The sequence below is a fragment of the Crinia signifera genome, chromosome 4 (genome assembly GCF_055691185.1).
Source record: "Crinia signifera chromosome 4, ASM5569118v1, whole genome shotgun sequence".
NCBI lineage: Eukaryota > Metazoa > Chordata > Amphibia > Anura > Myobatrachidae > Crinia > Crinia signifera.
In genome coordinates this window covers 25,666,104-25,717,520 of record NC_139220.1, presented here as the reverse complement: position 1 = coordinate 25,717,520, position 51,417 = coordinate 25,666,104, and the positions used below count along the sequence as shown (strand labels likewise).

Genomic DNA, 51,417 nt, shown 5'->3' with positions numbered 1-51,417 from the left:
CCTATGGCGTTATTTCCAGGCACCAGCAGTGCAGTATGAACGGTGCAATATCTTGGTCGGCGTTGTAGTGGGAACAGGATAAGACCCAGGTCTGTCCCAACTTGAAACCATGGGGTAGATGTATGAAGCAGTTATAAGGGAGGAGAAGTGATAAAGTGCCGGGTACTTTTATCACCGGCCAATTAGTACTTGACTGCTAAGTTACAGGCTGGGTTTAAAAAGGGACAGACAGGAGCAGATTGGCCAGTGATAAAGTAACAGGCACTTTATCACTTCTCCTCCCTTCTCACTGCTTCATACATGTGTTTCAAATCATAGGTCAGACTTTGGTGAAAAGGGTATTCTGTACAATCTGTTAGCAGGAATATGTCACCAATAAAACCAGATAGGCAGGGATGCGCATGAACAGGTCAGAAGATAGCAGTGCTCTGTCATGTTCTACCTTGTGTGTCCTGTGCGGTCTATTACATATACACACACTGCCCAGGAGATCGGGAACGAGTTGTGGAATGATAGAGAATAGCCATTATCTGGTCATTATCTGGGAACAATGGCTTATAACAGAAGAGGTCTCCGGTAGTGTTTGTGGACAATCTCCCCATTGAAATTTACATGAAAACCTATAAAAATCCAAAGAGTTTGGGTAATTATGTCAATTTAATTATTAAACGATAAAGAATAGTTTAGTATAAACAAAAGTCACAGACTATATCTGAATGAACTAAAGAATAATGGACAATAGAGAATACCTATACCAGGCACACAAAATACCTTTTGTAATGATGCCTTTTGTTAATTAAATGTGTTTTACAAAGCTGCATTAAATAGGACCTTTATGCTGGGTACACACTGGGCAACTACTATTGTTATCAGTTTTGCTACAAGGAAACGCTCAAACGGCGGCAAGACATGATAGGATTTGTAGTTTCACAACATCTGGAGAGCTACCGGTTAGCCAGGCTTGGTCTAGGGCCTTGATGGTTAACCTTGGCACTCCAGCTGTTGTTAAACTACACATTCCAGCATCTGATTTAGCATTGCCAAATTGCGAAACTGAAGCAGAACATGCTGGGATGTGTAGTTCAACAAAAGCTGGAGTGTCAAGGTTAGCCATCAAGGGTCAGTGTATGCTCAGTATCGTTAATGATGCACCATTAATGATCAGTTTACACATTGCCGGGGGGCAGGGTCGGGCAGCGGTTGACAGTGTTCAGTGGTGCTGCTGGGACCCAGCGTGGTGGGCTTTTTTAGATAGTGCTCCTCCTAAAAAAAAACAAAAAAACGCACCCAGTGGGGAGCAGTACCTTAACAACCAGTGTAGGGGTTAAAGATGATCTGTCCACATTTGGGGTATTCTTGGCTCGTGACCACCCAAACATATTTCTTGTTGCAATTGCACAGTCCCATCAGGCAGCCTGTCTTGCGTTCTTTACTAGTGTGTCACCTATACACTGCTCCCATAGGCAAATGAAAGAGGGTGTGTGTGCTTCTGGTTGCCCAGAAACCCCCCTCCTCTTGGCAAATGCCTTTAATTAGGACAATAGCACTGGTATATAATATGAACAATAGAGCTGCCACCACATCATGCAGTGTAAGGGACAGAGCGGAACTGCTGCACATGCCCAGTGGTAGCAGCTTCTTCTACCACATTTACTATATGTGTGGCTCTCAGCCCTCAAACATCGCAATGGACCAGAGAGTAGCTGCCAGGAGGAAGAGAAAGGAGCCTTGCCATGAGGTGGGAGATTGCTAGCTTAGATAGTGCAGTACTGGTTCAATTATGTTTGTGTATTTATTTATTATGACCTTTCCCTGACCACTTATGTTATTTAAATGTTTGAAACAGTCTATACTATATTCCATCTGTACTGTTAAATATTAATACTGTATTTCATTTAGTATCCAGTGTATAAAAAGTCCAATTTTCAGGGCTGTTACTGCTCCCCCATACTCAATGCGCTGCTGTGTTTGCCACCGTCTCCCCCAGGAAAAAAATAAATTTGGACGCCATGAAAAATAACCAAAATATTTTAATGAAAATTCTCCTTTCTGTAAAACAACATTTGGGTCCGACTGATAAAGCACATTAGTTTGCCTTTTAAGGTTACAGTCACTAATTGTTCAGTCGGCACAACATTAATACAAACCCAAAATAACGTATAATCGTAAGTACCAATTTAGTAAAAAAAAAAGTCAAACAACTGATTCAGGATGAAAAAAAACAACATATATAAACATTAAACACAGACTAACATACACTTGGAGCATTGTGCTGGTTAGACATTGGACAATATTAAGTTCCTGCCTCTCTTACAAAATTACAGGTAATGGGAAAAATATAGACAAAAAGAAGGGCAGGGATGTGATGCTGCCAGTTTGGTGCCCGTGCAGGATGCCGGCCAAAAGCAGACTTTTTTTTTTCTAAAGGGGAAATCACTTGCAAGGCAGATACATTGAGACTGACATCACAAATGGGCAGATGCAGCTGTCAATCACTGGTGCCTCCTGGTGCGGCTGGAGGATCGCCTGTACACACAGCAGGATTGCACAGCTAAAGCGATATATCTGTGAACACCACCATTCACAGATATATTGATGGTACAAACTGGCTGTAGGTGCAGCGGCATATTTGCTGTTCAATCATACGGCAATAAATATATATATATATATATACATACATACATACATACATACATACACATACATACAAGTGCACCTTAAGTGATTGCCCCTTTAAAAAAAAAAAAAAAAAACAGGGCTCGTTAGTCCTCGAGATCTATCAACAGTCCAGGATTCCCAGACCACATATCTAATGCACGGGTACAATCATTACTAATGGCCACATTTCCCAGTTCATCAATCTGGTGCACAGGTGTAGTTATTACTGTCACATTTCCCCAATCACCTATTACTGCATCTACACCTTGCCTTTTAGCAGGATGCAGTCGAACATGATCTTGTTTAGCAGAATGCAGGTTCTTGTGTCCACACATTGCGTTTCAGCAGGATGCCGTAGGCTTCTGTACATATCCTCTTGTGTAAGCATCCTGTTAAACCACTCCTGTTCCACTGCATCCTGCTAAACCGCTCCTGTTCCACTGCATCCTGCTAAAATGAAAGTCATAGATTTAAATGTGCTTCCTGCCAAACAGGTGTCTTTAAAAGAGACCTGTCAAAATGCAATGTGTAGACGCACCCAGACCACCTAGTTGGTGCACAGGTGTAGTCATTACTGTCACATTCTGAAAAACATGGACTGTTGGTAGATCTAGAGGATGGGTTTGGCCACCCCTGTTCTAGAACAATCGCGAGAATGTGATTGGTTGACATAGGTAACATCCTCACTTTTAAAAACCTGCACCTTCGTACTTATAACCCATAGAAATCTATAACTAAAAAAGAGATGAAAAGTCTAATTTCCCAGTCTTACAGAGGGATGGACCATCTTGCGCAGGCCGGCACATACTGGGATGGCATGTAATTGGTCTCCAAGAAGGCACTTTTAATGCTTTCTAAGAATAGATTACCAATATTATAAGGGGGTTTATTGCTGCAATATAGGTGTTTATTCATTAATTTTAAACAAACGAGCTCATTCAGAAGTATTAGAGATGTATAAAAATATAGATGGGGACATCCCGAAAACATGCTGCATAGAGTTCCGCACTTGCTGCCATTTCTTACATAAAATTAGACAGCTGCAAACTGCCCTAAAGAGTCCGCTAATCCCCATCCAGTCTGGAGACATCAGAGGCTACAAGGAAAGCAGGGTAGATGCAATCGGACCATGACCATAACTGGGCAAGAATGCAATAGCCAGGCTTTTGTATGGGAATGGTCAAATAATAGAGGACCGACCACCTGGCTGAGCAACTGCACTGTACAGCTCAACATAAAACGGTTTTTGATAACAGGTCACAGAACCCTATGGAGAACCTCATAGAACGGTGGTTGCTAGATCCAAGTTAGAGGAAGGACCGTTCATGCCCAGGGGGAGGAGCAAGGCCAGTGGATCCACACAGCCACTATCCACACCACCATCTATTGCCTTTAGTAACAAGGTATCAAGCGAACCAAAGTTCAGGCCTTGCTCCTCCCCCTGTGACATCAGAGGTCCTTTCTCCAACTAGAATCTAGAACAAAACAGGACAGAACCTGAGCTAGATCGCAAGGTATTTGCTATGTAGCGAACCACAAAGTTTGCGCAGTTATCAGCCAAGTCAGGACACGGAGGGACTGCATAGTTACCATGTTTTCATAAGGAAAATTTAGGAAATGATTCCCCTTACCCATCCCAAATGTAACGCAGATATTTCTGAAATGTTTGCAAATATACTTTTCAACGTCATTATCGCTTTATAAGCCAAAGTATATTTAGGCTGTAAACTATAACAGCATATTGCACGTGGAGTGTTAATGCATTGTAGCTACTCTCTGTGATTACCAATTAAACTACAATGCCAGCCTAAAGTTCGCAGCCAGCAGCGTCACCTATTGTTCAGGCTGGCACCATTCCGAAGCAAACAGGCCACAAATATTAGAAACCCCAATTAAATGTTCTGTGAAACAGCCAATTATCTCTAAGCAGCTCTGTAAGCCATTGTTGCATTATACAACGTAAGATATAAATGAAACAGGAATCTCAAAACAAAGCCAATAATTGCTCTACTAATGAAAAACGTTCTGTTTCAGACTAGGCCCTGGCCAAACCGGTCTCTTCCCAGCATTCCCTACCACAATTTTCGCTGTTGGGGAATGCTAAAACTGTGGCAGGGCATGTTGGGATGTGTAGTTTCACAACATCTGGTAAGACACAGGTTGGCTAGGCCTGTTGTAGTCTTTCCAAATCTTTATTTTACTGCTTAACTATTTGAGTGCCATCGTTGCTGTGAGCGATGCGCAAAATATCCGCTAAATAATCCCAGCCTCGCTCAGAGCGACTGTTTATTTTGGGACGATTTAACTAAACTTTAAATTAATTGACTTCATATAATTTGCCGGCAATAACTGAAGCGAGTCATATTCCTCGACTCCGGCCCTGGCATTTATAGCGGGTATTTTGCAGATCTCGCATAGAAACATTGGCACTCAAAAGGGTTAATGTGGAAATAGAATGTAAATAAATATGAATTCCATATCGATGGTCTTTTTTGTGGACGTTCCACTCAAGACAGAAATACATTGGTCATGACAATACTGCATGGGAATACTCATGAGCAGTGGTTCTCAACGTCAGTCTTCAAGTAACCCCAACAGTGCACGTTTTCCAGGTCTCCACACACAATCAAAGGTGAAATTATTAGCTCCACCTGTGATCTTTTATAATGTGTCAGTGACTAATGAGTGCACCTGATCTCCTGCCAGGGGACCTGGAAAACGTGCACTGTTGGGGGTCCTTGAGGACCGAGGTTGAGAATCACTGCTCATGAGCACATCACAGCGATGAAACTATTAGAGACCCAAAGCTTTATACCATTATACGACAGGCTCTCCTATATACAGTAAGCAAAGGATGTGTTTATAAACAGGACTGCCCCATCATGGGAGGTATATTATGGTGTGGGTCAAACAAACATCTCCATTGTCAATCATAAAGAAAAACATGTCCGTTCAAGTTCCAGGCTTTGTGCAAATCATCTTATTGGTGTAACCAAAACCATAAAAAGGGTCAACGCAAGGCTACGTACATACAAAATGATCACACCTCAACGTTAAAAGGCAAAAAAACAAAAATGCAATGGAAACATTCACTGGCTGAAAAAAAAAAAAAGGATTGTCGCGTCTGAACCTCAGATACAAAACGGTCCTATATTTTAGTACACGTAAATTTTTTTAAAGAACATAAAATTAAATAAAAAAAAGAATCTGAGCTATTCAATCATTCAACAGATTTATGGCAATGGCACTTAAAATAAGGCAAATAAGATTATTGCTTGTAAGTCCTTCAAAAAACATAATTCTTTGTCGTTTTAAGGGAAGGCATGGCTTCATTTACGTTCTGATCCAGGCGGCGATAGCCTGCGTTCTTTGAGCAGAGGCTGTCCCGCCACCTTCTCTTTTGTATCAGTAGGAAGATCTGGAAGAGAGAAGAGCGCATATCAGCATTGCAAATAAAGGGGTCTCACAGCTCAGAGACAAGGGGCAGACCGTCCGCTTAAGTCAGGCAGAAAATGCTTCTTAGGCGCGATGAGGCTAGGATACTGTGCAGAGTCATTTGACATAAGTCACTTGCATATCTGTGTGCGACTGAGTCTCAATCTTTACACAGAGTGTTACGAGGTAACAGCCGCATCGGTTCTCCTCCGAACATACTGTTGTGCTACGTATACAGGCTCAGTCGCACTAAATATACAAATATTGCATATCAACTTATTTAGGAGTCTTCTAGTGCATTCTGGTCTCATTGTGTTGAGACTAAGACGCATTTTTTGAGGAAAAAAATAAACACCAAACGTTAGAAGAACTGCACAGGACCTCACTAACGCCATTCATCTCACGCTGCATGGGGTATTGAGGCTAGATTTATGAGGACACGTCTAAGTAATGAGGCTAGATTTATGAGGACACGTCTAAGTAATGAGGCAAATTACGTTCGGGTCAGGTTTGCGGTGGCGGTTCAGGTCAGGCCTGCAGTGGCGGAGGGGGATGGCTCGGGTCGGGCCTGTGGTGATGGAGGGGGGCGATTAGGTTAAGGCCTGCGGTGGCGGGTGGTTCGGGTAAGGCCTGCGGTGGCAGAGGGGGCAGTTCGTGTCAGGGCTGCGGTAGCGGAGGAGCGGTTCGGATCAGGACTGTGGTAGCGGAGGAGCAGTTCGGGTCAGGGCTGTGGTGGTGGGGGACAGTTCGGGTTAGGCCTGCAGCGGCGGAGGGACAGTTCGGGTAAAGGTTCCCACACACTAGAAAGATCTGCGATCTTAAGATGTGCACATAAATTAGCCTTAAAATCTTTTGGGTACTTGTGTAATAGCACGGCGCCCGTTACGTAGTTAGCGTATCGGCCCTGTCAGAATCAGCGTAGTGTTCGCGTGGCCAGCGTAGTCAATCAGAAAAAGCGTAGTGTTCCCGCTAGCGTAGTAAGCATCCCTGTCAGATGTGTTCCTAAAACAACCCCACTATCCATGCCATAAAGTGTGGCGAGCGCAGCAAGCCACCGAGCCTGAAGCGTGCCAAGCCGCGGAATACATGTAAAGTAATCTGCGTCCCCTCGTGAGGATCGCTGCGCTCGCCACACTTTATAAAATCAATCCATGCCGACGTGGATAGTGGGGGTATGAACAGGTCAGGGAGACGCGTAACGTGTCCCCTCGCGGGGCTCGCCACGCTTCGGGCTGGCGTGGATAGTGGGGGTTTTAAAAGGTGGCTCTCCCTGAAGCGGACACTAGCAGGGTTGCGGTACCCTGCCGCAATAATTACTGAGAAGCAGGAGCGTCTGAGACAGCTGGAGTGCCTCTCCGCCAGCGCAGGGGCTCTGGCAGCTACCAGCACTGTTTGAGAGGAGCTCACTAGGCTTGCCATGGACGCCGGGGACAAAGCCGGGCTGCAGCGGAGTCACTACGCTAGGAAGCCGTTAGGTTGCTGCGGAAACACTACACTAAGTACGCTAGGCAGCCGTTGGGCTACGCTGAAAACGTAGCGTAGCCGGGCGCCGTGCTATTACACAAGTACCATCTTTTGTCTGTCCTGGACAAAAGATTTCAGGCAAGCGCACATATTTACCAAAGATTTCTCTTAAGATCCCATGTGCGTTCCTATGGATCTTTTGATCTTTCATTCAGCATGTAAGATCAGAAGATTTAAAGATCCAAGGGAGCGCGCATCTGAACGATATTGGACGATTTATCGGAAATCGTCCAATCTGCAAAAAAAATCGTTCTAGTGTGTGGGCATCTTTAGACATAAATGGGGATGGCTACGGTGGCAGGTAAGGTTTAGGCTGCGGGGAAGGGAGGTTAGGATACAGGAAAGAGGGATAATTTGGTTGGGGGAGAGCAGGGAGGAGATACTTTGTGGACCACTAGCGGTATTCTCATCATCTGCTATCTGTCATCTGAACGACACCATATCGTCTGCTGGTGATCCGTATGTATTTCAGCGAAACATCAGGCCAAAAATTAGATCCTTTTTCTTTAGAAAAAGGGGCATTATCACAGATTTTTAAATACCACCCCTTACAGACTATGCTGGGTAACCCCCCGTATACATATGGACGTTACAGCCCCATATACAAACTGATCCATTTCTGTTCCATTAGGCTCCTCACACACGACCATGAGCCCTACATGGACGGTACTAATAACGGTCTACTGCCCTGGGGACCTGGGAACAGCGCACTGTATGCAAATTATATGCCAACTTAATTTTTAAGAGTACAATAATACACACCTTGCGTTTGTTGTGGTAGGCTATGTACACTACAGCGATTATTAATCCTATAATCACCATGTGTAGGAAGAAGTGGCTGTCTCCATTACCATCAGAGTCACTAATGGTTTTAATCTCATAGTCGTTCACATCTTCGTCATAATCGGGATCAATAGGGTCCTTGTCCCGTACGTCGGTAAGTGTATCATCGCTCGTTAAGGTCTCCTTATTTCTTGCAACCCCATCAAAATCGTCATCATTTTCAACCGCATAATCATCGTCCAAATCGGTGTCCTTTTCGGACGGGAGTGTTGTAATCACCGTATTCTTCTCATCAAACAGGAGATCATCTTCCACATTCGGTTCTTCAGTCAACTCAGGTTCAGTGGAGGCTTTAAGTTTTTCAAGTAGGGAAGAGGACGTAACGGAATTTAAATCCTTGTTGGTAACCTGGGTTGTGGTGTTGTTTTGTATTGGGATGTCTTGTACGGCGATCACCTTTTTCGGAGTCGTTAACGCTGTTGTGTTGCTGGAGTTATTTTGCATTAGAACGACTTCTGTTTTGACGGTCTGCAAGCTGGTGATGTTTATGAGGCCCGGCTTCGCAAAAGCTTCATCAGGAGTGTTCAGAGATTCTGTGGGTGTTTCTGTGGTGCCTACAAGACAATAAAAATGAAAAACGCATTAGCCACAATTTCTTTTTTTTTTTTTTTATCTTGGTAGACGTTGCACTAATTGGTTCCACGTTATACATGGTAAACCGAGAATAAAAACGGTTTATTGCATTACAAATAATGTAAATGAATCTACAGTTGTCAATGAAAGTATCAAAATCCAGCCTTAAAATAATCCTGCACTGAATACACAGCTAAAGTTATACACCTTTTAGACAGTCACAATAACCCAGGGTACAGCCACCGGCGTGAAAGTGGTCTTTACCCTGGATTGACAAGTGTTCAAAGTCCCAAATCAAACCTGTGATGCACGCGGCCGGGAGCTGTTAACGACCCCCCGTCATCTGTACATGAAGCCCAATATGACAATATCAACCACTGCATGTACGTAGTAAGGGGGGGTGACATCACTGACGAATATCGTGAATGACCTACACTTGCCCACAATCGCAGGAGAATGTGCACACGCTGCCAAAGTACATCCGATGTACGTGGAGGCAGTACACATCCGCCCACAGTCTCCACTAACAATTTGAACCGCAATATGCGGCTCAGCCACACTGAACGTATGGAGCACCTGACTGGCTTACAGTTCTATCAATCATTTGGACGTTTGAACTAAAAAAAAAAAAAAAAGATTACAAGGCATTTCCCACTTAATTTAAGTCTATCAAATGCACACAATAACACAAGATTATCTATAGTAGAAATGGTCCTATACATATTTGTCAGAAAAACTGGCCTAACATTGGCATTTAAAGATACCTTTATAGAAATTGGCGCGTCTTTGTAGAAGCAAGAAGACATGTGAGCACCCTACTATGAATGCAAGTTTCGTTGTAAAGATACCTTTAGATGTGTTGTCCCCTGTATTTTGATGTAAGCAATAAAGTGAGCATCAGCCTCCTCTAATCTCCTCACCCAACTGACATCCCAGTTCACGGACCTTGGGGAATACCTAGTTCCACAATTTGGACCCCATTCTAAGAAATTAGACTGATACTGAGGGCGGTATTCAATGAGGCAGAATCGCCAAGTTTTATGGCGATTCTGTGTTTTTTTCATGTGTGCCGGCGATTTTTTGAGCTGTATAAGCGAATCACCCTATTCAACGTCTTCTATTCGCCGATGACGACCGGTGAATGAAGCACCAATCGCCAAATGTTATTCTCTACAAATCGCCGTTTTTTGTGTATAGGGATTTTCATGGGGATTCGCCGGTAGTCGACGGGAATCGCCAAAAGTGTATTCAATGAGAAGTTGGCGATTCTTATTTCTTGTGTCATATCGCCGTTCCTCACCGAGTGTCCCTCGTCATCTTTTTGTGGTGAACTTTTATCGGAACCTGTGAAATAATTGGTTTTAAGTGTTCAATTTAACTCTGCAAGTGTAATATAATATTATTTGCTGCCCTTGTGTGATGTGATGGTCGTAGAAGTGCTATACAAATATATATTTCATTTTTCCTCGTATTTTTTTTTTCTCCCACAAAGCAATGTTCTTACCCATGGTGCACCTCACTTACCCATGATTCTCCTCCCCACCTCACTCCTTCCTTTGGCGTTTGCGGAGATTACACAGCTTTTGCAGTCTGCTGTATAGGAATCGTTTTTTCAGGGTAATTTGCATTTTTCTTGCATTTCACTGCAATTTCTTACAGTACTGAAGCTGTTTAGGGAAACGCCGGATTGGCTGAGAATCGCCGTTGGGGGCGGCGATTCTCAGCCACGTTGAATAGGGTGACACAGCTAGTCCCGGCGACTCCCTACGCTTGGCGAATCGACGTAAAAAACCGGTGAATGGCTGGCGAATGTAAAATCTGAATCACTGTGACCAACGATTCAGGTCATTGAATACCGCCCTGAGTGTCAATAAGACTTTTTGTTATTTCGTTGTATTTTTTGCATGTGAAAAATATATATGTCAAGACTCCAGAATCACTCCCTTAAGAGGAATCCTAACAGAGGAGCACTATATCCTTTTGACTGTATTGAGACTGTCATAACTACAAAGCAGCAGATATTGCAATATACAGAACAACGCTGCCACGTATCTGTACACCTGCGTGTGCATGGAACACTTACATTACTAAGCAAACATCTTCACATGAATAGGTGCAGAACTAAGAGCAGAGGGAAAGGAAAAGGAGCAGGATAGTCAAAACACACACACATACATATTCCCACATCTCTCAGGGAATTCACTTCTTAACACTCAGAACCTGCACAGATGCTTACATGGGAAAACGTTAACACTAAGCTCTGACAATTGGACCAAGTAAGGGCTCAGAATTCCTATCTACACATTTGATCTATATTCCCCTGCTGTTTGCTTGGTCATATGCTGGGCAATGTTACACCGTAGGGTCATGAAGTACAAGGTATTAAATTTAGATAACCGATAGTCCAATTGCAAGAGTCGAGTAACAAAGGTTTACAGTCACATTGGAATGTCAACAAGTCACAGAAGTACAGTAACTCTTCGCGCATCCAAGAAACAGTCCTCACATAGGTCTCATCACAGAACTGGGCAAGGTAACAGAATTACTTATACTTATCTAAGGTTATGTCAAATTGTGTGAGGAATAGGTCAGCCCAAATATCAGGAAATAAACAGGTAACATCGCTTAAAGGCACAGGTCTGAATTCTCATTCACCTTCGATTGTCAGCTCTTTAGACAAGTCCATTAGGGTTGGTTAAAAGTCTCTGGTATACTATAGGCCCCATAGTTTTGTGCACATTGAATACCCCGCCAAGTACCCGTCCCACGGCTGTAACTCATGGGATATATTATTTTGTATGCGATGTATCCTACGCAATGCCACAGGACCCAACCAATCAACAAGACTAGCTCCAGCGTCAATTCGATGCACACGGACGGGACTACACATCGGATCGGGACATAAGATTTGACACTTTCCACGTGATTTCTCGGCAGTGGCATAGCTAAGTTTTGGGAGCCCCCCCGCCGTTAGGGGGGGGCGCCCCCCCGCCGTTAGGGGGGGGCGCCCCCCCCCCGCCCAAGCACCCGTACCCCCCCCCCTGCCCTGCCGCCGCCCATGCAAACCCCCCCTCAATCCCCCACAGCCTTACCTATCGCGCTGGTCCCGGCAGCTCCGTTCTTCTGCTAAGGACCACCAGAAAATGGCCGCCCCCATACAGCAGACAGTTTCAGAGAACTGTGTGCTATATGGGGGCGGCAATTTTCTGGTGGTCCTCAACAGAAGAACTGAGCCGCCGGGACCAGCGCGATAGGTAAGTCTGCGGGGGATTGGGGGGGGGTTAACTATAGCACCGCAGCCCCCGTCGCCCCCACATGCACAGTGCCCCCCCCCCGTGGTGGCGGGGGATGCGGTGCTATAGTTACGCCGCTGTTTCTCGGTCCAATCCGTGGAAAGTGGGTAAAAGCGGCCCAAATAGCACTAGTGTTTGGGTAAAAAGCCGGTCTCATAGCTCAGTCTCTGTCTCAAGGCCACCCATGCTCAAGGGGAATTTGATCCGACTTGTCCTAGTGTATGGGGGCCTTTAGCTATATGTAACTTCTTGACCGCAGAACTCCAACGTGCTCAGCACAACTAGGTGGAGTAGTCTTCTGTACTCCGCAGATTAGACCTCACAGACAAGTGTGAGATGCTGACTCCACACAGACCTGTGCATTCAACGTATTCCCCAGTGTCGTGTTCATTCTAGCACCCTGCCTCTTTCACAACCTGTGCAGTACCTGCCTGCCTGGGGAGTAGCCCTCTGCTGTGGTGCTGTCTAGCAGAGTTTGCTCTGTATTTCAGCACTGATATGCAGACCAGAACTGTACTGTGCCGGAATGAACACGATCCAACGTGAGTGCTGTTAGCTGGGATGGAGTAACAGTATGCCGCCTTCTCACAGGAGAGCTTGGCTTGCACTAACTGTTTGTAGATCCACCAGGAAACACACTCTTAAAGCAAGTTATGTGGCCACTGAGCGCACAGGTCTAGCTGCCCCCTGTTCTGTCTTCAGGTCTGATCTTGGTGGTATAATAAAATCAGATCATTCTGGGTGAAGGCACACAGGCCAGCCTATAGGAAATACGTAGCCAGTTCACAGCATTGGTGTACGCTGCAATTCTGATACAAAGTTTCAAGCGATAAAAAGGTGGGGTACTCAGTTACCCATGGGCTCATTCACACTTCCTGCCGCACTCAGGAGAGCGGCTAAACCTGTATAAAGTACCAGACGTGCTGCGTTTTAGAACCCAAAAGTCTGTTTTCTGCTCGCCACCACAGGAGGGGCTTGAGCAGAAGTCAGGGCCTCTGCAGCTCTCACGCACAACAATTGAACTGAATGGCCAAAAAAAAAAAAAAAATTCACCCCAACACAGATGTTCATTTAATGAAGCGATTATATGCAAAATGCACATGAAATTCTGAAAACCCAACAGCAGCGTTTACCTCTAAACAGGGCCTTACTGTGGTGGGTAGAGGACTGCATCCACAGACCAAAGCACATATTATTATTATTATTATAATTTTATTTATAAGGCGCCACAAGTGTTTCGCAGCGCCGTACAAAGGAACAATACAGGGAAACAAAACTTGGCATTACATTGAATAAATAACAAAAATACAGTACAAATAAAGAGCGCCACAGATCAATACACATTACAGCTTGGATATAAGTAGTGAGGACTCAATCAACATACAACTAGAGGCTTGAGGCCAATGATGGAGAGGAGTATGCAGATGAAGATGGTCACTGAGTGTTGGAGTAAAGGAGAGCTGTGAGTGAAATGTGAAGAGAAGTGGGCTTTGACAACAGGAGGGAAGAGGGCCCTACTCGGAGGAGCTTACAATCTAGTAGGAAGGGGAGACAGACAGATTACAAGAGGTGCAAGCGAGGGGGTGGTGGTTAGATAGCAGGATGTAAACAGGAAACAGGCAAGGGGTCGGAGAACCAGCTGGTTTATGCAGTGGAAGGGTACGCTTTGATGAATAGGTGAGTTTTCAGTGCCCGTTTGAAGCTTTGCAAGGTCGGGGAGAGTCTAATGGAGCGAGGGAGTGCGTTCCACTGAAGGGGTGCAGCACGGGCAAAGTCCTGTACTCTAGCATGGGAAGCAGTGATCAGGGTGGAGGAGAGACGACAGTCGTCAGCTGACCGTAGAGGGCGGGAGGGTGTATGAATGGAGATGAGGTTAGAGATATATGGAGCAATGGAATTAGAGATGGCCCTGTATGTGAGTGTGAGGTGTTTGAAGAGGATTCTGTAGGGGAATGGAAGCCAGTGCAGATTTTGTTGAAGGGGAGTAGCAGAATTAGAGCGGCGGGAGAGGAAGATAAGCCTGGCTGCAGCATTGAGGACAGATTGGAGAGGAGCTAGTTGGGATTGAGCAAGGCCGGTGAGAAGAGCATTACAGTAGTCAAGCCGTGAGATGACCAATGAGTGGATGATCAGCTTAGTTGCACTCTGTGAGAGAAAGGGCCTGATGCGAGCAATGTTGCGTAACTGGAACCGGCAAGAATGGGCCAGCGTTTGGATGTGGGGTGCAAAGGAGAGGGAGGAGTCAAGAGTGACACCCAGGCAGCGGAGTTGGGGAACAGGGGAGATGATGGTGTTGTTAACAGTGATAGAGATATTAGTAGGGGGCATAGCTCTGGGTGGGGGAAAGATAATAAGTTCGGTTTTGTCCATATTCAGCTTCAGAAATCGCTCAGACATCCAGGTAGAGATGGCAGCGAGGCAGTTGGAAACTTGAGAGAAAACATTGGGGGACAGATCAGGAGAGGAGAGGTAGATTTGGGTGTCATCTGCATAGAGGTGATATTGGAAGCCAAAGGAGTTAATGAGTGCACCCAGAGAGGAGGTGTACAGAGAGAACAGAATGGGGCCAAGGACGGAACCCTGAGGGACCCCGACAGGAAGGATAGAAGGTGGTGAGGTAGAGCCAGAGGCAGAGACTGAGAAGGAACGGTTGAAGAGGTAAGAGGAAAACCAGTTGAAGACTGTGCCAGAGAGGCCAATGTTTTGGAGTGTGTGGAGGAGGAGAGGGTGATCCACAGTGTCAAAGGCAGCAGATAGGTCCAAAAGGATAAGCAGGGAGAAGTGACCCTTGGATTTGGCTGACAGCAGGTCATTGGTGACTTTCACTAGGGCAGTCTCAGTGGAATGAAGTGGGCGAAAGCCAGATTGAAGGGGATCTAGGATGGAGTGGTCAGACAGGTAGCTGGTGAGACGCCTGTAAACCAGCCGTTCTAGTATTTTAGAGGCAAATGGGAGAAGAGAGATAGGGCGGTAGCTTGTGGGAGAAAAAGGGTCCAGGTTAGGTTTTTTAAGAATAGGCGAGACCAGAGCGTGTTTGAAGGGTGAGGAAAAGATGCCAGTAGAAAGAGATAGGTTAAAGAGGTGAGCAAGGTGGGAGCAGCCAGTGGGGGAGAGGGAACTGAGGAGACGGGAGGGGAGAGGGTCCAAGGGACAGGTAGAGGGGGGAGAGGATGAGATGAGGGAGCGGACTTCCTCAGCTGTAGTAGGGCAGAAGGATGACAGAGTGGGGTAGTTGGTAGGGGAAGATGATTGGGGTGGGTGGGCAGCAGAGGGGGTATGGAAGGAGATATCATGTCGGATTACCTCAATTTTAGAGAGGAAGAAGGAGGCAAAGTCAGTGGCAGTGAGGGATGAAGGGAGGAGGGGTGGTGCAGGGCGAAGTAGAGTGTTGAAAGTTTCAAAGAGACGTCGGGGATTGGAGGAATGGGAAGAGATGAGAGATTTGAAGAAAGATTGTTTGGTATAGGAGAGAGCAGCGCTGTAGGAGGAGAGAATAAACTTGAAATGGAGGAAGTCTTCCAGAGAGTGAGATTTCCTCCAGAGGCGTTCAGCAGAGCGTGCACATTTTTGCAAGAAACGAGTTATTTTGTTGTGCCAGGGTTGTGGTTTAGAGCGTCGAAGGGGAACAGTGTGGAGGGGGGCTACAGAGTCGAGAGCAGAGGTGAGAGAAGAGTAATAGAAAGAGGCAGCCTGGTTGGGGCAAGTCATGGTTGAGAGAGGAGAGAGGAAAGTCTCCAGGGAAGACAGGACAGTGGGGTCAAGAGACCCGAGGTTACGTCTGGTGACTGTGGGTCTGGGCGATGAGGGGAGAGGGGAGGATGAGAGGGTGAAAGAGAGCAGATTGTGGTCAGAGAGTGGGAAGGAAGAATTAGAGAAATCAGAGAGATTACAATGGTGGGTGAAGACTAGGTCAAGGGAGTGTCCGAGATTATGAGTGGGGGTGGAGGTCCATTGAGAAAGTCCAAAGGAGGTGGTAAGGTCAAGAAGGTTAGAGGAGGCAGCATTATTGATATCAATAGGAATGTTAAAGTCACCGAGGATGATAGAGGGGAGGTCAGAGGCGAGAAAGTGTGGAAGCCACGCAGCAAAGTTATCAAGGAAAGGGGAGCAGGGGCCAGGGGGGCGGTAGATTACAGCCACAAGGAGGTGAATGGGGTAGAAGAGGCGGATAGTGTGTACCTCAAAGGTGGAGAATGTGAGGGAGGGCTCAGGTGGGATGGCGCGGAAGGTGCAGTTGGGGGAGAGGAGGATGCCCACTCCTCCACCCTGGCGGCCATCCGGTCTGACCGAGTGTGTGAAGGAGAGGCCTCCATAAGAGAGGGCAGCAGGGGAGGTAGTGTCAGATGCGGACAGCCAGGTTTCAGTGATGGCAAGAAGGTTAAAAAAGTGGGAGATAAAGAGGTCGTGGATAGTTGGGAGCTTGTTGCAGACTGATCTAGCATTCCAGAGAGCACAGGAGAAAGGAAGGGAGGGGACAGGTGAGATAGTAATTAGGTTGTGAGGGTTGTGGGTGCGTGTGAAAGGTGTGGAGGTTGAGAGGGGGTTAGACCTGATAGCAAGGACTGGTATGGGACTGGATCTAGGAGCCATATTACTGTGTAAAGTTGATCAGAGTAGTGATATAGAATGAGGTTGGAGTGGCCTAGAATGAGTAGTGAGAGGGTGATATACTGGAAGCGTGGAGAGCCTACAGGAAGTATAGTTAATGTATAAGGGAGACAGAAGCAGTGTGTGACAGCATTTAGTTCAGCATGGAGATCAGTGTCCAGGTTGTGCAGACTGTAGGTGATGATGAGGCAGGAAACTCACTGCAGTATGTTGATTGCTGGGGTTGCAGATGAAGGACTAAGTGTTCTTTGTCCTCCTGTTTCCCTCCTGTTCATCTCCTGTATATCTCCTATGTTATATTACTAAAGTCTGCATACTTTACACTAGAATACTTCACAGCTAGAAGACTACACAGGTTAATTCACCGGACTCTTACCAATTCTGGAAGCTCATTGGCTCTTTTATATGGGCCCAATCAGTGTCAGACTGGGGGATGAAGGGACTGTCTGGGTGAATGCAGTGTTAGTAGGGGCTTAGGGGTGTGGCCAGCCACTAGAGGGGGTGTGGTCAGCAACCACATAGGTTTGGTTACCCATAAGAAAGTGCATAGTTTGGGCCACTTGATATGTAAAGTAAACATTGCTAGTGCAGGCATAATAATGTGCCAATTATTAATAGTCCGTCAAAATGGAAAAGCTCATGTCGACATTCCCATTGTTGACCTTGAAACCCATTTCACTTGGCAACCTAATGCCGCCAAAGCACCTCCTCCCTCCCCTCCGCTGCCTCACCCTAGCCACGCACAACAGTGTCAGGACTCCAGCATCCATATTCAGACTGCCGGTACACTGACCGGATCCCTGGATAGCAGCCTGGGACACTTCACAACTAGCAGACTTTTAGGCCATAATGCTATGCTGAGTAAAGTAACATATTTACTCAGCAACCTAGCTGGGAACTTTTTAAAACAAGCTAAACCTGCTAATCCAGGCACTGGCTAAACAAAGGACATAGCTCATACGCAAATGCAGGGGGGTTTCTGGTTGCCTGGAGACCCCACTCTTCTTGGCAAGTGCCTTAAATTATGACAATAGCACTGGTATATAATATGATCTATAGAGCTGCCACCACATCATGCGGTGTAAGGGACAGAGCGGAGCTGCTGCACATGCCCAGTGTAACGGCTTCTTCTACCGCATTTACTGTATGTGTGGATCTAAGCCCTCAAACATCGCAATAGACCAGAGAGCAGCTGCCAGGAGGAAGAGGCAGGAGCTTTAACATGAGGTGGGAGAATGTGAGCTTAGAAAGTGCAGTACTGGTTCTATTATATCTGTATATTTATTTATTATGGCATGTTTAACCTTCTCCTGACCGTTATCTTATTTAAATGTTTGAAACTATATACTATATAGACCTTCTGTACTGTTGAATATTAATGTAACAGTATTCCATGCTGTAACCAGTGTATAAAAAGTCTAATTATCAGGGCTGTTACCACTCCCCCAGGCTCCCATATTTCCTCCAATGCACTGCAGAGTGGGAGACTTTGGCTTAAATCTCTGAACTCCCCTCTTAACGCAAAGAAAGCTATCACATCACTACTAGATAACTGCTCTGGTGCGGTACCATAGCACTGTATGTAGGGAATGACACAGCATATACGTACATAAAGATGCAAGCCACGAATCGGTACTGGGTATTGCATAGCTACCAACATCTGCAATACTATCCCTTTAGGGGACGTCACAAGAGCCTCATTATGAGTTTTACGGGCATTTAAAGTACCAGATGATATCCCATGTCTGGTATTTTTAAGAGGCACCAGCGTGCACGTGAACATCTGGAGTCGCTTAGCCCCTGGCACGTAACAGCAGCAATACCAAGTAGCTTTATTATCAGGTTCATATTCCTGAACAGCTGAATTACTACGAGTACCGGGATACCAGCTACTCTCGTTCTCCAAATACATTTTACAAAGTACAGCTGCAGCGAGAGGTTGTTGTATTCATATGTAAGTACACTTAGGGGGGGGGGGGGGGGGGGGGGGTATTCAACTCCCCAGCATCAATGCCATGTGCTGTACCAGAACCAGCAATGCCAACCAGGGGATTGATGTACCCACAGCTTCACAAAGGGCCTGATTCAGCCCTGATCTCGTGCGGCCGAGAATTTGCAGCGGCCAGCAATCGGTTTAGCCTCGGCCCTGCTGAAATATCACCTTGCGAATGAATGTGTACAACTGCACATCCGATCGCACCCGGGCGAATATATCCAACTGCCATCGGAAACCGCTCACCGGCTAATGATTTTTCCACTGGGCACCAGTCATTGCCGCCACCACGCCCAGGCACATCCGGGCTGGTACTGATGCCACTCAGCCTCCATTAGGGCACACTCATACCCCTTTTCCATCTGCAAGCCGGGTCGCACCCGGGATTTTGTACCCGGCTACAACCTGGCTTGCAAACCCATTCACACTAGAGTTCCCACCTGGCATAATGCCGGGTGGGTGACGCCATCGGGAGGCGGGGTCGGGGAGGGGCTGGGAGATGAAAGCATCTCCCAGTGCTGGCTTTTGCACTGTAGTGAACGGGACCCGGGTCGCATCGACCCCGGTTACCCGTTTACACTACACCGTGACCCAGGTTGAACCCGTGTTCAACCCTGGTCGCTACCTGGGTAGAAATGTCAGGTCTCACGACCTGGGTTATTTCTACAGGGAGCATTTCCACCTGCCTAAAATCCCGGGATATTTAGGCTAGTGGAAAAGGGGTATCGGTATTTTTTCTACCACGCCCAGCGTTTTCCCTGACACTCCCCCTACACAGTCGGTTAACGCCCCTAGACGCCTCCTTATCAATCTTGCAAATCGCTAGCGTAGGGAACAAAGTATCTGTCTTCGTTTGCTAGCCCTTGGTGCGCATGCGCATTGCAGCTCTTACCCATGCCCAGTCTACCCATCATCGCCCCGCTGTGTGATTTCGCAGAACTGAATTGTCCCATAGACACAGAAGAGATTTAGCGGCTACACTTCCAGCAGTGCAGAAATGTTTCAGCAAAGGTTTTTTTTAGGAAACCGGTAATAAAAAACTTAAAAATTAATGTGGTTGGAGCCATTCCAAATGTGTGTGTGTGTGGGGGGGGGGACTAGTTACATTTTAAAGGAAGTGGCTGATCAAAAGAGGAAGTAACACACGGGGCCCATTTATCAACAATGTTGTGTATGATAAATATTGCTCCATCCGAACAGCTCTCACCTGTGAATTTCCAAACCTATGGCAGTTGGTGCTCCAGCCAATCAGCTCCTGACATTTGTTTGAATAATGACAGTTGGGAGCAGACTGGCTGGAGCACCATTTACCATACAAAACATACCATTAAAAAACAAAGTTGCCTATATTTTATGTTGACCGTGCATAACGGAGTTCTAATTTGGAACCTCTGCGTAGGTCCTTCAATGTGTCTATCACCTATGTTTCCATGGCATCTCATTAATAAAATGTATGTAAAAAAAAAAAAAAACACACATTTTGTTTAGTTTAAAATAATCAAACTGATTTAAAGCGTTACCCGGGACATTTAACCGAGATTTACTAAGAACCTATATAATGAAATGACACGTCATTCTCAAATAAGTGATTTTCTGGAAAAGTTTTAACCACAAACATACATGCCTCATATCATACAGTAAGATGGAACCATTTGGAGCATGGGGGCAGTTGGTCTGTGCAGCATTCAGGTCTCATTGTGTTGTTTGAAAGGTTAAACTCTACAGACATATTCAATCAGCAAGTTATGTACTGCTGTAACACTAGAGTGTGACACTCCTACTCAGCGTATCAGGTGTGTTATAAGCGCAGTTACATCGCCTGACCCCCGGGGACTGCTTCATGGTCGGTCTCAAAGCCCCCGGCTGAAAGGAACGTTTTTTTTTGTTGTTTTTTTTTAAATTAAGTCTAAAATGGCAGCTATAATGGATATTGAATTTTTAGGTTTTATTTAATTTATATGTTGAATTAATTGTTCATATTTATAGGACAAAATATAGCGTTCACACAGATTTTGACAGTGCTGAAATACAAACCACTCAGTGCTATAAGCGCCACAGCAGATAGAGTCACCCTAGGCAAGGAAGGGGAACTGCATGGGTTTTGAAAGATGCAGGGTGCTAGAATGAACTTTATATAGAACAATATAGTAAAGGTGCAAATACATTTATTGCTAATATACGTAGGGTAAATACGGACTTCTTTTGCATGTAGATTAGATTGGACACGCACACACCTTTCAAATCTTCACTCTGTCCATTTTACATCTACCCCACCTGCAGTGCAATGTGGGTTTTCCCAGGTGCAGAGTTACTTGCCATACTAGAAGGCCAAGGTGTGGTTGAAGAGTGGTGCTCCTGGGTTTTAAAATGAATTTTACCTGTTTTAAAACAGAAAGGTCCCTGATGTTGCATCATACAAGCCTCTACAAACTATGGATCAGGGAAACCGCTCCAAAATGGTTACAGGATGTTGTGGCCACTTACTGAGTTTCAAAGTCCTACATGACCAAGGCCCAAGGTACCTGAAGCAGCTTCTGATACCCCACCTGATTACTGCGATCTGTAGATAAAGGACCTTTAGCAGTACCTAAAGTCTCCCGTAATACATCTGTGGGTCAAGCTTTTAGCCACGGCGCTCCGAACTCATTTCCCTGCAGCAGTTCGAGAGACCTCTACTCTAGAATCCCTTCAAAAAAAAAAAAACCCAGACCCAAGACTTTCCTGTTTACTCAAGCATTTCCGTAATTCCTTTACCTATAGTTTGTGAAAAGCTATTCTGCACTTCATTGTTCCTGTACTTTATTACATTCATTTCATCTGTTAAGCGCCTTGGAGAACGTGTTCTATAAATAAAATTATTATTATTTGCCTTGGAACGTCTCAATTTTTAAGGATTCAGATCAGATAGACAGATCTCACACCATACGCTAGATTATTTACGCTTACAACATCTAGTTGACAATATTTCCAAGCCAGCCAACCTGTTTCCTTGATCTTGCAATCAACCATTTTATGGTTTCATGGAGAACTATAAAAGGTACAAAGGTCTGTGTGTGTGTGTGTGTGTGTGTGTGTGTGTGTGTGTGTGTGTGTGTGTGTTTCTATGATTAAAATACATTTCCCTAAATGAAACCACTGTATCAATATCCTCTTCCATTTTCATTGATACACCCACATCAACACTAACATCTTACAGACTTTACAATGCATGAGTTTACATCGGAATGTACGGTCACTACACTACGAATGCAGTAAGTGAGGCCTTCTTCTGCCATATGTGTTACGCCACAGACCCCAAGTAATGACCACAGCATGACTTCCTCTGTGCAATCATAACATAGCTGACAGATGACACTGGCTCGCCTCTCATGCGTTGCATTGCAAATATTCACAAACTCTGGAGCTACCTTGGCTCTCCCCCAGCGGACAAGACTCCCATAATTCCTCTGAATAATAGCCGTATTAATCAGAATAGCCATCTGGTTTATTTAAAAAAAAAAAAATTGTGATTGTTTCCTAAAAGAGGACGACTATTGGGAGGCAATCAGAGAAAGTTGCTACCAGCTCGATATCCACCACACTTACAAAAATTTACCTCAGATACGCGCTCCACCATGTTTGCCGCCACCATGAGGTTGTGGCGGGAATAGCACCCCCCCCAAAAAAGAAAAACTAAAAAACTTATCATATAAGGAATAGGGGGAGATGTATGAAGCATTGATAAAAGTGGAGAAATAGACCGGTGAAGAAGTTGTCCATAGCAACCAGTCAGTTTTGAGAGAGCATTTATCAACCAAACTCAGATCAGATTGGTTGCCGTGGGCAACTTCTACATTGTCCCAAGTCACCGGTTATCACGGCTTCATTTCCCCCACAAATATTCATTCAGGTGCAGGGTACTGGACTACACCAACAGACCAAAATCACAGGCTCCCACGGCTTAACTGAAACTGAGCAGACTCCAATAACCCCTCAGGCAACTCCAGGTGTCTCTTTTCATGGGCCAGATGCATCAAGTTTCAAAAAATTATAAAATGGAGAGTAAAAAAAAAATTATAAAATGGAGAGTAAAAAAAAAAAAAAAAAAACAGCCAATCCGCTCCTACCTGTCATGTTACAGGCACACACACATAGCGATGTGTGCTTAGCGATCTGTGCGGACCAGTGTTCTCTGATGAGAACACTGGCGATCTGACTAGATCTGGACTACTTAGAGTCCAGATCTAGTCGGGCGATGGAGACACGCGGGACCGTGCATTGCCGTTGCTCAGGGACTTACACAGAGGGTTCCCTGCTTACATTTTTAAGCAATCTAGTCAGCTCACTTAAAAATAGGGTTGAAATCACCCTGTGTATATGCCCCTAACAGGTTGGCAAGGCCTGGACTACAATAACACAAAAAAAAAATCCACAAGAATGCAAACATATACATGCATTAGGGTAAATGATAAAACTGGTCTGTAGCCTGTGGGAACTCCTCATCCAAACTGTGCTTAGCATTGCTTGTATTGTGTTATGTGTATTTTATGTCCGCCGTACTATTATGGTGTAAACATGCCTTTGTGTACTGTACTATGCCTCCTGGTCATTGTGTCTACATGTAGCAGGCATCCTGGTTTATAGCCTGTACAAAGTACAGGAGCACTATAACATAAGACGGTAAGATGGAAAAGACGGAATGGGAATGACAGGATAAGAGTTAAGTAAGGGCGTGTATAAATATTTTGCAGTATGACTTACGTCATTGTGTCAGTAAAATAAATCCTGTGGGAGAAAGCGCTTGAACTTTAATCAAGTTGGTTATTTGCTGGTAATAAACCAAGTGTGATTTGTGCTGTATATACTGTATCTGTCTCTGCGCGGTCATATACTGTACCAGTCAACAACAACTGTGGTATTATTGGCGGCGGATAATGGGACTGATTCACCAGCAAATATTACCTATTTTATGCATCAGCTGCTCTCCGCTCCTCCACTGTGACGTGCCATCAACGTCCTGATTACAGAATCTGTGGCATTTTCAATGTTATTCACCAGGAATTACAAATGTCACATACAAACCCAAAACATGGTCTATGTGATGGAAGCCTGCATGGATCATTACTGGCTATAGCCTGGACAGGGACCCCCCTTTATTGGGGGGTCCCCACTCTGCCAGGGACTCGGCCCAGGCTGACCAGGGGTTAATGCTTTGGCTCGGGGAACTTATATAAAAAGTTTCCCCTGGCTGTGTCACATTAGCCTGCAGACTGTTTGGGCCCGGCGCTGGTTGTCAAAATATGGGGGACCCCTTCTCTCTTTTTCCCTGTATTTTGGGAATATGGACCAGCCGGCAATCCTGGGCCCCACTTTTTTGTCCCCATGAATTTCTTCAACCAGGACCGGATCAATGAGCTTGGGGCTGGTTATAGCCGGATTCCCAGGACTCCGTTACGGAGCTGTGTCGACCATCCAAGAAACCTGTAGATGACACAGATCTGACTGATGGTCCTCGGTCCCTGCAGCAGATTATTCAGGCATTCAAGAAGCGTCTACTCAGCATAACGCAGCAACCACAAAGGAATCAGATCCCATGCACGAAAAGTAAACAGATGACGAAGACAGTAACTACGGCGCCAAACATTAAAAACTAAAACAAACAAAAAAACACGTCTTTCATATTTATTATCAGGTTCACCTACATTATCTGCATTATTACATTTTTAAAGCACCTCTCATGTACAAGCAGGGGGTGAACTACAAATAAGCCTTCAAACATAATTATTTAATTAGCTGTAAAAATATATATATAATAAATTCGGGTACAATAATAAACACAATTGTAATTCCGGCCAATGCATCACAAGGAGCAACAGTAACATCAAGTCACCAAGTATTCACTGACATAACCGTCTACTACCCCCCAAGGTGAGACGTTTATACAGAAGTCAGAGTCCCACAATAGAGGAATCAGCCAGTCCTGGCCACAATACTGATCCCTGAATGAACACTCCCTGGGGGATCAGTCACAAAACAAGATTAAGCAGGACTGCAAGACTATCAGACCCTACTGTAAACTAATTAGAACAGATGATTATCTCATTTTTGTATTGAACAATGGTCTAAAGTTAAATAAAAAACTGGTTACAATGGGAGGAACTTTGCATGAAAGCATGGACTGTGAGAACCTATTTTACCAGACCCATCTAAACACAGTCCCTTTGTCAACTTTTCTGAACACTTGTAATTGATTTATTGCTTGTTTGGCACATTACATATCTGGGAGCTTGGCACAAAAAAACCAAATTACAGTGCTCGGATTGGCTGCAATACAGGGGATCCCACTGAGCGCACATTTCAAATTTACCATTCTGTAAAGTCAGAACTCAGTATTGTTGCCCTGTACAAGGTTAGATTACAGATAAAGCAGGTAAACTTGCTACACCCCTCCCCCATAATAATGTCTCCGCCTTCTACGTTATGCGTGCAGTTTGTTGTACTGCTTCCGTGAATATTATATATTTTTTTTATTAATATGGCGCCTTATAATCCTAATGATATGCAATAAACTTCAATGGTCTGCTGCCTTTGCAAAAGGAACATCAAGTTCATAGAGGTGCAGACATCAACCTATCGGCAAGGAAGTAAGAATGTATGCTAACAGCATGCGGATGATACGAAGTGTTACAAAGCACATGAGAGGCCACAATAAAAGCCTGGAGAGAGATAAAGTATAGATCAATATGCTTCTTCCTGGTGGCCATACAAATATATGGGATTTAATTTAAAAGTATGAGAAATTCAGAAAGTGAGGGATTTGGTAACAATTACACTGCAAAACCAGTTTGATTTTGCAGTGTAAATTATTGCCTCTTTAAAAGAAACTAGAAGAGTTCTTACCAAATCTCTCACTTTCTGAATCGCTCATCCTATTAATTTTCGCCCTTGATTTTTATACACGATTTCAACTCATCCGCCCAATATATAGTGTGAAAAGTGCTATATTGTAATGCTGGGTACACACCAGGACGACAAGGGTCCGATCACATCAATCTAGATCCAATTCCGACCGATTGGATGTAGATTGTGTGGTGATTGGGCCCTTTTCTGTCCTGTTGTGATCCGCTTCCGATCGGATGTGCAGCCCCGCATGGTCGGTCGGTCGTTAATCATATCCTACCTGCAGCAGGTAGGATCTGGACACGACCATACACCCGGGTGCGGGTCGTGATCGGATCGGTACCGCTCACGGTGCACATCGTGAGCGGGTCAGACGAGACACTGACGACCCTGTACCCTACATAAGTTTTTTACTTCCGGATCTGATCCACAGTCCGGTGCACATCGGATTCGCTCCGGAAATCTTCATAGCCAACAAGGATTTGCCAGACCCTGCAGCAGTCAATAGCATTGCATACGATGTATCATATGCAATACCACGGCTTAGTGCAAGAGGGACTTTAGGCGGTGTTTTAAAAAGGACAGAAGCAGACTGGTACTTTTTCTCTCTCCAATATTTGACAGATCTCCCTCACAATGCGTATGCTTAATATTCTCATTGCGCGATTCGATTGTGTCCGCTCACACGCTGTGTGATAAATGCACACGTATGGGAGATAGATATGATCCTGGATACCTGCCAGGAAAAGCAGCGGATACCTGCATAAGCCTCTAGCAGAAAAATAAATAGTGATCATCAGCTCTTTCATCGGCAGAATTACAGACTACACAGATTATATAATAATATTTACATACATTAAGCCCCAGCAATAAGTTACACTACCTACTCAGCATGCGAAATTATGCTGGTAGGATAGATTGCACAGATGAAAGACAGATCAGATTGGAACAACCATGATCTGACCAATGCCGTTCTCCCTCTTTAGCACCCATGTAATACAGACAGAGCTTTATGGGACTATAGCAAGAATTCTAAAGAACTGACCATTAGTCAGTTATTACTGGGCCTCCCATCACTACTGGAAGGAGACAATTTACATCGGCCGATTTTAATCGAAACCGACCTAATAAATACTGGACATTTCAGAAGTTTAGATGCAGCACCTTGCTCCAGGTATGATGGGAAATGTAGTCCAGACACAGTCTCCTCCCAACTACAGGACCCAGACCCAGCAATCACAGTGTCACACAGAAGACAGCCCCCGGCTGTATACCTTCACTGTAGGGTGACTCGAAGTCGTCGTCGTCGTCGTCCGCTCTCCCAGGGAACGCGATCAGCAGCAGTGGCAGAAGGACCAACAGCAGCCCGGCGCTCCAGGGTTTTCTCCGTGTCTCGCAGGCAGCCATGTCAAGGAAGGGCGGTGCTGGCAAATAGCAGGGTACGTGACGTCACGGAACTCCGCCGCCTCGCTGCTGACAGTGGGTAGTAGGAAAATGAATAGGGAGCGCTGTTGTTACTTGTACTTATAACCTCGACCCCACCCCTTGAGTGGCTCGCCGCCAATCACAGCGCGGGATGTGGGAAGCCGCCCTTCTCAGGGGATGCTTGTGTGGACGTGAGGAGGCTAGGCCCCGCCCCTGGCTGCTCATTCACACAACAGTGCTCACCTTATATTATGTAGTGTACACATACAGTATACAGAAGCTTTATAGGCAGTATATATACCATGTATACTGCTGTATAGAGAGTGTGTGCTATACATACAGTATACAGAGGCTTTATAGGCAGTATATATACCATGTATACTGCTGTATAGAGAGTGTATGCTATACATACAGTATACAGAGACTTTATAGGCAGTATATATACCATGTATACTGCTGTATAGAGAGTGTATGCTATACATACAGTATACAGAGACTTTATAGGCAGTATATATACCATGTATACTACTGTATAGAGAGTGTGTGCTATACATACAGTATACAGAGGCTTTATAGGCAGTATATATACCATGTATACTACTGTATAGAGAGTGTATGCTATACATACAGTATACAGAGGCTTTATAGGCAGTATATATACCATGTATACTGCTGTATAGAGAGTGTGTGCTATACATACAGTATACAGAGGCTTTATGGGCAGCATATATACCATGTATACTGCTGTATAGAGAGTGTGTGCTATACATACAGTATACAGAGGCTTTATAGGCAGTATATATACACTATGTATACTGCTGTATAGAGAGTGTGTGCTATACATACAGTATACAGAGGCTTTATAGGCAGTATATATACCATGTATACTGCTGTATAGAGAGTGTGTGCTATACATACAGTATACAGAGGCTTTATAGGCAGTATATATACCATGTATACTGCTGTATAGAGAGTGTATGCTATACATACAGTATACAGAGGCTTTATGGGCAGTATATATACCATGCAGGAATGTCAACATGAGTCTAGGTCGACATGGGTAAGGTCGACAGGGTCATTAGGTTGACAAGATCAAAATGTCAACATGGGTTTTTTTACATTTATTTCGAGCCGACATGTGCCGACAGGCGGTATTTCATGCCCTACCATCCACTAGGGCGTGAGAATAGAATAGTGTGCCGAGCGCAGCAGTGCTACGCTTCAGTAGCCATGTTGACTGTGTCAACATTCGGGACAAAAAATGTGAAAAACCTCATGTCGACCCTTTGACTGTCGACCTACACCCATGTCGACCTAATGACCCTGTGGCCCTAACCCATGTTGACCTAGACTCATGTTGACCTAGACTCATGTCGTCATAAATTAAATTACCATTTAATGGGCTTATCACCCTTTAATACTCCTTGTCTGAGAACATGATGCAAAGATAGATGCAATTTGCATATTTTTGCACAGTTGTTGACGGTATTTGCATACGTCTCTGAATGAGACCCAGACACCTAATCAGCTGTCAGAAGCAAATTGTATTAGAGATAATCTACTTGTCCCATGTGACGCTGACCGCACTTCAGAACAATGAGCCTGGGCCCTCATTCTGGTTTCTTGGTAAGCTGCGAGGGTCAGTTCACAGAGTACCAGAGACACTGCCCGTCCAAACATCCCCTCGCGCCAGGGCCGTCTTAACATTAGGAAGGGCCCCTGGGCAACCTAGTTCACTGGACCCCCCCCCAAATTAGTTTGCCCAGGAGCCCACAGTCACCTCCCCAACCCTCACCTCTCTGGCTCCGTGCGGCAGCCAGTCAGCTTCCGGCGGCCGGGGATCCGATCATCTTCGCTGGGGGATCCGGGCAGCGGGATCAGGGCAGCGGCGGTAGCTAGGAGCCTGCCCTGAAGTGGCAAAGCGCTATTAACTGGCGGGGCGGGAAGCGCTGTTGCATTTGAAAAGACTGGCCAGACGCTGATTGGCTGAATTCAGCCAATCAGCGTTCGGCCAGTCTTTTCAAATGCAGCAGCGCTTCCCGCCCCACCGGCAAATAGCGCTAATGGGAAAGATGGTGGCCGGGTGGCGGGGATCCGACCATTCTCGCTGGGGAAGGGGATCAGGGCGGCGGTGGCGGTAGCTAGGAGCCCGAAGCGGCGAAGCACTATTTGTCGGCTGGGGCGGGAAGCGCTGTTGAATTTGAAAAGACTGGCCGGATGCTGATTGGCTGAATTCAGCCAATCAGCATTCAGCCAGTCATTTTAAATGCAGCAGCGCTTCTCGCCCCCCCCTGCCGGCAAATAGCGCTTCGCCGCTTCGGGCTCCTAGCTACCGCCACCGATGCCCTGATCCCCCTGCCGGATCACCCAGTGAGGGTAATCAGAACCCCGGCACACGGACCCCCGAAATTAAATTCACTGCTAGCTAGGAGGTGAAGCGCTATTTGCCGGCGGGGTGGGAAGCGCTGTTGCCTTTTCAAAGACTGGCCGGATGCTGATTTTCTGAATTCAGCCAATCAGCGTCCGGCCAGTCTATTCAAATGCAACAGCGCTTCCCGCCCCGCCGGCAAATAGAGCTTCGCCGAATCAGGCTTCTAGCTACCGCCACCGCCCTGATCCCCCTGCCCGGATCCCCCAGCGAGGGTGAGCGGATTCCCGGACCCCGGCCACCATCTTTCCCATTGGGCTGGGCCGGGGGCCCCTAGGTCCTAGGGCCCCCGGGCAACTGCCCATCGTGCCCAATGGGAAAGACGGCCCTGCCTCGCGCATCTCCGCAGCAGGAGAAATCATTCGATCGTCACCAACTATTGAATGATTTGTAGAAATCAGTGGAAACTGAGTTTTATTTGCAGGCGCAAGGACAATGATGGTGCAGCAGCTGTGACGTCAGTTGCCTGCCCCCAGCAGACATCGGCCCGCCCATAAAATGGTGGGCATTGCCACGGGTGACCCCGGCACCATCACACCTGGATCCTTGCGAACGGCTTGGCGACTATGCAAGTCGCCGAAGTTGTTCACAAAGGGAGACTGCACATGCGCATAATATACAGTACCATGTACATGCGCATAATATACAGTACCATGTACATGCGCATAATATACAGTACCATGCACATGCGCATAATATACAGTACCATGTACATGCGCATAATATACAGTACCATGTACATGCGCATAATATACAGTACCATGTACATGCGCATAATATACAGTACCATGTACATGCGCATAATATACAGTACCATGTACATGCGCATAATATACAGTACCATGTACATGCGCATAATATACAGTACCATGTACATGCGCATAATATACAGTACCATGTACATGCGCATAATATACAGTACCATGTACATGCGCATAATATACAGTACCATGTACATGCGCATAATATACAGTACCATGTACATGCACATAATATACAGTACCATGTACATGCGCATAATATACAGTACCATGTACATGCGCATAATATACAGTACCATGTACATGCGCATAATATACAGTACCATGTACATGCGCATAATATACAGTACCATGTACATGCGCATAATATACAGTACCATGTACATGCGCATAATATCGCAGGCATTTGTAGGTGGCACCCCAGTGTTTTCTAGGCGTGCCACCTAAAAACGCAGGCTGGCGCGGCCATGGGGTGGGAGATTGCTAGTGATGATTAAGCTAGAGATGGACCAGTGCTAGGGCCAGATGTACTAAGCTTGGAAAGTGATAAAACGGAGAGTGATAAATGACCAGTCAATCACCTCCCAACTGTCATGTCACGGGCTATGTTTGAAAAATGAAAGTTAGGAGCTGATTGGTTGGTGATTTATCACTCTCCATCTCGCCCCTAGTGATGGGTCATCTCTGCTGTTCATCTGGTCTGTACTATTTACAGGAGACTACGGTATTGCCGCATATAAGATGCCAAAGATCAGCGTAGCTACATCTGCACACACCTTTAACATGACCCTAATGGGCAGTAGGGAGTAGATACTCCTCTGTGCCTGCGCCCTCCTGAATTGACAGTCACCACCCAGGAGCCGGCACTTCTAGAGCTTTGGGGTAGTTCCCTCCAAAACGGACTTCCTGGATTGTACTAGGGAAGACATGTCCAAACTGTGGCCCTCCAGCTGTTGTGAAACTACACACCCCAGCATGCCTTGCCATAGTTTTAGCATTCCATAATAGAAAAACGGTGGCAAGGCATTATGGGAATTGTAGTTATACAACAGCTGGAGGGCCATAGTGTGGACATGCCTGTACTAGGGACTGCTTATCACCTACACTATCTGAATCTGAGTTTTAGACATCTGGATTAAGGGGGAGGGGACATGTCACCCCAGGCCCCCCTCCATCAGGGGGCCCCCTGTCCATTGATTACAGCTGACTGTTGACTAAAACACACATGTATAAATACAGTCATACACATATAGACAATATAACTTCCCTATTCTCACCTTAGAGGGTAAGTAGTAGTACACCCGCTGTCTGTAGTAGCTCCTCCTATCTATCTATCTCCCGGGTTCTGTTATAGATGGCGGTCTACATCGACAATTACGTGGTCGACCACTCTTGGACGAACGCGTCTAGTTAGATGAAAAAGATGTATCCTTACAGGCTGTGAGTTTGGGGATAAGCCAAAAGCACAGCTAGTAGAAACCCCAGCGCTCTCAATCAGAATTTAATAGAGTTAACAAATGAGTGGCAGCTGCTGCAGGTCACACCTGTGGGAATTGCCTGTACCCACAAAATTTAGTACGAAAGAATGAAAAAAAGGGGGGAATGGTGTGTATTGCGCTGCTAACCACAAACACGTTTAAGGGAATATACTCCAAAAATCAGGATAAATAAATAAATTAAAGACCAACGTGCAAAGATGATGCGGACACACTGCTTTAAGAAAGTATAAATTTTATATAATTAAATACATCAGGTAATATAGGACAAACAATTAATGAAAATACACATGAAAAATAAAGATTAAAAAATATATAATAATAGATAAAAAACACAATAAGTACACTATAGATGTGTTGGGCAGAATAATCAATATAAGTCCTTAATAGGATATGGAATGGACGTTAGTAGCTTGAGGGTGCACCGCTGTAGATAAATATCACAAGTGGTTAAAAGCCAGATGGTATAGGAGAAGAAAATGCTGTTATGATGTTATTGAAGTGATGGTTAGTAGTGCGCAGTCCAATGAGGGTTATTGTTAATGAAGATGAAATTAGTAATGGGTAACAGTCATTTTAGCATGTAGAATGCATGCAATAGAAATAAAGCACGACTGGGCTCCACACCAGTATAAATATATAGGTAGCAGTTAAATACGCAGCACTAGGACGCAGGGATTTTGACTGGTTATCTCACCCTGTACAAGTAGCGGCTTGTGCGGTCTGGTGGTTGCTCCGTTCCCGCGGTGCGTGTTGCCGCCGGTAGTTTTCCTCTGTAGGTCACCTTAACATAGGTGCCGGCAGTTGGCGATTCCTTTCCCCGTCATATGGAGCGTCCAAATATGCAGACTGCAATGATGTTATGAGCAGGCGCTTAATTCTGGTAGAAGCGCTGACGGATCCGTCTTGAAAAAAGTTCTGGTAGAAGCGCTGACGGATCCGTCTTGAAAAAAGTTCTGGTAGAAGCGCTGACGGATCCGTCTTGAAAAAAGTTCTGGTAGAAGCGCTGACGGATCCGTCTTGAAAAAGTCTCCATACCATGTAGGAGACGAAACGCGTTGACGTCACTGTACTGAGACGTTAGAGGCTGCCCGCTGCTACAGGAGAAACCACGCTGCACACAGCTCCTCAGCGCTTCTACCAGAACTAAGCGCCTGCTCATAACATCATTGCAGTCTGCATATTTGGACGCTCCATATGACGGGGAAAGGAATCGCCAACTGCCGGCACCTATGTTAAGGTGACCTACAGAGGAAAACTACCGGCGGCAACCCGCACCCCGGGAACGGAGCAACCACCAGACCGCACAAGCCGCTACTTGTACAGGGTGAGATAACCAGTCAAAATCCCTGCGTCCTAGTGCTGCGTATTTAACTGCTACCTATATATTTATACTGGTGTGGAGCCCAGTCGTGCTTTATTTCTATTGCATGCATTCTACATGCTAAAATGACTGTTACCCATTACTAATTTCATCTTCATTAACAATAACCCTCATTGGACTGCGCACTACTAACCATCATTTCAATAACATCATAACAGCATTTTCTTCTCCTATACCATCTGGCTTTTAACCACTTGTGATATTTATCTACAGCGGTGCACCCTCAAGCTACTAACGTCCATTCCATATCCTATTAAGGACTTATATTGATTATTCTGCCCAACACATCTATAGTGTACTTATTGTGTTTTTTATCTATTATTATATATTTTTTAATCTTTATTTTTCATGTGTATTTTCATTAATTGTTTGTCCTATATTACCTGATGTATTTAATTATAGAAAATGTATACTTTCTTAAAGCAGTGTGTCCGCATCATCTTTGCACGTTGGTCTTTAATTTATTTATTTATCCTGATTTTTGGCGTCTAGTTAGATGCCTAAAAATAGTCGGCAGTGTCTAGGACAGTAACAAAAGTTAGACGCAAGCATTAGACCGGCAGAACCGTGATCAACAGTTAGTAGGTCGACAAAAGTTTTTACATTTTATTTGGTGTCTATGTCAACATGGATACCAAATGTGTCATGTCCGCTCGCCACGCTTTGAACACACTATTATAATCTCACTCTATGCCCACTTGAACGTGAGCATCAGAACCATGAGTCTGGGCCCTTGAAAAGTATGAACCAAGTTGGTCTAAAGCCACACAGGAGTCCCGGCTGCGGCAGAATGGATGTTGGGAGATATGCTGTATGTATGCATATTACTATGTACGTATGTGACTATATATATGTATATATGTGTGTATGTGACTGTAATACCGCTTTCAGATTGCAAAATCGAAGGTCGCGGCGGAACGCTGACATCATGCGGGGGCTGGGGAAGAGGCTGCGCTTGGAGCTGGCCCTGCTCCAAGCACTGCCTCCTCCATCAGTGTGAATAGGAACCAGGTCGCTCATCCCGGTTAACCCGTTCACACTGCACAGCAATGAACCAGTAAGAACCCTGCTTTTTTTTACGGGTTTGTAATGCCGGGTTGATGGACCCAGGAAGCCCTTTCAGATCGCACCTATTACCGGGTCGAAATGGCAACAAATCAGCATGAACCCGGTAATTAGTTGCGATCTGAAAGGGGTGTATGAGACCTAACCACTCCACTATCTTGTGTTTACTGTGGACACATTTATTTAGTTTGTCTCTATGCTTTGTTTTATATGTTTGCTTAATTCCATTCAAAGAACCATTACTGTGGCACTGTTCTGCGTCAATGCTATGACAGATAAATTCAATGTTATCTTTATTTCTCTTCCAGTGTTCTGGGATTACTTATTATTGGAGGTTTGTGTGTGGATTATACAGCACTGTGTCAGATCTAATCAGTCTGCATCTGATTCATTTCACCATTGTATTCCTAGCTGCCAAATACCTCCAAATTTAGGGCCTTATTCTGGTTCACTCCTTCTGGCAAATTCCTTCTTAGATGGACAAAACCATGTGCACTGCAGGGGGCAGCGGCGTAACTATAGCACCGCAGCCCCCGCCACCGCGGGGGGGCGCTGTGCATGTGGGGGCGCCGGGGGCTGCGGTGCTATAGTTAAACCCCCCCTTAATCCCCCGCAGACTTACCTATCGCGCTGGTCCCGGCGGCTCCGTTCTTCTGCTGAGGACCACCACAAAATGGCCGCCCCCATATAGCACACAGTTCTCTGAAACTGTCTGCTGTATGGGGGCGGCCATTTTCTGGTGGTCCTCAGCAGAAGAACGGAGCGATAGGTAAGGCTGTGGGGGATTGAGGGGGGGTTTGCAGGGGCGGCGACAGGGGGGGCGCCCCCCCTCACGGCGGGGGGGGCGCCCAAAACGTAGCTACGCCACTGGCAGGGGGTCAGATGTAACAGGTGCAGAGTGTTAGAATTAGATTTGGGTGAGTCATTTTGTTTCTGTGCAGGGAAAATACTGACTGCTTTATTTTTACACTGCAATATAGATCTCACTTTGAAGTAAAACCCCACCCAAATCTAACTCTCTCTGCACAAGTAACATCTGCCCCACCTGCAGTGCACATGGTTTTGTCCTAATAAGGAATTTGCCAGAGGGAGTGAACCAGCAGTTCGGTCCAGTTAAAGACGGCAGTTTGATTCATCACTTAAGAAACCAGAAGATTCGATTGAATCATCCCGAGTCCCCCTTTTTTATTCATTTAAAAAGTCATCATCTGGAAATTGAATACTAATTCGCATCCAGGATTAAAGACCTTATAAGGACTTATCCTTTCTGTATCAAGTCTGAAATCATACATCTGAAGGCTCTATGCACTTTTTTGAGCTATATTTGGATAAAACTAACCCCTGAGGAAGTCGCCTTGCCGACGAAACCCGTTGGGTTCTTCCTTAAATTGACTGAATTGAATTTCTGACTCTACACAGATGAAAAGTGGGTACTCTTTACCTAGATGGGCGCCCGTCGTGGTGATCGCGGGTACATTTATGTGTGGCCGCAACGCGACCGACGCAATGCCCGCGATTTCCCATTGAAACCCATGTTAAACATGGAAATCTTGTCGGTCGCGTCGCGGCCGGCCATAAATGTACCCGCGATGCCCGCGACGCGATGCTCCCGATTTGCCATAGGAATCAATGTTAAAAGGCCCGATGGACACGATTTTACTGTTAAATGCCTCAATGGACCCGATTTGGCCATAGGAATCAATGTTAAATGGGCCACAGAGCCCAAATAAGCACAATTAACCCTTAAATGTCCCCCCAAATTTTTAACGCCACCCCACGATCCACGCCAACCCGAAGCGTGGCGAGCGCAGCGAGCCCGCGAGGGGCGGCGGTACGCGTCCTCCGACCTTTTCATGCCCTACTATCCACTAGGGCGTGGAGTGAGAATAGAATAGTGTGGCGAGCGCAGCGAGCCCGAAGCGTGGCGAGCGCAGCGAGGGGACGCGGATACCTTCACAGTTATACGCGTCCCCTCGCGGGCTTCACAGGTGTCCGTGGCGACGCGGACACCTGTGAAGCCCGCGAGGGGACGCGTCTACCTGTGAAGGTATCCGCGTCCCCTCGCGGGGCTCGCTGCGCTCGCCACGCTTCGGGCTCGGTGGCTCGCTGCGCTCGCCACACTATTCTATTCTCACTCCACGCCCTAGTGGATAGTAGGGCATGAAAAGGTCGGAGGACGCGTACCGCCGCCCCTCGCGGGCTCGCTGCGCTCGCCACGCTTCGGGTTGGCGTGGATCGTGGGGTGGCGTTAAAAATTTGGGGGGACATTTAAGGGTTAATTGTGCCTATTTGGGCTCTGTAGTCCATTTAACATTGATTCCTATGGCCAAATCGCGGCCATTGAGGCATTTTACATGAAAATCGCGCTCAATCAGCCTTTTTAACATTGTTCCCTATGGGAAAATCGCGGTCATCGCGGGTAGCAGATTTTTATGTACCCGCGATTTACCCGCGATGCCCGCGATGACCGCGATTTTTACCCCCGACGTCCGCGATTTCAATCGCGGGCGCCCATCTAGGTAAAGAGTACCGAAAAGTGTTTTATTGTAATTTTAAACTAATTGTATTAAATGTTTTTGTACAGTATTACAACTGTAATTTATTGTCGATTTGGTGGTGGATATTTCAATTAAGGGCGCACTTGGTCAATCCTTTTTCCATATATATATATATATATATATATATATATAGACGGCTTGGGGGGATGGCGGCACTCGGCAATGAAACAGACTCCACACTGGTTTAACCCCCAAGCCGTCTACATACAGCAGTATCTCCTGCAGATTGGAGGGCACCGGAGTCAGCAGTTTTTCTCGCTGTTTGTACAGCTTAACCTAAAAAAGGCTCAAGTCGGAGTGCCTCCCCTCTACAATTATATATATATATATATATATATCTTATAAATTTAGCCAGATCTGTCACTCATCCCCTGTGTAGAACGTTCCTGTGTAGAACATTTTCATGTGTATAACGTTCCACCCCCTTGACATTACCTCCCCCCGCCCAGCCAGGGCTACAGTACACGCCCACCATCCACCATTATTCCACAGCCACCATCCACCATTACTCCCGCAAACCCCTACCCTCTGCCAGGACCCCCCTCGGACCCCCCCTCCTGCGATTCACGGGACCCCCGCGACCCCCCCTCCCGCGATTCGCGGGACCCCCGCTACCCCCCTCCCGCGATTCGCGGGAACCCCGTGACCCCCCCTCCCGCGATTCACGGGACCCCCGCGACCTCCCGCGATTCGCGGGACCCCTGCGACCCTTCCCTCCCGCGATTCGCGGGACCCCTGCGACCCTCCCGCGAATCGCGGGACCACAGCGACCCCCCTTCCCGCGAATCGTGGGACCCCCCGCAACCCGCGAATCGCGGGGGTCCCTGCGACCCTCCCCCGCACGCGAATCACGGGACCCCCGCGACCCCCCCACTCCCGCGAATCGCAGGACCCCTGCGACCCCCCCTCCCTTCTACGATTTGCGGGACACCCCCTCCCGCGATTCGTGGGACCCCCCTCCCGCGATTCGCAGGACCCCCGCGACCCCCCCTCCCGTGATTCGCGTGACCCCCGCGACCCCCCCTCCAGTGATTTGCGGACCACCGCCCACTCCCACGATTCACAGCACCCCCCCTACTACGATTTGCGACCCCCCCTCCCTCAATTCGCGCCCCCCCTCAATTCGCGATTTGTGGACCCCCGCCCCCTCCTGCGTTTCACGGAACCCCCCGTAACGCCGTCCCTCCCGCTATTTGCGGACCCCCTTGGCACCTCCCACGATTTGCGGACCACCCTGCGATTTACACACCACCTCCAGCGCCCCCTCCCGCAATTTGCAGATCCCCGTGACCACCCCTCACGCGATTCACGCCCCCCCACACGCAATTCACGGCACCCCCCACACCCCCGCGATTTATGCCCCCTCCCGCTATTCACGGACCCCCGCACCACCCCGCTGCGCCCCCCCTCCCTTGATTCACGCCCCCCCTCATGCAATTCACGGCGCCCCCCACACCCCACCTCCTGCAATTCGCAGCCCCCCACTGCGATTCATGACCCCTCCCGCGATTCACGGACCCTCGCACCACCCACCAGCGCCCCCCCCCCCTTGATTCACGGCACCCCCCGCGCCCCTCCCGCAATTCACGGACCTCCACAACCCCCCCTACCGCAATTCACTAACCCCGACAACTCCCCTCCTGCAATTTGCGGAGCCCCCTTCCCACGATTCAAGCCCCCCCCACGCCCCCTCCCACGATTTGCGGGCCCCCTCCCGCTAATCGCGGATCCCAGCACACCCCCCCCCCTCCCGCAATTTGCAGACCCCCCTGACCCCCTTCCGCCAATTCCACCCCCCAGCGGACCACCGCGACCCAGCTCCCGCATTTCAGGTACCCCCGTGACACTGGGGGATCCTGTACCGCCACAAGCAGGTGCCGTACTTAGGTGGGAAATGCGTCCCTGGCTGCCGCAATGCAGGTTTCCCCACTGCCCTCTGCACCAGCGCCACAACTTTTATCAATGTCTTGCCCACATACCAATATTATACAGCCTCCTGCTCTCATGCACGCTCACTCCCTCCCAGTGGTAGGGGATGCTCACCCACTGCCGGGAGCTGCATACTGTCCCCCACCCTCCTCCAGTTCTAGGGATGCCCATCGACCATCAATGATTTCAAATAATCAATGGTTTATGGCCGATGTTGAATACTTTTGCCATCAATGTGGGAGGACCAGATGGTTTCCCTACAACGATGGCAAAGGAGAACCGATCAAGTTTCAATTTTTTTTAGGCCACCAAGTTCTGATTGACCCACGGCCTATTCAGTCAGATATAATGGATGACCATCGATAGCTACAACAATCGATGGTTATCCAAGTAATATGTTACTGCTATCGATGGCAGGGTGCAAAATCACCATCAATGCCAACCATCGATGGTGTCTGCACCTATGCCTATCCCAACTCAGCAACAGCCAAAAACCTTTATTACCCCTCATGCCCACACACCTCTATCACTGCCCTGCCTCCTGTTCTCCTGCCCCGTAACTTCCGCCAGTGGGGACCCGCTCACCCTGTGTTGCCCACATTCCCCTATTATGCTTTACCGCCCAGCCTCCTGCTCTCATGCACCCTAACTCCCACCCAGTCGGAGGAGACACTGACTCAGGGCCACCGTCCTGTACTCCTGTGCTGCCACGCTGGACCCTCACCCACAGGCAGAAGCTGCACAGTGTCCCCCACCCTCTTTAGTCCCCCGTATGCCCACACACCCCTATCACTACCCAGCTTCCTGCTCTCCTGAACCGTAACTTCCACCACTGGGGAGTCGCTGATGCTGTGTTGCCCACATACCCCTATCATGCCTCATAGCCCAGCCTCCTGCTCTCATGTACCCTAACTCCCACCCAGTAGGAGGAGACACTGACTCAGGGCCACCGTCCTGTACTCCTGTGCTGCCCCGCTGGACCCTCACCCACTGGCAGAAGCTGCAATACAGGGCATCTTTCATACAATTCTAACCATATTTCTCACAATACAAACGTTCACAAATGAAGGGGCTCAGCCCCTTACGCCGGTGTGAAGAGCGCCCGTAGGGCGCGATGAATCACCTAGTATATATATATATATATATATATATATATATATATACTAGTGTTAATGGCGATTAAATATGACCAGAGAGACAATAAGTGAAAAGCGCAGGTTACGTAATAAGTCCGCAACCTGCGTACCCTTTATACCTAACTACATGCGAACAAAACGTAGCGCAGCGTAGCGTACCTTTGATTGTATATTGTACACCAAGAACCAATACCTTAATAAGAGATTCCTTCGCAGTAATTTGTCTCTAATCTGCGACTATACCTTTATGGACAGTGTCCGTAATATACCTTTATCGCTAAATGCGAATAACAGACACAAACCACAGTATAGAAGTAAGGAGATAAGAACTCCATAAAAAGGTTGTATTTAAGTCCCTAATGGACAAAAGGGGGTTACAGGAATAGAAAATACAGGTTTAACAAGTGATACAATATGCTAACAATGAATACTAAACAGGCTCTGCTAAGGGGAAAGAATACAGATACAAGACACAACCAGCCAACAATACAATAAGAATAAATACCGTGAATGCAACCGTTACCCGTCTCATCAAATATGCGAAGCGCAGTCCGGTCAGAGCTCACTATCGTTCAGGGCTGAACTATAGTCCGGTAGACAGTCAGGGAAAGGTAAATGTGCCGAAGAGACTGTGACTGCTCTGGGTTGCCTATCTTATAGGGTCAGAAGGGGGAGGTCAAAGGCCATTTTCATTGGTCAGAGATCGTATGTCAGGTCCACTGTGATTGGGGGGTTAGATGATACAACTGGTTTGACTAGGTGCAGGGGGGTGAACTTTAAGAGTCCTTTTTTGATGGTTTCGGCGTCAGCAGTGATAAGAACGAGTTTCATCCAGATTCCTTTGTTACATACTTTCAACAGAAACTGTCCCTGGAATATGGATTATGTCCATAACTATCGAGCCGTGTATATTGCGAAATATTCGCAATGACCGGAATACTTCGCACAATGAACGGAACGGAACGGTACTAAACATGATACAGTCAGATGTATGCAGGGCTAACTAAGCTATGTGTGGCGTTCTAAACCTTTAACTATATTTTATTTAGTGTCAGTATGTTATTATGAATTTATGTGTGATAGTATGGCTACTCTTCTGGTCCACTTTGTCACACATACTCGGGTATGGAAACTTTATTTGCGCAACTCTGCGAACCAAAATGGCGGCCATACTATCCTAAAATGGAGTGTGTGTAACTAGACTTCCACAGTCCACCCTTTAACAGTAAATATAAAACTGTTACAATACAAAACATTTTACACAGCAATACAGAAATTCATAATCCTAACAGAGAAATTGGGATACATGAATAAAACATATAAGGGGAGTAAACCATCTGCTCTTGGCCGATCCAGGATCACGGATAAACGATGGGCCGCATTTATCGAACAATCTACTCAGGGTCACGAAGGATAATGTACAGTTTTGGGATAAAAATAAAAACAGGGGTGGTTACAACATATACACGTTTTTCAGATATGGCATCCTTTGGTAGGTATTGTTTGTGACAACAGACCCTTGAACTCTTTGTTGTCTCTCTTTTTGGTATGCTTTTAAGTATGATGGTATTATCACTATCAAACATCCGGTCCTTGGTAATGTGTCAAGTTTATAGATTCTACCTTGACCCAAACTGGGACGGGTAACACACTCTCAGAACTCTGTATCGTCTTGTCCAATGCCTGGCAGCAGTGCGGCGGCGGTATCCTTGATTTTGAAGATAAGAACGGATAGTGGGGGGGGAGACAAGAATAGGACCCACAACAATAGAGAAAACTGAGAAAGGAAAAGATTTTTGTTAGTGATCCTTCCAACCTGTTACCAGTGGGGTGTGTCACAGTCCCTTTTGTAGCTTGTACAGGTTGCTTGACCTTAGCTGCTCTCCAGTCCTCCCGAAATGGTGCCTCTTAGCGATTTCTTTCTTTCGCCCTCGAGTGTAAGGACCTTCTGGCTTTCTGTTCCTTTGGCAGTAGGACGAACGTACCCGAATCTCTCTCTCTGCGACTTTGTTATTGAGGTAGTGCTGGTCAACAAGATTTGGGGTGGTTCTTTCCAAAGGTCTATCAAGCAACCTGTATATGGCAAAGCAGGGGAAACAACAACATCTCCTGGTTCATGGTTATGACAGTTCACAACAGGTGTCAACAAAGTCCTTTTGCTGCAGTTTTCCAGGTGTGGATACATCACTTGCATTTGTGGTCTAGGATCTCCTTGTGGGATTACCATAACCTGTGGCTGCCCGCCAAGCAATGTTTCGATGGGGACAAATGAGGTGGAGTTCTGAGAGTGGTTCTACTACTACAAAAAGAGATTATGGGGTGTACCATGAGTCCCTAAAGGTTCACACATGACTTAAACCTTTCATATATATATACTTGCATACTCAAGGGTGCTTCTGGGCTGCCATATCTATACACACAAACGTCAACACATATATATATATATATAAAAAAAAATAAATAAATAACTTAAATGCTTCTAGAGTGGACTGTACAAAGCCAATTTTGTATTACCTGCAGAGGATCCTGCTGGAGGAGGGATGTGGAGATGGCTCTGTGGGAACAGCCGTTGCAGTTTCTTTCCCCCAGACAAGTAAGGCATGATCCTGTCGTCTTACCTGTCTGTGGGCACACTAGTAATTTCGGACTAATTTTTCCACATACCTTCCCTGTCAAGACAAGTCAGGCCATGGGCTATCTCTGTCCTGACAGTTTGGCATGTTCTCAGAGTCACTGGTTTTCCTTGTCCATCTTTCTATTCCTGTCCACATCCCTTCGGCTTCCAGACTGCTTCTCCTGCAGGGGACACAAATCTTGTATTTCTATGTGAATATACTGACATTTACAGGGGGAACACAAACATTATCCGCAGAGCGCATGGCTCACCCAGCTGCCTTGCCAGCATGTTCATTATCAAGTGACACTGAATCCTCATCGAAGATGTGGGCTTTACACTTGATAACAGCCACTCTGTCCGGCAGCTGTGTGACTGTCAGAAATCTTTTAAACTTACAACGCTTGCGCCACTGGAGTGCCAGCTACTGAAACAAAACATCTGAGGCGCCATTGGGCCTAAGATCTTCTGCATTACCCCAACAAACGTACTTGGAGTCGGCATGAATATTGGCTGTTTTTTTTTCTCTCAGCCCGCAGTACTACTAATGAGACTGCTGTTGCTGAGTGAGACGTCCAATGGGTTCAGCCTCTACTATGCCTTTTCCATCTATTACGGTATAGCCAGTGTACAATTTTTTCCTCTCGGTGTTGTGGAAAAAAAACGAGGGAGAGAAAAAAAATGACTTACCTCTTCCAATGGGTTGTTACCACCCTTTGGGGGCATGCTGCAAAAGGTCTGATTCGAACATGTCATGCAATCATATTCGTCTCGGCTCCCACTAAATTCCACCATTCCAGCAACCTCAGCACCAATCCACCCTTTGTGCCTTGGCGGGCACACCTGGTAAGAGTGTTGCTGGGTTTACAATATTACCCATTTTACTGGTAACATCAATGCAAGTTCCCATTTAGTGAACTTGGCTGATGAATATTTTTCACATGTTTAGGCAGAATTTTAGGAGTGTCCAGACTATATGAGGAGCATAAACAGTTAAAACACACCCCAACACCACATTCTCAGTTTTGTATACCAGTAGTGCTATGGCAACTACACTGTGTAGACAAGTATGAAGTGCTTAAGTAATAGGGTTTAATTGTACACTGCAGTACGACATTGGTCAGGCTGGCATCGCCAGGTTTCTTACGTCACTATATCTGTCGCCCCCTCAGCAGGTCTAATATTCTAAATCGCATGGTCCCTTGTGTCAGTTTTACCCATGGCAAAAGGCTGTAATCAGGCCTGTTTCTTCTTCTTTACTATCCACATTTGTCTGTGAAGACATGGGTTTTGCGATTGTACCTATTTATATGTAAATGCGTTTTACAACCCTTTTCATTCTTTGTAGAAGGGGAATGCTTTGTGCATTACTTGGACTGCTTTTCACCAGATGGTGGCTGTGGTTGCCCTGGGTAACATTAGGAGCAATGCTTAAAGTTACTGGGACTTTGTTCAAGATTTACTGAAAAATATATTGTGACTACTCGCTTTATGGGGTATCGCATATTCACAATGGGTATTTTCTCTGCTGGGAGTGCGACAGATCTTTCGAACTATTTTTCTATGATTTGTGGGTTTATGGTTACTAATGTGTCCCAGATTTCCCTCCCCCTCCCCCCCTTGTTCAGGCGCAACCGCAATCCGTCCTGAGATACCTTATGTCCTGCCTCAGGAGGATACACCAGAAGTTGTCTATCGCCAACTGCTGGTGCTTTGGATGAGGAAAGGACATAACAATAGATCATTAACCCATTGTATTGGTATTTACCCATTTGTGGGCCGTAAGGACAGTGTGCGATCTTGCAAGACCCGGGGGAGGGGCTTGGTGGCTGTCTGAGGTTTCTGGAACAGAAAAGTAGGGAAAGGAGAAAAAAAATTGGAAAAAGAGAGAGAAAAACTCAAAAAGGGTAGAAAATATTAATGACAGTAATGTGTACATTTATTTTCAACCGAAAATTTTTCTTTTATTTTGATGACACCAGGATTTAGCACTATGGGGGAATTGGCTCTCAACTATTTGGTTCTTACCCTTTTCAACTCCTGTTCTGATTTGTAAGCCCTCCCTTTCTTTCTGTTTCCCAGTGTGGTTGTGACTATGGGCTGTGTCTAGGGGTATTTAGTTAAAAGTTCTCTTTTGGGAACCTTGTTATTTCACTGGGTATTTTTCCAGCTCAACCTCAGATTTCAAATGGTGAAGCTGTACTTTGGGGCGCTATACTTTCTGTTTTTAACAGGGTTTCTATTGAAGCTATGGTTGCCATTGATCCTGTGTCCTTCCCATCTTTAGTTCAAAGGGAACTCGGTATTTGTGCTGTAGTTTTTAGCTACCTTAGATGGATTTGACTCTATGACAGTGGAATACAACATTAGCCTCTGAGGACTGTCCAGCATATCTTGCACTTCTTGTGTAAGATTTCTAGGAGTGTCCAGAAATACCCCATCAGGGGTGCAATAGATGACACATCCCATTTTACATAGTAAATCTCTACCCAGGAGGTTAGTCGGGGCCGCTGCAGCCAACAGAAAAGAGTGTTTGGTATGCAGAGGCCCGCTTGTAACATCTGCTGGTTTCGTCAGTGGGTAATGCTGTATTTTTCCTGTTACCCCAATTGCTGCTACTAATTGCTTGGCACAACCTAGACCAGGAGGGAATGTTGTTAACGGGTTTGATACAAAAAGAACTTTATATTTAAACTATTCCACTTACCCATATCTGAGGCTCCTCCCTCAGATATTGTCTTATGTTACCTGGATGTGGGGTGTATGTGTGTCCTACTCCCTGTTTGCATATATGTGTCATGCTTAGGGCGGCGTTGGCTACTAGGTGGGGCTATGGCTATGTGTTGAGACCTACCTGTCTTCTCCCATTGTGTCTCCCAGTTACTTACATATGTGTTATGTTTCCTATGGTTACTTACCCTGCAATGTCTGGCTATGTGTCCATTGTTTCCACATTTGAAACATACTATTTGGTTTTGTCTTTCTGTCATAAATCGTTTGTCCAGATCAACAGCAGATTTCTTTAAAGTGTGTATTGACATCTGTCTGCAGTTGGGGTGAATGGTTTCTATGTTGGTTCTCAGATTTTCCCTAAGACCTTGTATCAGCACAGAGACAATCCCTCCCTTAAGATGTATGTTGTCCCTGGGGCTGGGGATACCAGAGTGTTTTGGCAACGCCTGTAAAGCACGGTTGAAATATCCGCTGGTGGACTCACCATCTTTCTGTGTGATGGTGAACCCTAGGGTATTTTCAACTGTCGCTGGGAAATATACACCCAATTGTATATTTATTAGGCGTATATTTTTCTGGTTGCCCTGTTCAGTTAAAATCTTATCGCCCTCCACACCATTGTCTCGAATGAACTTCTGGACATCTATGTGTGAAGGGAGGCAAGCTCTCAACATGTATTGCCAATCCTTATTGGTGGGCTCATCTGAATTTCCTCGCTCCCTTACAAATTTCTGACACTTTGCCAGATCTTTGCTGGGATCAGGGAAATTTTTGATGATTGAATGACGTTCCAATCGTGTCCATGTATTGTGCATGTCACTATCCTTTACAGGCATTACCTCATCCCCGTCTCCCCGTCCACAAGGAGGTTCCACTGTGTGCAGAGGGTGGATCTGTATCCCCCCTGCACCATTGGACAACATCCCAGGAGCAACTATCTCTGTGTTGTGTTGTGTGTACTTACCTGTGTCTCCAATCGTGTTCCTGGCATCAGCCATCTCCTCGACCAGAATGGCAGCAGCAGCTTGGGCTGTCTCAGCCTCTCTCTCCTTTCCGCTAGCTTCGCAAGGGATGGCTGATGTCAGGAATCTCCCTTGTGGATCTGTATCTTGCTTATAGGGGGTAAAAACAGGGTACAAGTTAGCAATGGATACATTATTACTCATGTCTTTCTTATGAGTCATTAACCCCTTCGGCACATATGGGGGTGGGGGAGCTGATTCTATTGTGGCAGCGGTTGCATTTTTATTGTGGCTGATTGCGTCAAGTATTGCCAGACCTCTGGTTCCCCATTGTTCCTGTCCTTCCTTCTGCCACAATTTAAGAATATCTATATGCTTCACTCTCTCCTTACGACTGGAGAGTAGGCATATTTCATCTTTTACTGCCGATAAGATTTCTGGATCAAAGCTACCAACGCTGGGAAATTCTAACTTGCTGCCTTGTGTCATTTTTCTCCATTTATTTTGGTAAACAACTGCGAGTTCACCGTGCTTCCTGCACATAATGAAAGCCGCCGACCCTTTGGGTCGACTAGATTCCTCCCTAACTGACTCGGTATCCCTGTGTGACCCGTTATTACAGGAATAAACATTCACAGCTAGCAGAAACCGGAGGGCCGTTTATCAGTGAGTCACTCCCAAATCACTCCTTCTCCACAAAATGGCACTATTCCGCAATCAAGCGTGAAGCCCACTATGCGAGGTAATGTACTCAATCACCAAGTCTTTCAACTAGTAGCGAACTGCTAGCCAACTTGCAAGGTGCGGCAGTTTTTCCAGGGCACAGCAAAACTTGTTTTTCCTGTACCCCCAAAAACTGGTATTTCTAAAGTAGCTAATCGGATCACTGGGTTCCGATGTATCTCTTGTACCCTCCCAGTGGATCAAAATAGGTAGTTCCACGGAAGGGGCAGTTCCTATGGGCACGTCGTCACGTGAACCCTGTCCTACCTGGACTGTCCTACACTGGACTACACTGCGCTTGAGTCGTGCCGTCACACACCCGTTCGCCTCAGTTATTTTTCACACTGGGCGCTAGTTACACCTTGGTCTTATGCTTATATTTGAAATATTTCTGTACAGAAAATCTTCCCAGGCTGGTAGCTTTTCACTAGATACTTATGCAGGTATAAATCCCTTATAAAAAGCTATAGGAATCTATTAAAATAATGCTTGAGTTGCTTGTTTTTGGAAAATGAACAAAAAGAAAAAAAAACTTATTTTTTTTTTCTTTTATTAATCACCGCCCTATCCACAGTATATTACTATACTGTTTTAAATAAGGCTAGTGGTTTAACACTGTTCACCTTTCGAGTTCCTATGTGTGCTGCATGTGCAGTGCCAATGAACAGCCACGTGTGTACATGCGTTGTTCACAGGCCGCCGATGAATCGGCCACCCACGTGTTCTATAGTGTATTTGCAAGGTTGCGCTCGAGTTTCGCTATACGCAGTAATTGCGCCTAAATGTGGAATAAATCCCTTAACTCCGTCCGAAAGTTACGTATCAAGATGCGAAATAAATCCCGCACTTAATCCGTAAATCACGTACAAAGATGCGAAACTTTCCCGATGTGGGCACGTGCGCGCGCACCTTGCGTAATACACAATAGACGCTTTACGTTACTGCAAAAGGCCCAGGACTTGTCGCCACGTGGCGGAGTCCCTGTTTTTTTTGCAGTAACTAACAATAAACAGTTATAGTTTTGCACAGAGGGGATCCTCTATGTACTATAATAAACACAGGTTCCACGTGTGCGAACCTTATCGCACGTGGTACATATACTGTAATGAACAAGCAACTCAAGACACTATACCCCGTTAAACTACTTGTGGCAGGCAGAAGTACAGTTTACTAAACACGTAATATATGCTTTAAACACGTGGCTTTCACTTATTGTACTCCGGGTTCAACGCTAGCACTTCCCAAACCCCGCACCGCCGCGGACCCGGCCTATCCAGCAATGGATAATACTTCCACCCTTTTGCTGGTATAGGTCGGGTCGCACGCCTGGTACTGAGTTCTGGAATGTGGAGCGGTCGGACGATGCCCCCAATTGTTAATGGCGATTAAATATGACCAGAGAGACAATAAGTGAAAAGCGCAGGTTACGTAATAAGTCCGCAACCTGCGTACCCTTTATACCTAACTACATGCGAACAAAACGTAGCGCAGCGTAGCGTACCTTTGATTGTATATTGTACACCAAGAACCAATACCTTAATAAGAGATTCCTTCGCAGTAATTTGTCTCTAATCTGCGACTATACCTTTATGGACAGTGTCCGTAATATACCTTTATCGCTAAATGCGAATAACAGACACAAACCACAGTATAGAAGTAAGGAGATAAGAACTCCATAAAAAGGTTGTATTTAAGTCCCTAATGGACAAAAGGGGGTTACAGGAATATAAAATACAGGTTTAACAAGTGATACAATATGCTAACAATGAATACTAAACAGGCTCTGCTAAGGGGAAAGAATACAGATACAAGACACAACCAGCCAACAATACAATAAGAATAAATACCGTGGATGCAACCGTTACCCGTCTCATCAAATATGCGAAGCGCAGTCCGGTCAGAGCTCACTATCGTTCAGGGCTGAACTATAGTCCGGTAGACAGTCAGGGAAAGGTAAATGTGCCGAAGAGACTGTGACTGCTCTGGGTTGCCTATCTTATAGGGTCAGAAGGGGGAGGTCAAAGGCCATTTTCATTGGTCAGAGATCGTATGTCAGGTCCACTGTGATTGGGGGGTTAGATGATACAACTGGTTTGACTAGGTGCAGGGGGGTGAACTTTAAGAGTCCTTTGTTTGATGGTTTCGGCGTCAGCAGTGATAAGAACCAGTTTCATCCAGATTCCTTTGTTACATACTTTCAACAGAAACTGTCCCTGGAATATGGATTATGTCCATAACTATCGAGCCGTGTATATTGCGAAATATTCGCAATGACCGGAATACTTCGCACAATGAACGGAACGGAACGGTACTAAACATGATACAGTCAGATGTATGCAGGGCTAACTAAGCTATGTGTGGCGTTCTAAACCTTTAACTATATTTTATTTAGTGTCAGTATGTTATTATGAATTTATGTGTGATAGTATGGCTACTCTTCTGGTCCACTTTGTCACACATACTCGGGTATGGAAACTTTATTTGCGCAACTCTGCGAACCAAAATGGCGGCCATACTATCCTAAAATGGAGTGTGTGTAACTAGACTTCCACACTAGCTAAGCCCGCTCGAAGCAAAAGTTTTTAAAGCTTGTCTGCTACCTTGTGATTGCCCCCAGGGGCGGTTTCCAGTTTAACCTTGACCCTCTCCCCCTCCAGTAAGGACTCCTCCCTTTTCAGTCCCCTAACTGTATATCTAGCTCCCGAGGAATAAACTACTGAGACATGCAATGCATGTAAGGGCCATTATGTGCGCACAGAACACAAAGCAGCGACACTCTGCACCTACATTATACACATGTAGAGTTTTGTGTGTTAATCCTGTTATGCCTCCTTGTACCAGCCAGGTCAGCTATCTGCTTCACAGCTAATATAGGATTAGCAATGCACAAACTGCGCATATTATGCCCTCTTGTTCTATTACGTGTACACTCATGCGGCTAATTAAAGTTGCTGTGTAAGTATGAATATCATACATAAATCAGCAGCTGCAGATAAGTCCTCCATGAACGGACTGGAGCCAGCCGGGTGGCATATCCCAGGAGGAAGGAGACCAGCGTGCAAATCATTAGAAGCCACTACAGCCTGATGTGGGACACTCTGCAGCCACATGCCCGGAGAAGGGGAGAGCGCGGACAGCGCTGATGCCCGCCGGTGAGTAGAGGCCCGCCACTGGATGGAGGAGAGAGAGCCAGCATTAAATTGAGCAGGGGGATTAGGACGGGTCAGGATGTCTCCATGCTACAGGGGGACTTGGACGGACTTGAGGAGTGGGCAGATAAATGGAAGATACCTTTCTAAATGGGGTAGTTAGGTATAGGACCTAGGAGTACAAATTGATAATAAACCTGGGTGCAGTTAGCAGTGCCAAGGAGAAGCAAATGAGGCTAATAGGATACTAGCCTGTATAAAAAAAAAAGGGGCACAGAAGCAAGGGACGACACTGTTATTGTGCCACTCTATACGGAATTACAGTTATAGCGTCTTTCATCTTTGCAGGAGCTGGCGGATTCGCCACGCGCCAGCCCTCGCAGCACACGAGACGCACGTGCTTTGCCCTACAATGGGGCCCCCCCCCGGGTCCTCGCCGCCTCCTTCCCTCACCTCCCCGTCCCCCCGCCAATAGGAAACTGGGATGCTCGTACATCCCAGTTAGATGTAGCGCCACTCGCCAGTGGGGGTGGTCTGGCGAGCTTTGACGCCAGATGAGTGGAGCTACATCTGTAGTTAGGCCTCCTTTAGAATTCAGAGTACAATTCTGGGCCCCACACTACTAAAGAGACATTATAGAATTGAAAAAGGTCCAGCCAAGGGCAACCAAGCTAATAAGACCGATGGAGAACATGTGTTACACAGATCAGCCAAACTAGGAATGTGTACTCTTGAGGTGACATGCTTAACATGTACAAATATATCAAAGGGCAATACAAGGAACTATCAAGCACCCTCTTTACCTTAAGGTCGGTGACCTAGACACAACGGCATCCAACTGGACTGGAGGAGAGGAGGTTTCGTACCCGCAGAAGGAAAGGGTTCTTTACGGTGAGAGCAGTAAAAGTGTGAAACTCCCTGCCAGAGGAGGTGCTGATGGCAGATACACTAATTACAATTAAGAAAAGGTTGGACAGGATGGATAATAACTTTCATGGCTATAATCAACACGGGAAGGGATCCGCGGGCAAAATAGTGCCAACATATCTCACTAGTTAAACCAAACATGGAACCAAAGCGTATCGTCTTCGGGAAAGAGGTCACATCTAGAACTAACTCCAATGATAGTTAAAACAGGTTGAGCTTGGTGGACGAACGTCTTGGTTCAGCCTTACTTACTATGTTACTACAGTGCATCTGGAAAGTATTCACAGCGCTTCACTTTTTTCCACAATTTGTTATGTTACA

General features: G+C 46.2%; 1 protein-coding gene across 1 annotated transcript; it reads right to left on the bottom strand.

Moving 5' to 3' along the window:
- Positions 1 to 2,012: 2,012 nt before the first annotated feature.
- Positions 2,013 to 27,319, bottom strand: C4H5orf15 (chromosome 4 C5orf15 homolog). Its single transcript, XM_083181450.1, has 3 exons — positions 27,081 to 27,319; positions 8,380 to 9,014; positions 2,013 to 6,076 (listed from the first exon to the last, which is right to left on the bottom strand). The coding sequence occupies exons 1-3, from the start codon at positions 27,211 to 27,213 to the stop codon at positions 5,945 to 5,947; spliced, it is 900 nt and encodes a 299-aa protein (XP_083037576.1). The 5' UTR covers positions 27,214 to 27,319; the 3' UTR covers positions 2,013 to 5,944.
- Positions 27,320 to 51,417: the final 24,098 nt, after the last annotated feature.

Bases quoted from the DNA above. Each gene is read 5' to 3' on its own strand.
- C4H5orf15 (XM_083181450.1), bottom strand. From the start codon at position 27,213: ATGGCTGCCTGCGAGACACGGAGAAAACCCTGGAGCGCCGGGCTGCTG. The intron at 9,015-27,080 runs GTATACAGCCGG...ATTGTCTTGTAG, and splicing joins CGAGTCACCCTACAGTGAAG to GCACCACAGAAACACCCACA. The intron at 6,077-8,379 runs GTGTGTATTATT...TCTCTCTTCCAG, and splicing joins CCTACCACAACAAACGCAAG to ATCTTCCTACTGATACAAAA.